Genomic DNA, 66,757 nt, shown 5'->3' on the forward strand with positions numbered 1-66,757 from the left:
TTTGAGTTAGGGTTAGGGTTAGGGTTAGGCTTAGGGTTAGGGTTTGGTTTAGGGTTAGGGTTCGGGTAGCGTTAGGGTTAGGGTTAGGGTTAGGGTTAGGGTTAGGTTTCGGGTTCGGGTTATGGTTAGGGTTAGGGTTATGGTTACGGTTAGGGTTAGGGTTACGATTCGGTTTAGGGTTAGCGTTCGGGTTAGGGTTACGGTTAGGGTTAGGTTTAGGGTTCGGGTTAGGGTTAGGTTAGGGTTAGGGTTAGGGTTAGGGTTAGGGTTAGAGTTCGGCTTAGGGTTCGGGTTAGGGGTAGGTTTTGGATTCGGGTTCGGGTTCACGTTAGGGTTAGGGTTAGGGTTCGGGTTAGGGTTAGTGTTCGGGTTCCGATTATGGTTAGGGTTAGGGTTAGGGTTAGGGTTACGGTTAGGGTTAGGGTTAGGATTACGGTTAGGGTTAGGGTTAGGGTTAGGGTTAGGGTTAGGCTTAGGGTTAGGGTTTGGTTTAGGGTTAGGGTTCGGGTAGCGTTAGGGTTAGGGTTAGGGTTAGGGTTAGGGTTAGGTTTCGGGTTCGGGTTATGGTTAGGGTTAGGGTTATGGTTACGGTTAGGGTTAGGGTTACGATTCGGTTTAGGGTTAGCGTTCGGGTTAGGGTTACGGTTAGGGTTAGGGTTAGGGTTCGGGTTAGGGTTAGATTAGGGTTAGGGTTAGGGTTAGGGTTAGAGTTCGGGTTAGGGTTCGGGTTAGGGGTAGGTTTTGGATTCGGGTTCGGGTTCACGTTAGGGTTAGGGTTAGGGTTCGGGTTAGGGTTAGTGTTCGGGTTCCGATTATGGTTAGGGTTAGGGTTAGGGTTAGAGTTAGGGTTACGGTTAGGGTTAGGGTTAGGATTACGGTTAGGGTTAGGGTTAGTGTTCGGGTTAGGGTTAGGGTTAGGGTTTGGGTTAGGGTTAGGGTTCGGGGAGGGTTAGGTTAGGGTTCGGGTATGGGTTAGGGTTAGGGAAGGGTTCGGGTTCGGGTTAGGGTTAGGGTTCGGTTTAGGGTTTGAGTTAGGGTTAGGGTTAGGGTTCGGGTTAGGGTTAGGGTTTGAGTTAGGGCCAGGGTTCGGGTTAGTTTTAGGGTTAGGGTTAGGGTTCTTGTAGGGTTAGGGTTAGGGTTAGGGTTAGGGGTTCGGTTTCGGGGTTCGGGTTCGGGTTAGGTTTTGGGTTCAAATTCGCGTCAGGTTTAGTGTTCTGGTTCGGGTCAGGTTTCGGTTAGCGTTCGGTTTCGGGTTAAGGTTAGGGTTAGGGTTAGGGTTACTGTTAGGGTTAGGGTTTGGTTTAGGATTAGGGTTAGGGTTAGGGTTAGGGTTAGGGTTAGGGTGAGGATTAGGGTTAGGGTTAGTGTTCGGGTTAGGGTTAGGTTTCGGGATAGGGTTACTGTTAGGGTTAGGTTTCGGGTTGGGGTTATGGTTAGGGTTAGAGTTCAGGTTAGGGTGAGGGTTCGGGTTAGGGTTAGGGTTCGGGTTAGGGTTAGGGTTAGGGTTAGGTTTCGGGTTTCTGTTCATGTTAGGGTTAGGGTTAGGGTTAGGGTTTGTGGTAGGATTCGGGTGAGGGTTAGGGTTAGGGTTCGGGTTAGGTTTAGGGTTAGGGTTTGGTTTAGGGTTAGGGTTCGGGTAGGGTTAGGGTTAGGTTTAGGGTTTGGTTTAGGGTTAGGGTTAGGGTTCGGGTAGGGTTAGGGTTAGGGTTCGGCTTCAGGTTAGGGTTAGGTTTACGGTTAGGGTTTGTTTTAGGGTTAGGGTTCGGTTAGGGTTAGGGTTAGGCTGAGGTTAGGGTTAGCGTTAGGGTTAGGGTTAGGGTTAGGGTTAGGTTTCGGGTTTCTGTTCATGTTAGGGTTAGGGTTAGGGTTAGGGTTTGTGGTAGGATTCGGGTGAGGGTTAGGGTTAGGGTTCGGGTTAGGTTTAGGGTTAGGGTTTGGTTTAGGGTTAGGGTTCGGGTAGGGTTAGGGTTAGGTTTAGGGTTTGGTTTAGGGTTAGGGTTAGGGTTCGGGTAGGGTTAGGGTTAGGGTTCGGCTTCAGGTTAGGGTTAGGTTTACGGTTAGGGTTTGTTTTAGGGTTAGGGTTCGGTTAGGGTTAGGGTTAGGCTGAGGTTAGGGTTAGCGTTAGGCTTAGGGTTAGGGTTAGAATTGGTGCTCGGGTTAGGGTTCGGGTTAGGGTTAGGTTTAGGGTTAGGGTTAGGGTTAGGGGTTCGGGTTTGGGGTCAGGTTAGGGGTTCGCGTTCAGGTTCGGGTTCAAGTTCGCATCACCGTAAGTGTTCAGGTTCGGGTCAGGGTTCGGTTTAGGGTTAGGGTCAGGGTCAGGGTCACGCTTTAGGGTTTAGGGTCAGGGTAAGGGTCAGGGTCAGGTTTAGGGTTAGGGTTAGGGTTATGGTTTGGGTTAGGGTTCGGGTTAGTGTTAGGGTTCGGGTTAGGGTTCGGTTTCGGGTTAAGGTTAGGGTTAGGGTTATGGTTAGGGTTCGCGTTAGCGTTAGGGTTAGGGTTAGGGTTAGGGTTTGGTTTAGGGTTAGGGTTAGGGTTAGGGTTCACGTTAGGGTTAGGTTTAGGGTTAGGGTTAGTTTTCGTGTTAGGGTTAGGGTTAGGGTTAGGTTTCGGGTTCAGGTTCATGTTAAGGTTAGGGTTCGGGTTAGGGTTAGGGTTAGGTTTCGTGTTAGGGTTAGGATTAAGGTTAGGGTTCGGGTAGGGCTAGGGTTCTGGTTAGGGTTATGGTTCGGTTTAGGGTTAGGGTTTGGGTTATGGTTCTGTTTCGAGTAGGGTTACGGTTAGGATTCGGGTTCAGGTTCGTGTTAGGCTGAGGGTTAGGGTTAGTGTTAGGTTTAGGGTTCGGGTTACGTTTCAGGTTCGGGTTCGAGTAAGGGTTAGGGTAAGGGTTAGGATTAGGAGAGGGTTAGGGTTAGGGTTACTGTTAGGGTTAGGTTTTGGGTTAGGGTTCGTGTTAGGGTACGGGTTAGGGTTAGGGTTCGGGTTAGGGTTAGGTTTAGGGTTATATTTCGGGTATGGTTAGGGTTAGGGTTAGAGTTCTGGTTAGGATTCGGGTTCGGGTAGGGTTCGGGTTAGGGCTAGGGTTCGGGTTAGGGTTAGGGTTCGGGTTAGGGGTTCGGGTTTGGGTTCGTGTTAGGGATTCGGGTTCGCGTTAGGGTTAGGGTTCGGGTTCAGATTCATGTCAGGGTTAGCGTTCGGGTTCCGGTCAGGGTTCGGGTTAGGGTAGGGTCAGGGTCAGGGTCAGGGTTTAGGGTTTAGAGTCAGGGTCAGGGTCAGGGTTAGGTTTGGGGTCAGGGTCAGGTATTAGGGTTTAGGGTTAGGATTAGGGTCAGGGTCATGGTCAGGATCAGGGTCAGGGTCAGTGTCAGGGTTAGGGTTCGTGTTCGGTTGACAGTTCGCGTCGGGTTCCGGTTCGGGTTAGGGATGGGGTTAGGGTTAGTGTTCGGGTTAGGGTTCGGCTTAGGGTTAGGTTTCGGGTAAGGGTTCGGGTTCGGGTTCGGGTTACGGTACGGGTTATGGTTAGGGTTCGGGTTAGGGTTAGGGTTAGGGTCGGGTTAGTTTTAGGGTTAGGGTTAGGGTTCGGGTTAGGGTTAGGTTTCAGCTTAGGGTTAGGGTTCTGGTTAGGGTTAGGGTTCGGGTTAGGGTTAGGATCAGGGTCAGGGTTTAGGGATTAGGGTCAGTGTCAGGGTCAGCGTTAGGTTTAGGGTGAGGGTCATGGTTAGGGTTAGGGTCAGGGTCAGGTTTTAGGGTTTGGGGTTAGGGTTAGGTTCAGGGTTAGGATTAGGGTTAGGGTTAGGCTTAGGGTTCGGGTTCGGTTTAGGCTTAGGGTTAGGGTTTGTGTTCGGGTTAGGGTTAGGTTTAGGGTTAGGGTTAGGCTGAGGTTTAGGGTTAGGGTTATGGTTAGGGTTAGGGTTCGGGTTAGGCTGAGGGTTAGTGTTAGGGTTAGGGTTTGGTTTAAGGTTAGGGTTCGGGTTCAAAATCACGTCAGGGGTAGTGTTCGGGTTAGGGTTAGGGTAAGGGTTAAGTTAGGGTTAGAATTCGGATTCGGGTTAGGCTGAGGGTTAGGGTTAGGTTTAGGGTCCTTTTAGGGTTCAGGTCAGGGTTAGCGTTCGGTTTAGGGTTAGGGTTCGGGTAAGGGTTCGGGTTCGGGTTAGGGTACGGGTTAGGGTTAGGGTTAGGGTTAGCGTTCGGGTTCGGGTTAGGGTTAAGTTAGGGTTAGGGTTAGGGTTAGGGTTCGGGTTAGGGTTTGAGTTAGGGTTAGGGTTAGGGTTAGGCTTAGGGTTAGGGTTTGGTTTAGGGTTAGGGTTCGGGTAGCGTTAGGGTTAGGGTTAGGGTTAGGGTTAGGGTTAGGGTTAGGTTTCGGGTTCGGGTTATGGTTAGGGTTAGGGTTATGGTTACGGTTAGGGTTAGGGTTACGATTCGGTTTAGGGTTAGCGTTCGGGTTAGGGTTACGGTTAGGGTTAGGTTTAGGGTTCGGGTTAGGGTTAGGTTAGGGTTAGGGTTAGGGTTAGGGTTAGGGTTAGAGTTCGGCTTAGGGTTCGGGTTAGGGGTAGGTTTTGGATTCGGGTTCGGGTTCACGTTAGGGTTAGGGTTAGGGTTCGGGTTAGGGTTAGTGTTCGGGTTCCGATTATGGTTAGGGTTAGGGTTAGGGTTAGGGTTACGGTTAGGGTTAGGGTTAGGATTACGGTTAGGGTTAGGGTTAGTGTTCGGGTTAGGGTTAGGGTTAGGGTTAGGGTTAGGGTTAGCGTTCGGGTTAGGTTTAGGGTTAGGGTTAGGGTTAGGGTTAGGCTTAGGGTTCGGGTTAGGGTTAGGTTTCAGCTTAGGGTTAGGGTTCTGGTTAGGGTTAGGGTTCGGGTTAGGGTTAGGATCAGGGTCAGGGTTTAGGGATTAGGGTCAGTGTCAGGGTCAGCGTTAGGTTTAGGGTGAGGGTCATGGTTAGGGTTAGGGTCAGGGTCAGGTTTTAGGGTTTGGGGTTAGGGTTAGGTTCAGGGTTAGGATTAGGGTTAGGGTTAGGCTTAGGGTTCGGGTTCGGTTTAGGCTTAGGGTTAGGGTTTGTGTTCGGGTTAGGGTTAGGTTTAGGGTTAGGGTTAGGCTGAGGTTTAGGGTTAGGGTTATGGTTAGGGTTAGGGTTCGGGTTAGGCTGAGGGTTAGTGTTAGGGTTAGGGTTTGGTTTAAGGTTAGGGTTCGGGTTCAAAATCACGTCAGGGGTAGTGTTCGGGTTAGGGTTAGGGTAAGGGTTAAGTTAGGGTTAGAATTCGGATTCGGGTTAGGCTGAGGGTTAGGGTTAGGTTTAGGGTCCTTTTAGGGTTCAGGTCAGGGTTAGCGTTCGGTTTAGGGTTAGGGTTCGGGTAAGGGTTCGGGTTCGGGTTAGGGTACGGGTTAGGGTTAGGGTTAGGGTTAGCGTTCGGGTTCGGGTTAGGGTTAAGTTAGGGTTAGGGTTAGGGTTAGGGTTCGGGTTAGGGTTTGAGTTAGGGTTAGGGTTAGGGTTAGGCTTAGGGTTAGGGTTTGGTTTAGGGTTAGGGTTCGGGTAGCGTTAGGGTTAGGGTTAGGGTTAGGGTTAGGGTTAGGGTTAGGTTTCGGGTTCGGGTTATGGTTAGGGTTAGGGTTATGGTTACGGTTAGGGTTAGGGTTACGATTCGGTTTAGGGTTAGCGTTCGGGTTAGGGTTACGGTTAGGGTTAGGTTTAGGGTTCGGGTTAGGGTTAGGTTAGGGTTAGGGTTAGGGTTAGGGTTAGGGTTAGAGTTCGGCTTAGGGTTCGGGTTAGGGGTAGGTTTTGGATTCGGGTTCGGGTTCACGTTAGGGTTAGGGTTAGGGTTCGGGTTAGGGTTAGTGTTCGGGTTCCGATTATGGTTAGGGTTAGGGTTAGGGTTAGGGTTACGGTTAGGGTTAGGGTTAGGATTACGGTTAGGGTTAGGGTTAGTGTTCGGGTTAGGGTTAGGGTTAGGGTTAGGGTTAGCGTTCGGGTTAGGTTTAGGGTTAGGGTTAGGGTTAGGGTTAGGCTTAGGGTTCGGGTTAGGGTTAGGTTTCAGCTTAGGGTTAGGGTTCTGGTTAGGGTTAGGGTTCGGGTTAGGGTTAGGATCAGGGTCAGGGTTTAGGGATTAGGGTCAGTGTCAGGGTCAGCGTTAGGTTTAGGGTGAGGGTCATGGTTAGGGTTAGGGTCAGGGTCAGGTTTTAGGGTTTGGGGTTAGGGTTAGGTTCAGGGTTAGGATTAGGGTTAGGGTTAGGCTTAGGGTTCGGGTTCGGTTTAGGCTTAGGGTTAGGGTTTGTGTTCGGGTTAGGGTTAGGTTTAGGGTTAGGATTAGGCTGAGGTTTAGGGTTAGGGTTATGGTTAGGGTTAGGGTTCGCGTTAGGCTGAGGGTTAGTGTTAGGGTTAGGGTTTGGTTTAAGGTTAGGGTTCGGGTTCAAAATCACGTCAGGGTTAGTGTTCGGGTTAGGGTTAGGGTAACGGTTAAGTTAGGGTTAGAATTCGGATTCGGGTTAGGCTGAGGGTTAGGGTTAGGTTTAGGGTCCTTTTAGGGTTCAGGTTAGGGTTAGCGTTCGGTTTAGGACTAGGGTTCGGGTTAGGGTTACGGTTCAGTTTAGGGTTAGGGTTCGGGTAAGGGTTCGGGTTCGGGTTAGTGTTAGGGTTAGGGTTAGCGTTCGGGTTCGGGTTAGGGTTAAGTTAGGGTTAGGGTTAGTGTTAGGGTTCGGGTTAGGGTTCGGGTTAGAGTTTGAGTTAGGGTTAGGGTTAGGGTTAGGGATAGGCTTAGGGTTAGGGTTTGGTTTAGGGTTAGGGTTCGGGTAGCGTTAGGGTTAGGGTTAGGGTTAGGGTTAGGTTTCGGGTTCGGGTTATGGTTAGGGTTAGGGTTAGGCTTACGGTTAGGGTTAGGGTTATGATTCGGTTTAGGGTTAGCGTTCGGGTTAGGGTTACGGTTAGGGTTAGTGTTAGGGTTCAGGTTAGGGTTAGGGTTAGGGTTAGAGTTCGGGTTAGGGTTCGGGTTAGGGTTAGGTTTTGGATTCGGGTTCGGGTTCACGTTAGGGTTAGGGTTAGGGTTCGGGTTAGGGTTAGTGTTCGGGTTCCGATTATGGTTAGGGTTAGGGTTAGGGTTAGAGTTAGGGTTACGGTTAGGGTTAGGGTTAGGGTTAGGGTTAGGGTTAGTGTTCGGGTTAGGGTTAGGGTTACCGTTAGGGTTGGGTTAGGGTTAGGGTTCGGATAGGGTTAGGGTTAGGGATAGGGTTAGGGCTAGGGTTAGGGTTAGGGTTAGGATTAGGGTTAGTGTTCGGGTTAGGGTTACGGTTAGGGTTTGGGTTAGGGTTAGGGTTCGGATAGGGTTAGGGTTAGAGTTAGGGCTCAGATTCGGGTTAGGGTTAAGTTTAATGTTAGTGTTAGAGTCAGGGTTAGGGTTAGCGTTCGTGTTAGGGTTCGGGTGAGGGTTAGGGTTAGGGTTAGGGTTCGGGTTAGGGTTCGGGTTAGGTTTCGGGTTGATGTTCGCGTCAGGGTTAGTGTTCAGGTTCGGGTCAGGGTTCGGGTTAGGGTGAGGGTCAGGGTCAGTGTCAGGGTTTAGGGTTTAGGGTCAGGGTCAGGGTCAGGTTTAAGGTTAGGTTCAGGGTCAGGTTTGAGGGTTTAGGGTGAGGGTTAGGGTCAGGGTCATGGTCAGGGTCAGGGTTAGGTTTCGTGATTAGGGTTCGGGTCAGGTTCGGGTTCGGTTTAGGGATAGGGTTCGGGTTAGGGTTCGGGTGAGGGTTCGCATTAGGGTTTGGGTTCATGTAAGGGTTCGGGTTAGGGTTAGGCTTAGGGTTAGGGGTTTGGTTTCGGGTTCAGGTTCGGGGTTTGGGTTCGGGTTCAGGTTCGCGTCAGGGTTAGGCTTCAGGTTCCGGTCAGGGTTCGGGTTAGGGTTAGGGTCAGGGTCAGTGTCAGGGTTAGGGTTAGGGTCAAGGTCAGTGTTTAGGGATTAGGGTTAGGGTGAGGGTACGGGTTAGGGTTAGGGTTACGGTTAGGGTTCGGGTTAGGGTTAGGGTTTGGGTTAGGGTTAGGGTTCGGGGAGGGATAGGGTTAGGGTTCGGGTATGGGTTAGGGTTAGGGAAGGGTTCGGGTTCGGGTTAGGGTTAGGGTTCGGGTTAGGGTTTGAGTTAGGGTTAGGGTTAGGGTTAGGGTTCGGGTTAGGGTTTGAGTTAGGGCCAGGGTTCGGGTTAGTTTTAGGGTTAGGGTTAGGGTTCTTGTAGGGTTAGCGTTAGGGTTAGGGTTAGGGGTTCGGGTTCGGGGTTCGAGTTCGGGTTAGGTTTTGGGTTCATATTCGCGTCAGGTTTAGTGTTCTGGTTCGGGTCAGGTTTCGGTTAGCGTTCGGTTTCGGGTTAAGGTTAGGGTTAGGGTTATGGTTACGGTTCGGTTTAGGGTTAGGGTTAGATTTAGGGTTAGGGTTTGGATTAGGATTAGGGTTAGGGTTAGGGTTAGGTTTCGGGATAGGGTTACTGTTAGGGTTAGGTTTCGGGTTGGGGTTATGGTTAGGGTTAGAGTTCGGGTTAGGGTGAGGGTTTGGGTTAGGGTTAGGGTTCGGGTTAGGGTTAGGGTTAGGGTTAGGGTTCACGTTATGGTTAGGGTTAGGGTTAGGTTTAGTGTTCGTGTTAGGGTTAGGGTTAGGGTTAGGTTTCGGGTTTCTGTTCATGTTAGGGTTAGGGTTAGGGTTAGGGTTTGTGGTAGGATTCGGGTGAGGGTTAGGGTTAGGGTTCGGATTAGGTTTAGGGTTAGGGTTTGGTTTAGGGTTAGGGTTCGGGTAGGGTTAGGGTTAGGTTTAGGGTTTGGTTTAGGGTTAGGGTTCGGGTAGGGTTAGGGTTAGGGTTCGGCTTCAGGTTAGGGTTAGGTTTACGGTTAGGGTTTGTTTTAGGGTTAGGGTTCGGGTAGAGTTAGGGTTAGGCTGAGGTTAGGGTTAGGGTTAGGGTTAGGGTTAGGGTTAGAATTGGTGTTCGGGTTAGGGTTCGGGTTAGGGTTAGGTTTAGGGTTAGGGTTAGGGTTACGGGTTCGGGTTTGGGGTCAGGTTAGGGGTTCGCGTTCAGGTTCGGGTTCAAGTTCGCATCACGGTTAGTGTTCAGGTTCGGGTCAGGGTTCGGTTTAGGGTTAGGGTCAGGGTCAGGGTCACGCTTTAGGGTTTAGGGTCAGGGTAAGGGTCAGGGTCAGGTTTAGGGTTAGGGTTAGGGTTATGGTTTGGGTTAGGGTTCGGGTTAGTGTTAGGGTTCGGGTTAGGGTTCGGTTTCGGGTTAAGGTTAGGGTTAGGGTTATGGTTAGGGTTCGCGTTAGCGTTAGGGTTAGGGTTAGGGTTAGGGTTTGGTTTAGGGTTAGGGTTAGGGTTAGGGTTCACGTTAGGGTTAGGTTTAGGGTTAGGGTTAGTTTTCGTGTTAGGGTTAGGGTTAGGGTTAGGTTTCGGGTTCAGGTTCATGTTAAGGTTAGGGTTCGGGTTAGGGTTAGGGTTAGGTTTCGTGTTAGGGTTAGGATTAAGGTTAGGGTTCGGGTTAGGGCTAGGGTTCTGGTTAGGGTTATGGTTCGGTTTAGGGTTAGGGTTTGGGTTAGGGTTCTGTTTCGAGTAGGGTTACGGTTAGGATTCGGGTTCAGGTTCGTGTTAGGCTGAGGGTTAGGGTTAGTGTTAGGTTTAGGGTTCGGGTTACTTTTCAGGTTCGGGTACGAGTAAGGGTTAGGGTAAGGGTTAGGATTAGGAGAGGGTTAGGGTTAGGGTTACTGTTAGGGTTAGGTTTTGGGTTAGGGTTCGTGTTAGGGTACGGGTTAGGGTTAGGGTTCGGTTTAGGGTTAGGTTTAGGGTTATATTTCGGGTATGGTTAGGGTTAGGGTTAGAGTTCTGGTTAGGATTCGGGTTCGGGTTAGGGTTCGGGTTAGGGCTAGGGTTCGGGTTAGGGTTAGGGTTCGGGTTAGGGGTTCGGGTTTGGGTTCGTGTTAGGGATTCGGGTTCGGGTTAGGGTTAGGGTTCGGGTTCAGATTCATGTCAGGGTTAGCGTTCGGGTTCCGGTCAGGGTTCGGGTTAGGGTAGGGTCAGGGTCAGGGTCAGGGTTTAGGGTTTAGAGTCAGGGTCAGGGTCAGGGTTAGGTTTGGGGTCAGGGTCAGGTATTAGGGTTTAGGGTTAGGATTAGGGTCAGGGTCAATGTCAGGATCAGGGTCAGGGTCAGTGTCAGGGTTAGGGTTCGTGTTCGGTTGACAGTTCGCGTCGGGTTCCGGTTCGGGTTAGGGATGGGGTTAGGGTTAGTGTTCGGGTTAGGGTTCGGCTTAGGGTTAGGTTTCGGGTAAGGGTTCGGGTTCGGGTTCGGGTTACGGTACGGGTTATGGTTAGGGTTCGGGTTAGGGTTAGGGTTAGGGTCGGGTTAGTTTTAGGGTTAGGGTTAGGGTTAGGGTTCGGGTTAGGGTTAGGTTTCAGCTTAGGGTTAGGGTTCTGGTTAGGGTTAGGGTTCGGGTTAGGGTTAGGATCAGGGTCAGGGTTTAGGGATTAGGGTCAGTGTCAGGGTCAGCGTTAGGTTTAGGGTGAGGGTCATGGTTAGGGTTAGGGTCAGGGTCAGGTTTTAGGGTTTGGGGTTAGGGTTAGGTTCAGGGTTAGGATTAGGGTTAGGGTTAGGCTTAGGGTTCGGGTTCGGTTTAGGCTTAGGGTTAGGGTTTGTGTTCGGGTTAGGGTTAGGTTTAGGGTTAGGGTTAGGCTGAGGTTTAGGGTTAGGGTTATGGTTAGGGTTAGGGTTCGGGTTAGGCTGAGGGTTAGTGTTAGGGTTAGGGTTTGGTTTAAGGTTAGGGTTCGGGTTCAACATCACGTCAGGGGTAGTGTTCGGGTTAGGGTTAGGGTAAGGGTTAAGTTAGGGTTAGAATTCGGATTCGGGTTAGGCTGAGGGTTAGGGTTAGGTTTAGGGTCCTTTTAGGGTTCAGGTTAGGGTTAGCGTTCGGTTTAGGACTAGGGTTCGGGTTAGGGTTACGGTACAGTTTACGGTTAGGGTTCGGGTAAGGGTTCGGGTTCGGGTTAGGGTACGGGTTAGGGTTAGGGTTAGCGTTCGGGTTCGGGTTAGGGTTAAGTTAGGGTTAGGGTTAGGGTTAGTGTTCGGGTTAGGGTTCGGGTTAGGGTTTGAGTTAGGGTTAGGGTTAGGGTTAGGCTTAGGGTTAGGGTTTGGTTGAGGGTTAGGGTTCGGGTAGCGTTAGGGTTAGGGTTAGGTTTAGGGTTAGGGTTAGGGTTAGGTTTCGGGTTCGGGTTATGGTTTGGGTTAGGGTTAGGCTTACGGTTAGGGTTAGGGTTACGATTCGGTTTAGGGTTAGCGTTCGGGTTAGGGTTACGGTTAAGGTTAGGGTTAGGGTTCGGGTTAGGGTTAGGGTTAGGTTAGGGTTAGGGTTAGAGTTCGGGTTAGGGTTCGGGTTAGGGTTAGGTTTTGGATTCGGGTTCGGGTTCACGTTAGGGTTAGGGTTAGGGTTCGGGTTAGGCTGAGGGTTAGTGTTAGGGTTAGGGTTTGGTTTAAGGTTAGGGTTCAGGTTCAAAATCACGTCAGGGTTAGTGTTCGGGTTAGGGTTAGGATAAGGGTTAAGTTAGGGTTAGAATTCGGATTCGGGTTAGGCTGAGGGTTAGGGTTAGGGTTAGGGTTAGGGTTACTGTTAGGGTTAGGGTTAGGGTTAGGGTTAGGGTTAGGGTTAGGGTGAGGATTAGGGCTGGGTTAGTGTTCGGGTTAGGGTTAGGTTTCGGGATAGGGTTCCTGTTAGGGTTAGGTTTCGGGTTGGGGTTATGGTTAGGGTTAGAGTTTGGGTTACGGTGAGGGTTCGGGTTAGGGTTAGGGTTCGGGTTAGGGTTAGGGTTAGGGTTAGGGTTCACGTTATGGTTAGGGTTAGGGTTAAGTTTAGTGTTCGTGTTATGGTTAGGGTTAGGGTTAGGTTTCGGGTTTCTGTTCATGTTAGGGTTAGGGTTAGGGTTAGGGTTTGTGGTAGGATTCGGGTGAGGGTTAGGGTTAGGGTTCGGGTTAGGTTGAGGGTTAGGGTTTGGTTTAGGGTTAGGGTTCGGGTAGGGTTAGGGTTAGGTTTAGGGTTTGGTTTACGGTTAGGGTTCGGGTAGGGTTAGGGTTAGGGTTCGGCTTCAGGTTAGGGTTAGGTTTACGGTTAGGGTTTGTTTTAGGGTTAGGGTTCGGGTAGGGTTAGGGTTAGGCTGAGGTTAGGGTTAGCGTTGGGGTTAGGGTTAGGGTTAGGGTTAGAATTGTTGTTCGGGTTAGGGTTCGGGTTAGGGTTAGGTTTAGGGTTAGGGTTAGGGTTAGGGGTTCGGGTTTGGGGTCAGGTTAGGGGTTCGCGTTCAGGTTCGGGTTCAAGTTCGCATCACGGTTAGTGTTCAGGTTCGGGTCAGGGTTCGGTTTAGGGTTAGGGTCAGGGTCAGGGTCAGGGTTTAGGGTTTAGGGTCAGGGTAAGGGTCAGCGTCAGGTTTAGGGTTAGGGTTAGGGTTATGGTTTGGGTTAGGGTTCGGGTTAGGGTTAGGGTTCGGGTTAGGGTTCGGTTTCGGGTTAAGGTTAGGGTTAGGGTTATGGTTAGGGTTCGCGTTAGCGTTAGGGTTAGGGTTAGGGTTAGGGTTTGGTTTAGGGTTAGGGTTAGGGTTAGGGTTCACGTTAGGGTTAGGTTTAGGGTTAGGGTTAGTTTTCGTGTTAGGGTTAGGGTTAGGGTTAGGTTTCGGGTTCAGGTTCATGTTAAGGTTAGGGTTCGGGTTAGGGTTAGGGTTAGGTTTCGTGTTAGGGTTAGGATTAAGGTTAGGGTTCGGGTTAGGGCTAGGGTTCTGGTTAGGGTTATGGTTCGGTTTAGGGTTAGGGTTTGGGTTAGGGTTCTGTTTCGAGTAGGGTTACGGTTAGGATTCGGGTTCAGGTTCGTGTTAGGCTGAGGGTTAGGGTTAGTGTTAGGTTTAGGGTTCGGGTTACTTTTCAGGTTCGGGTTCGAGTAAGGGTTAGGGTAAGGGTTAGGATTAGGAGAGGGTTAGGGTTAGGGTTACTGTTAGGGTTAGGTTTTGGGTTAGGGTTCGTGTTAGGGTACGGGTTAGGGTTAGGGTTCGGTTTAGGGTTAGGTTTAGGGTTATATTTCGGGTATGGTTAGGGTTAGGGTTAGAGTTCTGGTTAGGATTCGGGTTCGGGTTAGGGTTCGGGTTAGGGCTAGGGTTCGGGTTAGGGTTAGGGTTCGGGTTAGGGGTTCGGGTTTGGGTTCGTGTTAGGGATTCGGGTTCGGGTTAGGGTTAGGGTTAGGGTTATGATTACGGTTAGGGTTAGGGTTACGATTCGGTTTAGGGTTAGCGTTCGGGTTAGGGTTACGGTTAGGGTTAGGGTTAGGGTTCGGGTTAGGGTTAGGGTAGGGTTATGGTTACGGTTAGGGTTAGGGTTACGATTCGGTTTAGGGTTAGCGTTCGGGTTAGGGTTACGGTTAGGGTTAGGGTTAGGGTTCGGGTTAGGGTTAGGTTAGGGTTAGGGTTAGGGTTAGGGTTAGAGTTCGGGTTAGGGTTCGGGTTAGGGGTAGGTTTTGGATTCGGGTTCAGGTTCACGTTAGGGTTAGGGTTAGGGTTCGGGTTAGGGTTAGTGTTCGGGTTCCGATTATGGTTAGGGTTAGGGTTAGGGTTAGAGTTAGGGTTACGGTTAGGGTTAGGGTTAGGATTACGGTTAGGGTTAGGGTTAGTGTTCGGGTTAGGGTTAGGGTTAGGGTTTGGGTTAGGGTTAGGGTTCGGGGAGGGTTAGGGTTAGGGTTCGGGTATGGGTTAGGGTTAGGGAAGGGTTCGGTTTCGGGTTAGGGTTAGGGTTCGGTTTAGGGTTTGAGTTAGGGTTAGGGTTAGGGTTAGGGTTCGGGTTAGGGTTTGAGTTAGGGCAAGGGTTCGGGTTAGTTTTAGGGTTAGGGTTAGGGTTCTTGTAGGGTTAGGGTTAGGGTTAGGGTTAGGGGTTCGGGTTCGGGGTTCGGGTTCGGGTTAGGTTTTGGGTTCAAATTCGTGTCAGGTTTAGTGTTCTGGTTCGGGTCAGGTTTCGGTTAGCGTTCGGTTCCGGGTTAAGGTTAGGGTTAGGGTTAGGGTTAGGTTTAGGGTTAGGGTTTGGTTTAGGATTAGGGTTAGGGTTAGGGTTAGGGTTAGGGTTAGGGTGAGGATTATGGTTAGGGTTAGTGTTCGGGTTAGGGTTAGGTTTCGGGATAGGGTTACTGTTAGGGTTAGGTTTCGGGTTGGGGTTATGGTTAGGGTTAGAGTTCGGGTTAGGGTGAGGGTTCGGGTTAGGGTTAGGGTTCGGGTTAGGGTTAGGGTTAGGGTTAGGTTTCGGGTTTCTGTTCATGTTAGGGTTAGGGTTAGGGTTAGGGTTTGTGGTAGGATTCGGGTGAGGGTTAGGGTTAGGGTTCGGGTTAGGTTTAGGGTTAGGGTTTGGTTTAGGGTTAGGGTTCGGGTAGGGTTAGGGTTAGGTTTAGGGTTTGGTTTAGGGTTAGGGTTAGGGTTCGGGTAGGGTTAGGGTTAGGGTTCGGCTTCAGGTTAGGGTTAGGTTTACGGTTAGGGTTTGTTTTAGGGTTAGGGTTCGGGTAGGGTTAGGGTTAGGCTGAGGTTAGGGTTAGCGTTAGGGTTAGGGTTAGGGTTAGGGTTAGAATTGGTGTTCGGGTTAGGGTTCGGGTTAGGGTTAGGTTTAGGGTTAGGGTTAGGGTTAGGGGTTCGGGTTTGGGGTCAGGTTAGGGGTTCGCGTTCAGGTTCGGGTTCAAGTTCGCATCACGGTTAGTGTTCAGGTTCGGGTCAGGGTTCGGTTTAGGTTTAGGGTCAGGGTCAGGGTCACGGTTTAGGGTTTAGGGTCAGGGTAAGGGTCAGGGTCAGGTTTAGGGTTAGGGTTAGGGTTATGGTTTGGGTTAGGGTTCGGGTTAGTGTTAGGGTTCGGGTTAGGGTTCGGTTTCGGGTTAAGGTTAGGGTTAGGGTTATGGTTAGGGTTCGCGTTAGCGTTAGGGTTAGGGTTAGGGTTAGGGTTTGGTTTAGGGTTAGGGTTAGGGTTAGGGTTCACGTTAGGGTTAGGTTTAGGGTTAGGGTTAGTTTTCGTGTTAGGGTTAGGGCTAGGGTTAGGTTTCGGGTTCAGGTTCATGTTAAGGTTAGGGTTCGGGTTAGGGTTAGGGTTAGGTTTCGTGTTAGGGTTAGGATTAAGGTTAGGGTTCGGGTAGGGCTAGGGTTCTGGTTAGGGTTATGGTTCGGTTTAGGGTTAGGGTTTGGGTTAGGGTTCTGTTTCGAGTAGGGTTACGGTTAGGATTCGGGTTCAGGTTCGTGTTAGGCTGAGGGTTAGGGTTAGTGTTAGGTTTAGGGTTCGGGTTACGTTTCAGGTTCGGGTTCGAGTAAGGGTTAGGGTAAGGGTTAGGATTAGGAGAGGGTTAGGGTTAGGGTTACTGTTAGGGTTAGGTTTTGGGTTAGGGTTCGTGTTAGGGTACGGGTTAGGGTTAGGGTTCGGGTTAGGGTTAGGTTTAGGGTTATATTTCGGGTATGGTTAGGGTTAGGGTTAGAGTTCTGGTTAGGATTCGGGTTCGGGTTAGGGTTCGGGTTAGGGCTAGGGTTCGGGTTAGGGTTAGGGTTCGGGTTAGGGGTTCGGGTTTGGGTTCGTGTTAGGGATTCGGGTTCGGGTTAGGGTTAGGGTTCGGGTTCAGATTCATGTCAGGGTTAGCGTTCGGGTTCCGGTCAGGGTTCGGGTTAGGGTAGGGTCAGGGTCAGGGTCAGGGTTTAGGGTTTAGAGTCAGGGTCAGGGTCAGGGTTAGGTTTGGGGTCAGGGTCAGGTATTAGGGTTTAGGGTTAGGATTAGGGTCAGGGTCATGGTCAGGATCAGGGTCAGGGTCAGTGTCAGGGTTAGGGTTCGTGTTCGGTTGACAGTTCGCGTCGGGTTCCGGTTCGGGTTAGGGATGGGGTTAGGGTTAGTGTTCGGGTTAGGGTTCGGCTTAGGGTTAGGTTTCGGGTAAGGGTTCGGGTTCGGGTTCGGGTTACGGTACGGGTTATGGTTAGGGTTCGGGTTAGGGTTAGGGTTAGGGTCGGGTTAGTTTTAGGGTTAGGGTTAGGGTTAGGGTTAGGGTTCGGGTTAGGGTTAGGTTTCAGCTTAGGGTTAGGGTTCTGGTTAGGGTTAGGGTTCGGGTTAGGGTTAGGATCAGGGTCAGGGTTTAGGGATTAGGGTCAGTGTCAGGGTCAGCGTTAGGTTTAGGGTGAGGGTCATGGTTAGGGTTAGGGTCAGGGTCAGGTTTTAGGGTTTGGGGTTAGGGTTAGGTTCAGGGTTAGGATTAGGGTTAGGGTTAGGCTTAGGGTTCGGGTTCGGTTTAGGCTTAGGGTTAGGGTTTGTGTTCGGGTTAGGGTTAGGTTTAGGGTTAGGGTTAGGCTGAGGTTTAGGGTTAGGGTTATGGTTAGGGTTAGGGTTCGGGTTAGGCTGAGGGTTAGTGTTAGGGTTAGGGTTTGGTTTAAGGTTAGGGTTCGGGTTCAAAATCACGTCAGGGGTAGTGTTCGGGTTAGGGTTAGGGTAAGGGTTAAGTTAGGGTTAGAATTCGGATTCGGGTTAGGCTGAGGGTTAGGGTTAGGTTTAGGGTCCTTTTAGGGTTCAGGTTAGGGTTAGCGTTCGGTTTAGGACTAGGGTTCGGGTTAGGGTTACGGTTCAGTTAGGGTTAGGGTTCGGGTAAGGGTTCGGGTTCGGGTTAGGGTACGGGTTAGGGTTAGGGTTAGGGTTAGCGTTCGGGTTCGGGTTAGGGTTAAGTTAGGGTTAGGGTTAGTGTTAGGGTTCGGGTTAGGGTTCGGGTTAGAGTTTGAGTTAGGGTTAGGGTTAGGGTTAGGGATAGGCTTAGGGTTAGGGTTTGGTTTAGGGTTAGGGTTCGGGTAGCGTTAGGGTTAGGGTTAGGGTTAGGGTTAGGGTTAGGTTTCGGGTTCGGGTTATGGTTATGGTTAGGGTTAGGGTTACGGTTAGGGTTAGGGTTATGATTCGGTTTAGGGTTAGCGTTCGGGTTAGGGTTACGGTTAGGGTTAGGCTTAGGGTTCAGGTTAGGGTTAGGGTTAGGTTAGGGTTAGGGTTAGAGTTCGGGTTAGGGTTCGGTTTTGGATTCGGGTTCGGGTTCACGTTAGGGTTAGGGTTAGGGTTCGGGTTAGGGTTAGTGTTCGGGTTCCGATTATGGTTAGGGTTAGGGTTAGGGTTAGAGTTAGGGTTACGGTTAGGGTTAGGGTTAGGGTTAGGGTTAGGGTTAGGGTTAGTGTTCGGGTTAGGGTTAGGGTTACCGTTAGGGTTTGGGTTAGGGTTAGGGTTCGGATAGGGTTAGGGTTAGGGATAGGGTTAGGGTTAGGGTTAGGGTTAGGGTTAGGATTAGGGTTAGTGTTCGGGTTAGGGTTACGGTTAGGGTTTGGGTTAGGGTTAGGGTTCGGATAGGGTTAGGGTTAGGGTTAGGGTTAGGGTTAGAGTTTGGGTTAGGGTTCGGGTTAGGGTTAGGGTTAGGGTTAGGGTTAGGGTTAGGGTTCGGGTTAGGGTTTGAGTTAGGGTTAGGGTTCGGGTTAGGGTTAGGCTTAGGGTTAGGGTTCGGGTTAGGGTTCGGGTTAGGGTTTGAGTTAGGGTTAGGGTTAGGGTTAGGGTTAGGCTTAGGGTTAGGGTTTGGTTTAGGGTTAGGGTTCGGGTAGCATTAGGGTTAGGGTTAGGGTTAGGGTTAGGGTTAGGGTTAGGTTTCGAGTTCGGGTTATGGTTAGGGTTAGGGTTAGGGTTACGGTTAGGGTTAGGGTTACGATTCGGTTTAGGGTTAGCGTTCGGGTTAGGGTTACGGTTAGGGTTAGGGTTAGGGTTCGGGTTAGGGTTAGGGTTAGGTTAGGGTTAGGGTTAGAGTTTGGGTTAGGGTTCGGGTTAGGTTTTGAATTCGGGTTCGGGTTCACGTTAGGGTTAGGGTTAGGGTTCGGGTTAGGGTTAGTGTTCGGGTTCCGATTATGGTTAGGGTTAGGGTTGGGGTTAGAGTTAGGGTTACGGTTAGTGTTAGGGTTAGGGTTAGGGTTAGGGTTAGCGTTAGTGTTCGGGTTAGGGTTAGGGTTAGGGTTAGGGTTTGAGTTAGGGTTAGGGTTAGGGTTAGGGTTCGGGTTAGGGTTTGAGTTAGGGCCAGGGTTCGGGTTAGTTTTAGGGTTAGGGTTAGGGTTCTTGTAGGGTGAGGGTTAGGGTTAGGGTTAGGGGTTCGGTGTCGGGGTTCGGGTTCAGGTTAGGTTTTGGGTTCAAATTCGCGTCAGGTTTAGTGTTCTGGTTCGGGTCAGGTTTCGGTTAGCGTTCGGTTTCGGGTTAAGGTTAGGGTTAGGGTTAGGGTTAGGGTTAGGGTTAGGGTTCGGATAGGGTTAGGGTTAGGGTTAGGTTTCGGGTTAGGTTTAGGGTTTGGGTTAGGGTTAGGGTTCTTGTAGGGTTAGGGTTAGGGTTAGGGTTAGGGGTTCGGTGTCCGGGTTCGGGTTCAGCTTAGGTTTTGGGTTCAAATTCGCGTCAGGTTTAGTGTTCTGGTTCGGGTCAGGTTTCGGTTAGCGTTCGGTTTCGGGTTAAGGTTAGGGTTAGGGTTAGGGTTAGGGTTAGGGTTCGGCTTAGGGTTAGGGTTAGGGTTAGGGTTAGGGATCGAGTTTGGGGTTAGGGTTAGGGTTAGGGTTCGGGTTAGGGTTAGGGTTATGGTTAGGGTTAGGGTTCGGGTTAGGCTGAGGGTTAGTGTTAGGGTTAGGGTTTGGTTTAAGGTTAGGGTTCGGGTTCAAGTTCACGTCAGGGTTAGTGTTCGGGTTAGGGTTAGGGTAAGGGTTAAGTTAGGGTTAGAATTCGGATTCGGGTTAGGCTGAGGGTTAGGGTTAGGTTTAGGGTCCTTTTAGGGTTCAGGTTAGGGTTAGCGTTCGGTTTAGGACTAGGGTTCGGGTTAGGGTTACGGTTCAGTTTATGGTTAGGGTTCGGGTAAGGGTTCGGGTTCGGGTTAGGGTACGGGTTAGGGTTAGGGTTAGGGTTAGCGTTCGGGTTCGGGTTAGGGTTAAGTTAGGGTTAGGGTTAGGGTTAGGGTTCGGGTTAGGGTTTGAGTTAGGGTTAGGGTTAGGGTTAGGGTTAGGCTTAGGGTTAGGGTTTGGTTTAGGGTTAGGGTTCGGGTAGCGTTAGGGTTAGGGTTAGGGTTAGGGTTAGGGTTAGGTTTCGGGTTCGGGTTATGGTTAGGGTTAGGGTTATGGTTACGGTTAGGGTTAGGGTTACGATTCGGTTTAGGGTTAGCGTTCGGGTTAGGGTTACGGTTAGGGTTAGGGTTAGGGTTCGGGTTAGGGTTAGATTAGGGTTAGGGTTAGGGTTAGGGTTAGAGTTCGGGTTAGGGTTCGGGTTAGGGGTAGGTTTTGGATTCGGGTTCGGGTTCACGTTAGGGTTAGGGTTAGGGTTCGGGTTAGGGTTAGTGTTCGGGTTCCGATTATGGTTAGGGTTAGGGTTAGGGTTAGAGTTAGGGTTACGGTTAGGGTTAGGGTTAGGATTACGGTTAGGGTTAGGGTTAGTGTTCGGGTTAGGGTTAGGGTTAGGGTTTGGGTTAGGGTTAGGGTTCGGGGAGGGTTAGGGTTAGGGTTCGGGTATGGGTTAGGGTTAGGGAAGGGTTCGGGTTCGGGTTAGGGTTAGGGTTCGGTTTAGGGTTTGAGTTAGGGTTAGGGTTAGGGTTCGGGTTAGGGTTTGAGTTAGGGCCAGGGTTCGGGTTAGTTTTAGGGTTAGGGTTAGGGTTCTTGTAGGGTTAGGGTTAGGGTTAGGGTTAGGGGTTCGGTTTCGGGGTTCGGGTTCGGGTTAGGTTTTGGGTTCAAATTCGCGTCAGGTTTAGTGTTCTGGTTCGGGTCAGGTTTCGGTTCGCGTTCGGTTTCGGGTTAAGGTTAGGGTTAGGGTTAGGGTTACTGTTAGGGTTAGGGTTTGGTTTAGGATTAGGGTTAGGGTTAGGGTAAGGGTTAGGGTTAGGGTGAGGATTAGGGTTAGGGTTAGTGTTCGGGTTAGGGTTAGGTTTCGGGATAGGGTTACTATTAGGGTTAGGTTTCGGGTTGGGGTTATGGTTAGGGTTAGAGTTCGGGTTAGGGTGAGGGTTCGGGTTAGGGTTAGGGTTCGGGTTAGGGTTAGGGTTAGGGTTAGGTTTCGGGTTTCTGTTCATGTTAGGGTTAGGGTTAGGGTTAGGGTTTGTGGTAGGATTCGGGTGAGGGTTAGGGTTAGGGTTCGGGTTAGGTTTAGGGTTAGGGTTTGGTTTAGGGTTAGGGTTCGGGTAGGGTTAGGGTTAGGTTTTGGGTTTGGTTTAGGGTTAGGGTTAGGGTTCGGGTAGGGTTAGGGTTAGGGTTCGGCTTCAGGTTAGGGTTAGGTTTACGGTTAGGGTTTGTTTTAGGGTTAGGGTTCGGGTAGGGTTAGGGTTAGGCTGAGGTTAGGGTTAGCGTTAGGGTTAGGGTTAGGGTTAGAATTGGTGTTCGGGTTAGGGTTCGGGTTAGGGTTAGGTTTAGGGTTAGGGTTAGGGTTAGGGTTAGGTTTAGGGTTAGGGTTAGGGGTTCGGGTTTGGGGTCAGGTTAGGGGTTCGCGTTCAGGTTCGGGTTCAAGTTCGCATCACGGTTAGTGTTCAGGTTCGGGTCAGGGTTCGGTTTAGGGTTAGGGTCAGGGTCAGGGTCAGGGTTTAGGGTTTAGGGTCAAGGTAAGGGTCAGCGTCAGTTTTAGGGTTAGGGTTAGGGTTATGGTTCGGGTTAGGGTTAGGGTTCGGGTTAGGGTTCGGTTTCGGGTTAAGGTTAGGGTTAGGGTTATGGTTAGGGTTCGCGTTAGCGTTAGGGTTAGGGTTAGGGTTAGGGTTTGGTTTAGGGTTAGGGTTAGGTTTAGGGTTCACGTTAGGGTTAGGTTTAGGGTTAGGGTTAGTTTTCGTGTTAGGGTTAGGGTTAGGGTTAGGTTTCGGGTTCAGGTTCATGTTAAGGTTAGGGTTCGGGTTAGGGTTAGGGTTAGGTTTCGTGTTAGGGTTAGGATTAAGGTTAGGGTTCGGGTTAGGGCTAGGGTTCTGGTTAGGGTTATGGTTCGGTTTAGGGTTAGGGTTTGGGTTAGGGTTCTGTTTCGAGTAGGGTTACGGTTAGGATTCGGGTTCAGGTTCGTGTTAGGCTGAGGGTTAGGGTTAGTGTTAGGTTTAGGGTTCGGGTTACGTTTCAGGTTCGGGTTCGAGTAAGGGTTAGGGTAAGGGTTAGGATTAGGAGAGGGTTAGGGTTAGGGTTACTGTTAGGGTTAGGTTTTGGGTTAGGGTTCGTGTTAGGGTACGGGTTAGGGTTAGGGTTCGGGTTAGGGTTAGGTTTAGGGTTATATTTCGGGTATGGTTAGGGTTAGGGTTAGAGTTCTGGTTAGGATTCGGGTTCGGGTTAGGGTTCGGGTTAGGGCTAGGGTTCGGGTTAGGGTTAGGGTTCGGGTTAGGGGTTCGGGTTTGGGTTCGTGTTAGGGATTCGGGTTCGCGTTAGGGTTAGGGTTCGGGTTCAGATTCATGTCAGGGTTAGCGTTCGGGTTCCGGTCAGGGTTCGGGTTAGGGTAGGGTCATGGTCAGGGTCAGGTTTTAGGGTTTAGAGTCAGGGTCAGGGTCAGGGTTAGGTTTGGGGTCAGGGTCAGGTATTAGGGTTTAGGGTTAGGATTAGGGTCAGGGTCATGGTCAGGATCAGGGTCAGGGTCAGTGTCAGGGTTAGGGTTCGTGTTCGGTTGACAGTTCGCGTCGGGTTCCGGTTCGGGTTAGGGATGGGGTTAGGGTTAGTGTTCGGGTTAGGGTTCGGCTTAGGGTTAGGTTTCGGGTAAGGGTTCGGGTTCGGGTTCGGGTTACGGTACGGGTTATGGTTAGGGTTTGGGTTAGGGTTAGGGTTAGGGTCGGGTTAGTTTTAGGGTTAGGTTAGGGTTATGGTTAGGGTTCGGGTTAGGGTTAGGTTTCAGCTTAGGGTTAGGGTTCGGGTTAGGGTTAGGGTTCGGGTTAGGGTTAGGATCAGGGTCAGGGTTTAGGGATTAGGGTCAGTGTCAGGGTCAGCGTTAGGTTTAGGGTGAGGGTCATGCTTAGGGTTAGGGTCAGGGTCAGGTTTTACGGTTTGGGGTTAGGGTTAGGTTCAGGGTTAGGATTAGGGTTAGGGTTAGGGTTAGGGTTCGGGTTCGGTTTAGGCTTAGGGTTAGGGTTTGTGTTCGGGTTAGGGTTAGGTTTAGGGTTAGGGTTAGGCTGAGGTTTAGGGTTAGGGTTAGGGTTAGGGTTAGGGTTCGGGTTAGGCTGAGGGTTAGTGTTAGGGTTAGGGTTTGGTTTAAGGTTAGGGTTCAGGTTCAAAATCATGTCAGGGTTAGTGTTCGGGTTAGGGTTAGGATAAGGGTTAAGTTAGGGTTAGAATTCGGATTCGGGTTAGGCTGAGGGTTAGGGTTAGGTTTAGTGTCCTTTTAGGGTTCAGGTTAGGGTTAGCGTTCGGTTTAGGACTAGGGTTCGGGTTAGGGTTACGGTTCAGTTTAGGGTTAGGGTTCGGGTAAGGGTTCGGGTTCGGGTTAGGGTACGGGTTAGGGTTAGGGTTAGGGTTAGTGTTCGGGTTCCGGTTAGGGTTAAGTTAGGGTTAGGGTTCGGGTTTGGGTTCGGTTTAGGGTTTGAGTTAGGGTTAGGGTTAGGGTTAGGGTTAGGGTTAGGCTTAGGGTTAGGGTTTGGTTTAGGGTTAGGGTTCGGGTAGCATTAGGGTTAGGGTTAGGGTTAGGGTTAGGGTTAGGTTTCGAGTTCGGGTTATGGTTAGGGTTAGGGTTAGGGTTACGGTTAGGGTTAGGGTTAGGGTTCGGGTTAGGGTTAGGGTTAGGTTAGGGTTAGGGTTAGAGTTCGGGTTAGGGTTCGGGTTAGGTTTTGAATTCGGGTTCGGGTTCACGTTAGGGTTAGGGTTAGGGTTCGGGTTAGGGTTAGTGTTCGGGTTCCGATTATGGTTAGGGTTAGGGTTAGGGTTAGAGTTAGGGTTACGGTTAGTGTTCGGTTAGGGTTAGGGTTAGGGTTAGGGTTAGTGTTCGGGTTAGGGTTAGGGTTAGGGTTAGGTTTCGGGTTAGGGTTAGGGTTTGGGTTAGGGTTAGGGTTCTTGTAGGGTTAGGGTTAGGGTTAGGGTTAGGGGTTCGGTGTCGGGGTTCGGTTTCAGCTTAGGTTTTGGGTTCAAATTCGCGTCAGGTTTAGTGTTCTGGTTCGGGTCAGGTTTCGGTTAGCGTTCGGTTTCGGGTTAAGGTTAGGGTTAGGGTTAGGGTTAGGGTTAGGGTTCGGCTTAGGGTTAGGGTTAGGGTTAGGGTTAGGGATCGAGTTTGGGGTTAGGGTTAGGGTTAGGGTTCGGGTTAGGGTTAGGGTTATGGTTAGGGTTAGGGTTCGGGTTAGGCTGAGGGTTAGTGTTAGGGTTAGGGTTTGGTTTAAGGTTAGGGTTCGGGTTCAAGTTCACGTCAGGGTTAGTGTTCGGGTTAGGGTTAGGGTAAGGGTTAAGTTAGGGTTAGAATTCGGATTCGGGTTAGGCTGAGGGTTAGGGTTAGGTTTAGGGTCCTTTTAGGGTTCAGGTTAGGGTTAGCGTTCGGTTTAGGACTAGGGTTCGGGTTAGGGTTACGGTTCAGTTTATGGTTAGGGTTCGGGTAAGGGTTCGGGTTCGGGTTAGGGTACGGGTTAGGGTTAGGGTTAGGGTTAGCGTTCGGGTTCGGGTTAGGGTTAAGTTAGGGTTAGGGTTAGGGTTAGGGTTCGGGTTAGGGTTTGAGTTAGGGTTAGGGTTAGGGTTAGGGTTAGGTTTCGGGTTCGGGTTATGGTTAGGGTTAGGGTTATGGTTACGGTTAGGGTTAGGGTTACGATTCGGTTTAGGGTTAGCGTTCGGGTTAGGGTTACGGTTAGGGTTAGGGTTAGGGTTCGGGTTAGGGTTAGATTAGGGTTAGGGTTAGGGTTAGGGTTAGAGTTCGGGTTAGGGTTCGGGTTAGGGGTAGGTTTTGGATTCGGGTTCGGGTTCACGTTAGGGTTAGGGTTAGGGTTCGGGTTAGGGTTAGTGTTCGGGTTCCGATTATGGTTAGGGTTAGGGTTAGGGTTAGAGTTAGGGTTACGGTTAGGGTTAGGGTTAGGATTACGGTTAGGGTTAGGGTTAGTGTTCGGGTTAGGGTTAGGGTTAGGGTTTGGGTTAGGGTTAGGGTTCGGGGAGGGTTAGGGTTAGGGTTCGGGTATGGGTTAGGGTTAGGGAAGGGTTCGGGTTCGGGTTAGGGTTAGGGTTCGGTTTAGGGTTTGAGTTAGGGTTAGGGTTAGGGTTAGGGTTCGGGTTAGGGTTTGAGTTAGGGCCAGGGTTCGGGTTAGTTTTAGGGTTAGGGTTAGGGTTCTTGTAGGGTTAGGGTTAGGGTTAGGGTTAGGGGTTCGGTTTCGGGGTTCGGGTTCGGGTTAGGTTTTGGGTTCAAATTCGCGTCAGGTTTAGTGTTCTGGTTCGGGTCAGGTTTCGGTTCGCGTTCGGTTTCGGGTTAAGGTTAGGGTTAGGGTTAGGGTTACTGTTAGGGTTAGGGTTTGGTTTAGGATTAGGGTTAGGGTTAGGGTTAGGGTTAGGGTTAGGGTGAGGATTAGGGTTAGGGTTAGTGTTCGGGTTAGGGTTAGGTTTCGGGATAGGGTTACTGTTAGGGTTAGGTTTCGGGTTGGGGTTATGGTTAGGGTTAGAGTTCGGGTTAGGGTGAGGGTTCGGGTTAGGGTTAGGGTTCGGGTTAGGGTTAGGGTTAGGGTTAGGTTTCGGGTTTCTGTTCATGTTAGGGTTAGGGTTAGGGTTAGGGTTTGTGGTAGGATTCGGGTGAGGGTTAGGGTTAGGGTTCGGGTTAGGTTTAGGGTTAGGGTTTGGTTTAGGGTTAGGGTTCGGGTAGGGTTAGGGTTAGGTTTAGGGTTTGGTTTAGGGTTAGGGTTAGGGTTCGGGTAGGGTTAGGGTTAGGGTTCGGCTTCAGGTTAGGGTTAGGTTTACGGTTAGGGTTTGTTTTAGGGTTAGGGTTCGGTTAGGGTTAGGGTTAGGCTGAGGTTAGGGTTAGCGTTAGGGTTAGGGTTAGGGTTAGAATTGGTGCTCGGGTTAGGGTTCGGGTTAGGGTTAGGTTTAGGGTTAGGGTTAGGGTTAGGGGTTCGGGTTTGGGGTCAGGTTAGGGGTTCGCGTTCAGGTTCGGGTTCAAGTTCGCATCACGGTAAGTGTTCAGGTTCGGGTCAGGGTTCGGTTTAGGGTTAGGGTCAGGGTCAGGGTCACGGTTTAGGGTTTAGGGTCAGGGTAAGGGTCAGGGTCAGGTTTAGGGTTAGGGTTAGGGTTATGGTTTGGGTTAGGGTTCGGGTTAGTGTTAGGGTTCGGGTTAGGGTTCGGTTTCGGGTTAAGGTTAGGGTTAGGGTTATGGTTAGGGTTCGCGTTAGCGTTAGGGTTAGGGTTAGGGTTAGGGTTTGGTTTAGGGTTAGGGTTAGGGTTAGGGTTCACGTTAGGGTTAGGTTTAGGGTTAGGGTTAGTTTTCGTGTTAGGGTTAGGGTTAGGGTTAGGTTTCGGGTTCAGGTTCATGTTAAGGTTAGGGTTCGGGTTAGGGTTAGGGTTAGGTTTCGTGTTAGGGTTAGGATTAAGGTTAGGGTTCGGGTAGGGCTAGGGTTCTGGTTAGGGTTATGGTTCGGTTTAGGGTTAGGGTTTGGGTTAGGGTTCTGTTTCGAGTAGGGTTACGGTTAGGATTCGGGTTCAGGTTCGTGTTAGGCTGAGGGTTAGGGTTAGTGTTAGGTTTAGGGTTCGGGTTACGTTTCAGGTTCGGGTTCGAGTAAGGGTTAGGGTAAGGGTTAGGATTAGGAGAGGGTTAGGGTTAGGGTTACTGTTAGGGTTAGGTTTTGGGTTAGGGTTCGTGTTAGGGTACGGGTTAGGGTTAGGGTTCGGGTTAGGGTTAGGTTTAGGGTTATATTTCGGGTATGGTTAGGGTTAGGGTTAGAGTTCTGGTTAGGATTCGGGTTCGGGTAGGGTTCGGGTTAGGGCTAGGGTTCGGGTTAGGGTTAGGGTTCGGGTTAGGGGTTCGGGTTTGGGTTCGTGTTAGGGATTCGGGTTCGGGTTAGGGTTAGGGTTCGGGTTCAGATTCATGTCAGGGTTAGCGTTCGGGTTCCGGTCAGGGTTCGGGTTAGGGTAGGGTCAGGGTCAGGGTCAGGGTTTAGGGTTTAGAGTCAGGGTCAGGGTCAGGGTTAGGTTTGGGGTCAGGGTCAGGTATTAGGGTTTAGGGTTAGGATTAGGGTCAGGGTCATGGTCAGGATCAGGGTCAGGGTCAGTGTCAGGGTTAGGGTTCGTGTTCGGTTGACAGTTCGCGTCGGGTTCCGGTTCGGGTTAGGGATGGGGTTAGGGTTAGTGTTCGGGTTAGGGTTCGGCTTAGGGTTAGGTTTCGGGTAAGGGTTCGGGTTCGGGTTCGGGTTACGGTACGGGTTATGGTTAGGGTTCGGGTTAGGGTTAGGGTTAGGGTCGGGTTAGTTTTAGGGTTAGGGTTAGGGTTAGGGTTAGGGTTAGGTTTCAGCTTAGGGTTAGGGTTCTGGTTAGGGTTAGGGTTCGGGTTAGGGTTAGGATCAGGGTCAGGGTTTAGGGATTAGGGTCAGTGTCAGGGTCAGCTTTAGGTTTAGGGTGAGGATCATGGTTAGGGTTAGGGTCAGGGTCAGGTTTTAGGGTTTGGGGTTAGGGTTAGGTTCAGGGTTAGGATTAGGGTTAGGGTTAGGCTTAGGGTTCGGGTTCGGTTTAGGCTTAGGGTTAGGGTTTGTGTTCGGGTTAGGGTTAGGTTTAGGGTTAGGGTTAGGCTGAGGTTTAGGGTTAGGGTTATGGTTAGGGTTAGGGTTCGGGTTAGGCTGAGGGTTAGTGTTAGGGTTAGGGTTTGGTTTAAGGTTAGGGTTCGGGTTCAAAATCACGTCAGGGGTAGTGTTCGGGTTAGGGTTAGGGTAAGGGTTAAGTTAGGGTTAGAATTCGGATTCGGGTTAGGCTGAGGGTTAGGGTTAGGTTTAGGGTCCTTTTAGGGTTCAGGTCAGGGTTAGCGTTCGGTTTAGGGTTAGGGTTCGGGTAAGGGTTCGGGTTCGGGTTAGGGTACGGGTTAGGGTTAGGGTTAGGGTTAGCGTTCGGGTTCGGGTTAGGGTTAAGTTAGGGTTAGGGTTAGGGTTAGGGTTCGGGTTAGGGTTTGAGTTAGGGTTAGGGTTAGGGTTAGGCTTAGGGTTAGGGTTTGGTTTAGGGTTAGGGTTCGGGTAGCGTTAGGGTTAGGGTTAGGGTTAGGGTTAGGGTTAGGTTTCGGGTTCGGGTTATGGTTAGGGTTAGGGTTATGGTTACGGTTAGGGTTAGGGTTACGATTCGGTTTAGGGTTAGCGTTCGGGTTAGGGTTACGGTTAGGGTTAGGTTTAGGGTTCGGGTTAGGGTTAGGTTAGGGTTAGGGTTAGGGTTAGGGTTAGGGTTAGAGTTCGGCTTAGGGTTCGGGTTAGGGGTAGGTTTTGGATTCGGGTTCGGGTTCACGTTAGGGTTAGGGTTAGGGTTCGGGTTAGGGTTAGTGTTCGGGTTCCGATTATGGTTAGGGTTAGGGTTAGGGTTAGGGTTACGGTTAGGGTTAGGGTTAGGATTACGGTTAGGGTTAGGGTTAGTGTTCGGGTTAGGGTTAGGGTTAGGGTTAGGGTTAGGGTTAGCGTTCGGGTTAGGTTTAGGGTTAGGGTTAGGGTTAGGGTTAGGCTTAGGGTTCGGGTTAGGGTTAGGTTTCAGCTTAGGGTTAGGGTTCTGGTTAGGGTTAGGGTTCGGGTTAGGGTTAGGATCAGGGTCAGGGTTTAGGGATTAGGGTCAGTGTCAGGGTCAGCGTTAGGTTTAGGGTGAGGGTCATGGTTAGGGTTAGGGTCAGGGTCAGGTTTTAGGGTTTGGGGTTAGGGTTAGGTTCAGGGTTAGGATTAGGGTTAGGGTTAGGCTTAGGGTTCGGGTTCGGTTTAGGCTTAGGGTTAGGGTTTGTGTTCGGGTTAGGGTTAGGTTTAGGGTTAGGGTTAGGCTGAGGTTTAGGGTTAGGGTTATGGTTAGGGTTAGGGTTCGGGTTAGGCTGAGGGTTAGTGTTAGGGTTAGGGTTTGGTTTAAGGTTAGGGTTCGGGTTCAAAATCACGTCAGGGTTAGTGTTCGGGTTAGGGTTAGGGTAACGGTTAAGTTAGGGTTAGAATTCGGATTCGGGTTAGGCTGAGGGTTAGGGTTAGGTTTAGGGTCCTTTTAGGGTTCAGGTTAGGGTTAGCGTTCGGTTTAGGACTAGGGTTCGGGTTAGGGTTACGGTTCAGTTTAGGGTTAGGGTTCGGGTAAGGGTTCGGGTTCGGGTTAGTGTTAGGGTTAGGGTTAGCGTTCGGGTTCGGGTTAGGGTTAAGTTAGGGTTAGGGTTAGTGTTAGGGTTCGGGTTAGGGTTCGGGTTAGAGTTTGAGTTAGGGTTAGGGTTAGGGTTAGGGATAGGCTTAGGGTTAGGGTTTGGTTTAGGGTTAGGGTTCGGGTAGCGTTAGGGTTAGGGTTAGGGTTAGGGTTAGGTTTCGGGTTCGGGTTATGGTTAGGGTTAGGGTTAGGGTTACGGTTAGGGTTAGGGTTATGATTCGGTTTAGGGTTAGCGTTCGGGTTAGGGTTACGGTTAGGGTTAGTGTTAGGGTTCAGGTTAGGGTTAGGGTTAGGGTTAGGGTTAGGGTTAGGGTTAGGGTTCGGGTTAGGGTTAGGTTTTGGATTCGGGTTCGGGTTCACGTTAGGGTTAGGGTTAGGGTTCGGGTTAGGGTTAGTGTTCGGGTTCCGATTATGGTTAGGGTTAGGGTTAGGGTTAGAGTTAGGGTTACGGTTAGGGTTAGGGTTAGGGTTAGGGTTAGGGTTAGTGTTCGGGTTAGGGTTAGGGTTACCGTTAGGGTTGGGTTAGGGTTAGGGTTCGGATAGGGTTAGGGTTAGGGATAGGGTTAGGGTTAGGGTTAGGGTTAGGGTTAGGATTAGGGTTAGTGTTCGGGTTAGGGTTACGGTTAGGGTTTGGGTTAGGGTTAGGGTTCGGATAGGGTTAGGGTTAGAGTTAGGGCTCAGATTCGGGTTAGGGTTAAGTTTAATGTTAGTGTTAGAGTCAGGGTTAGGGTTAGCGTTCGTGTTAGGGTTCGGGTGAGGGTTAGGGTTAGGGTTAGGGTTCGGGTTAGGGTTCGGGTTAGGTTTCGGGTTGATGTTCGCGTCAGGGTTAGTGTTCAGGTTCGGGTCAGGGTTCGGGTTAGGGTGAGGGTCAGGGTCAGTGTCAGGGTTTAGGGTTTAGGGTCAGGGTCAGGGTCAGGTTTAAGGTTAGGTTCAGGGTCAGGTTTGAGGGTTTAGGGTGAGGGTTAGGGTCAGGGTCATGGTCAGGGTCAGGGTTAGGTTTCGTGATTAGGGTTCGGGTCAGGTTCGGGTTCGGTTTAGGGATAGGGTTCGGGTTAGGGTTCGGGTGAGGGTTCGCATTAGGGTTTGGGTTCATGTAAGGGTTCGGGTTAGGGTTAGGCTTAGGGTTAGGGGTTTGGTTTCGGGTTCAGGTTCGGGGTTTGGGTTCGGGTTCAGGTTCACGTCAGGGTTAGGCTTCAGGTTCCGGTCAGGGTTCGGGTTAGGGTTAGGGTCAGGGTCAGTGTCAGGGTTAGGGTTAGGGTCAAGGTCAGTGTTTAGGGATTAGGGTTAGGGTGAGGGTACGGGTTAGGGTTAGGGTTACGGTTAGGGTTCGGGTTAGGGTTAGGGTTTGGGTTAGGGTTAGGGTTCGGGGAGGGATAGGGTTAGGGTTCGGGTATGGGTTAGGGTTAGAGAAGGGTTCGGGTTCGGGTTAGGGTTAGGGTTCGGGTTAGGGTTTGAGTTAGGGTTAGGGTTAGGGTTAGGGTTCGGGTTAGGGTTTGAGTTAGGGCCAGGGTTCGGGTTAGTTTTAGGGTTAGGGTTAGGGTTCTTGTAGGGTTAGCGTTAGGGTTAGGGTTAGGGGTTCGGGTTCGGGGTTCGAGTTCGGGTTAGGTTTTGGGTTCATATTCGCGTCAGGTTTAGTGTTCTGGTTCGGGTCAGGTTTCGGTTAGCGTTCGGTTTCGGGTTAAGGTTAGGGTTAGGGTTATGGTTACGGTTCGGTTTAGGGTTAGGGTTAGATTTAGGGTTAGGGTTTGGATTAGGATTAGGGTTAGGGTTAGGGTTAGGTTTCGGGATAGGGTTACTGTTAGGGTTAGGTTTCGGGTTGGGGTTATGGTTAGGGTTAGAGTTCGGGTTAGGGTGAGGGTTTGGGTTAGGGTTAGGGTTCGGGTTAGGGTTAGGGTTAGGGTTCACGTTATGGTTAGGGTTAGGGTTAGGTTTAGTGTTCGTGTTCGTGTTAGGGTTAGGGTTAGGTTTCGGGTTTCTGTTCATGTTAGGGTTAGGGTTAGGGTTAGGGTTTGTGGTAGGATTCGGGTGAGGGTTAGGGTTAGGGTTCGGATTAGGTTTAGGGTTAGGGTTTGGTTTAGGGTTAGGGTTCGGGTAGGGTTAGGGTTAGGTTTAGGGTTTGGTTTAGGGTTAGGGTTCGGGTAGGGTTAGGGTTAGGGTTCGGCTTCAGGTTAGGGTTAGGTTTACGGTTAGGGTTTGTTTTAGGGTTAGGGTTCGGGTAGAGTTAGGGTTAGGCTGAGGTTAGGGTTAGGGTTAGGGTTAGGGTTAGGGTTAGAATTGGTGTTCGGGTTAGGGTTCGGTTAGGGTTAGGTTTAGGGTTAGGGTTAGGGTTAGGGGTTCGGGTTTGGGGACAGGTTAGGGGTTCGCGTTCAGGTTCGGGTTCAAGTTCGCATCACGGTTAGTGTTCAGGTTCAGGTCAGGGTTCGGTTTAGGGTTAGGGTCAGGGTCAGGGTCACGGTTTAGGGTTTAGGGTCAGGGTAAGGGTCAGGGTCAGGTTTAGGGTTAGGGTTAGGGTTATGGTTTGGGTTAGGGTTCGGGTTAGTGTTAGGGTTCGGGTTAGGGTTCGGTTTCGGGTTAAGGTTAGGGTTAGGGTTATGGTTAGGGTTCGCGTTAGCGTTAGGGTTAGGGTTAGGGTTAGGGTTTGGTTTAGGGTTAGGGTTAGGGTTAGGGTTCACGTTAGGGTTAGGTTTAGGGTTAGGGTTAGTTTTCGTGTTAGGGTTAGGGTTAGGGTTAGGTTTCGGGTTCAGGTTCATGTTAAGGTTAGGGTTCGGGTTAGGGTTAGGGTTAGGTTTCGTGTTAGGGTCAGGATTAAGGTTAGGGTTCGGGTTAGGGCTAGGGTTCTGGTTAGGGTTATGGTTCGGTTTAGGGTTAGGGTTTGGGTTAGGGTTCTGTTTCGAGTAGGGTTACGGTTAGGATTCGGGTTCAGGTTCGTGTTAGGCTGAGGGTTAGGGTTAGTGTTAGGTTTAGGGTTCGGTTTACGTTTCAGGTTCGGGTTTGAGTAAGTGTTAGGGTAAGGGTTAGGATTAGGAGAGGGTTAGGGTTAGGGTTACTGTTAGGGTTAGGTTTTGGGTTAGGGTTCGTGTTAGGGTATGGGTTAGGGTTAGGGTTCGGTTTAGGGTTAGGTTTAGGGTTATATTTCGGGTATGGTTAGGGTTAGGGTTAGAGTTCTGGTTAGGATTCGGGTTCGGGTTAGGGTTCGGGTTAGGGCTAGGGTTCGGGTTCGGGTTAGGGTTCGGGTTAGGGGTTCGGGTTTGGGTTCGTGTTAGGGATTCGGGTTCGGGTTAGGGTTAGGGTTCGGGTTCAGATTCATGTCAGGGTTAGCGTTCGGGTTCCGGTCAGGGTTCGGGTTAGGGTAGGGTCAGGGTCAGGGTCAGGGTTTAGGGTTTAGAGTCAGGGTCAGGGTCAGGGTTAGGTTTGGGGTCAGGGTCAGGTATTAGGGTTTAGGGTTAGGATTAGGGTCAGGGTCAATGTCAGGATCAGGGTCAGGGTCAGTGTCAGGGTTAGGGTTCGTGTTCGGTTGACAGTTCGCGTCGGGTTCCGGTTCGGGTTAGGGATGGGGTTAGGGTTAGTGTTCGGGTTAGGGTTCGGCTTAGGGTTAGGTTTCGGGTAAGGGTTCGGGTTCGGGTTCGGGTTACGGTACGGGTTATGGTTAGGGTTCGGGTTAGGGTTAGGGTTAGGGTCGGGTTAGTTTTAGGGTTAGGGTTAGGGTTAGGGTTCGGGTTAGGGTTAGGTTTCAGCTTAGGGTTAGGGTTCTGGTTAGGGTTAGGGTTCGGGTTAGGGTTAGGATCAGGGTCAGGGTTTAGGGATTAGGGTCAGTGTCAGGGTCAGCGTTAGGTTTAGGGTGAGGGTCATGGTTAGGGTTAGGGTCAGGGTCAGGTTTTAGGGTTTGGGGTTAGGGTTAGGTTCAGGGTTAGGATTAGGGTTAGGGTTAGGCTTAGGGTTCGGGTTCGGTTTAGGCTTAGGGTTAGGGTTTGTGTTCGGGTTAGGGTTAGGTTTAGGGTTAGGGTTAGGCTGAGGTTTAGGGTTAGGGTTATGGTTAGGGTTAGGGTTCGGGTTAGGCTGAGGGTTAGTGTTAGGGTTAGGGTTTGGTTTAAGGTTAGGGTTCGGGTTCAACATCACGTCAGGGGTAGTGTTCGGGTTAGGGTTAGGGTAAGGGTTAAGTTAGGGTTAGAATTCGGATTCGGGTTAGGCTGAGGGTTAGGGTTAGGTTTAGGGTCCTTTTAGGGTTCAGGTTAGGGTTAGCGTTCGGTTTAGGACTAGGGTTCGGGTTAGGGTTACGGTACAGTTTACGGTTAGGGTTCGGGTAAGGGTTCGGGTTCAGGTTAGGGTACGGGTTAGGGTTAGGGTTAGCGTTCGGGTTCGGGTTAGGGTTAAGTTAGGGTTAGGGTTAGGGTTAGTGTTCGGGTTAGGGTTCGGGTTAGGGTTTGAGTTAGGGTTAGGGTTAGGGTTAGGCTTAGGGTTAGGGTTTGGTTGAGGGTTAGGGTTCGGGTAGCGTTAGGGTTAGGGTTAGGTTTAGGGTTAGGGTTAGGGTTAGGTTTCGGGTTCGGGTTATGGTTTGGGTTAGGGTTAGGCTTACGGTTAGGGTTAGGGTTACGATTCGGTTTAGGGTTAGCGTTCGGGTTAGGGTTACGGTTAAGGTTAGGGTTAGGGTTCGGGTTAGGGTTAGGGTTAGGTTAGGGTTAGGGTTAGAGTTCGGGTTAGGGTTCGGGTTAGGGTTAGGTTTTGGATTCGGGTTCGGGTTCACGTTAGGGTTAGGGTTAGGGTTCGGGTTAGGCTGAGGGTTAGCGTTAGGGTTAGGGTTTGGTTTAAGGTTAGGGTTCAGGTTCAAAATCACGTCAGGGTTAGTGTTCGGGTTAGGGTTAGGATAAGGGTTAAGTAAGGGTTAGAATTCGGATTCGGGTTAGGCTGAGGGTTAGGGTTAGGGTTAGGGTTAGGGTTACTGTTAGGGTTAGGGTTAGGGTTAGGGTTAGGGTTAGGGTTAGGGTGAGGATTAGGGCTGGGTTAGTGTTCGGGTTAGGGTTAGGTTTCGGGATAGGGTTCCTGTTAGGGTTAGGTTTCGGGTTGGGGTTATGGTTAGGGTTAGAGTTTGGGTTACGGTGAGGGTTCGGGTTAGGGTTAGGGTTCGGGTTAGGGTTAGGGTTCACGTTATGGTTAGGGTTAGGGTTAAGTTTAGTGTTCGTGTTATGGTTAGGGTTAGGGTTAGGTTTCGGGTTTCTGTTCATGTTAGGGTTAGGGTTAGGGTTAGGGTTTGTGGTAGGATTCGGGTGAGGGTTAGGGTTAGGGTTCGGGTTAGGTTGAGGGTTAGGGTTTGGTTTAGGGTTAGGGTTCGGGTAGGGTTAGGGTTAGGTTTAGGGTTTGGTTTACGGTTAGGGTTCGGGTAGGGTTAGGGTTAGGGTTCGGCTTCAGGTTAGGGTTAGGTTTACGGTTAGGGTTTGTTTTAGGGTTAGGGTTCGGGTAGGGTTAGGGTTAGGCTGAGGTTAGGGTTAGCGTTAGGGTTAGGGTTAGGGTTAGGGTTAGAATTGTTGTTCGGGTTAGGGTTCGGGTTAGGGTTAGGTTTAGGGTTAGGGTTAGGGTTAGGGGTTCGGGTTTGGGGTCAGGTTAGGGGTTCGCGTTCAGGTTCGGGTTCAAGTTCGCATCACGGTTAGTGTTCAGGTTCGGGTCAGGGTTCGGTTTAGGGTTAGGGTCAGGGTCAGGGTCAGGGTTTAGGGTTTAGGGTCAGGGTAAGGGTCAGCGTCAGGTTTAGGGTTAGGGTTAGGGTTATGGTTTGGGTTAGGGTTCGGGTTAGGGTTAGGGTTCGGGTTAGGGTTCGGTTTCGGGTTAAGGTTAGGGTTAGGGTTATGGTTAGGGTTCGCGTTAGCGTTAGGGTTAGGGTTAGGGTTAGGGTTTGGTTTAGGGTTAGGGTTAGGGTTAGGGTTCACGTTAGGGTTAGGTTTAGGGTTAGGGTTAGTTTTCGTGTTAGGGTTAGGGTTAGGGTTAGGTTTCGGGTTCAGGTTCATGTTAAGGTTAGGGTTCGGGTTAGGGTTAGGGTTAGGTTTCGTGTTAGGGTTAGGATTAAGGTTAGGGTTCGGGTTAGGGCTAGGGTTCTGGTTAGGGTTATGGTTCGGTTTAGGGTTAGGGTTTGGGTTAGGGTTCTGTTTCGAGTAGGGTTACGGTTAGGATTCGGGTTCAGGTTCGTGTTAGGCTGAGGGTTAGGGTTAGTGTTAGGTTTAGGGTTCGGGTTACGTTTCAGGTTCGGGTTCGAGTAAGGGTTAGGGTAAGGGTTAGGATTAGGAGAGGGTTAGGGTTAGGGTTACTGTTAGGGTTAGGTTTTGGGTTAGGGTTCGTGTAGGGTACGGGTTAGGGTTAGGGTTCGGGTTAGGGTTAGGTTTAGGGTTATATTTCGGGTATGGTTAGGGTTAGGGTTAGAGTTCTGGTTAGGATTCGGGTTCGGGTTAGGGTTCGGGTTAGGGCTAGGGTTCGGGTTAGGGTTAGGGTTCGGGTTAGGGGTTCGGGTTTGGGTTCGTGTTAGGGATTCAGGTTCGGGTTAGGGTTAGGGTTCGGGTTCAGATTCATGTCAGGGTTAGCGTTCGGGTTCCGGTCAGGGTTCGGGTTAGGGTAGGGTCAGGGTCAGGGTCAGGGTTTAGGGTTTAGAGTCAGGGTCAGGGTCAGGGTTAGGTTTGGGGTCAGGGTCAGGTATTAGGGTTTAGGGTTAGGATTAGGGTCAGGGTCATGGTCAGGATCAGGGTCAGGGTCAGTGTCAGGGTTAGGGTTCGTGTTCGGTTGACAGTTCGCGTCGGGTTCTGGTTCGGGTTAGGGATGGGGTTAGAGTTAGTGTTCGGGTTAGGGTTCGGCTTAGGGTTAGGTTTCGGGTAAGGGTTCGGGTTCGGGTTCGGGTTACGGTACGGGTTATGGTTAGGGTTCGGGTTAGGGTTAGGGTTAGGGTCGGGTTAGTTTTAGGGTTAGGGTTAGGGTTATGGTTAGGGTTCGGGTTAGGGTTAGGATCAGGGTCAGGGTTTAGGGATTAGGGTCAGTGTCAGGGTCAGCGTTAGGTTTAGGGTGAGGGTCATGCTTAGGGTTAGGGTCAGGGTCCGGTTTTACGTTTTGGGGTTAGGGTTAGGTTCAGGGTTAGGATTAGGGTTTGGTTTAGGGTTAGGGTTCGGGTAGCGTTAGGGTTAGGGTTAGGGATAGGGTTAGGGTTAGGGTTATGTTTCGGGTTCGGGTTATGGTTTGGGTTAGGGTTAGGGTTACGTTTAGGGTTAGGGTTAGGTTAGGGTTAGGGTTAGAGTTCGGGTTAGGGTTCGGGTTAGGGTTAGGTTTTGGATTCGGGTTCGGGTTCACGTTAGGGTTAGGGTTAGGGTTCGGGTTAGGCTGAGGGTTAGTGTTAGGGTTAGGGTTTGGTTTAAGGTTAGGGTTCAGGTTCAAAATCACGTCAGGGTTAGTGTTCGGGTTAGGGTTAGGATAAGGGTTAAGTTAGGGTTAGAATTCGGATTCGGGTTAGGCTGAGGGTTAGGGTTAGGTTTAGGGTCCTTTTAGGGTTCAGGTTAGGGTTAGCGTTCGGTTTAGGACTAGGATTCGGGTTAGGGTTACGGTTCAGTTTAGGGTTAGGGTTCGGGTAAGGGTTCGGGTTCGGGTTAGGGTACGGGTTAGGGTTAGGGTTAGGGTTAGCGTTCGGGTTCAGGTTAGGGTTAAGTTAGGGTTACGGTTCGGGTTAGGGTTTGAGTTAGGGTTAGGGTTAGGGTTAGGGTTAGGCTTAGGGTTAGGGTTTGGTTTAGGGTTAGGGTTCGGGTAGCGTTAGGGTTAGGGTTAGGGTTAGGGTTAGGTTTCGAGTTCGGGTTATGGTTAGGGTTAGGGTTATGGTTACGGTTAGGGTTAGGGTTACGATTCGGTTTAGGGTTAGCGTTCGGGTTAGGGTTACGGTTAGGGTTAGGCTTAGGGTTCGGGTTAGTGTTAGGGTTAGGTTAGGGTTAGGGTTAGAGTTCGGGTTAGGGTTCGGGTTAGGTTTTGAATTCGGGTTCGGGTTCACGTTAGGGTTAGGGTTCGGGTTAGGGTTAGTGTTCGGGTTCCGATTATGGTTAGGGTTAGGGTTAGGGTTAGAGTTAGGGTTATGGTTAGGGTTAGGGTTAGGGTTAGGGTTTGGGTTAGGGTTAGGGTTCGGGGAGGGTTAGGGTTAGGGTTCGGATATGGGTTAGGGTTAGGGAAGGGTTCGGGTTCGGGTTAGGGTTAGGGTTCGGGTTAGGTTTTGAGTTAGGGTTAGGGTTAGGGTTAGGGTTCGGGTTAGGGTTTGAGTTAGGGCCAGGGTTCGGGTTAGTTTTAGGGTTAGGGTTAGGGTTCTTGTAGGGTTAGGGTTAGGGTTAGGGTTAGGGGTTCGGGTTCGGGGTTCGGGTTCAGGTTAGGTTTTGGGTTCAAATTCGCGTCAGGTTTAGTGTTCTGGTTCGGGTCTGGTTTCGGTTAGCGTTCGGTTTCGGGTTAAGGTTAGGGTTAGGGTTATGGTTACGGTTCGGGTTAGGGTTAGGGTTAGGTTTAGGGTTAGGGTTTGGTTTAGGATTAGGGTTAGGGTTAGGGTTAGGGTTACTGTTAGGGTTAGGGTTAGGGTTAGGGTTAGGGTTAGGGTTAGGGTGAGGATTAGGGTTAGGGTTAGGGTTAGGGTTAGGGTTAGGGTTAGGGTTAGTTTTAGGGTTAGGGTTAGGGTTCTTGTAGGGTTAGGGTTAGGGTTAGGGTTAGGGGTTCGGGTTCGGGGTTCGGGTTCAGGTTAGGTTTTGGGTTCAAATTCGCGTCAGGTTTAGTGTTCTGGTTCGGGTCAGGTTTCGGTTAGCGTTCGGTTTCGGGTTAAGGTTAGGGTTAGGGTTATGGTTACGGTTCGGGTTAGGGTTAGGGTTAGGTTTAGGGTTAGGGTTTGGTTTAGGATTAGGGTTAGGGTTAGGGTTAGGGTTAGGGTTACTGTTAGGGTTAGGGTTAGGGTTAGGGTTAGGGTTAGGGTGAGGATTAGGGCTGGGTTAGTGTTCGGGTTAGGGTTAGGTTTCGGGATAGGGTTACTGTTAGGGTTAGTTTTCGGGTTGGGGTTATGGTTAGGGTTAGAGTTCGGGTTAGGGTGAGGGTTTGGGTTAGGGTTAGGGTTCGGGTTCGGGTTAGGGTTAGGGTTAGGGTTAGGGTTCACGTTATGGTTAGGGTTAGGGTTAGGTTTAGTGTTCGTGTTAGGGTTAGGGTTAGGGTTAGGTTTCGGGTTTCTGTTCATGTTAGGGTTAGGGTTAGGGTTAGGGTTTGTGGTAGGATTCGGGTGAGGGTTAGGGTTAGGGTTCGGGTTAGGTTTAGGGTTAGGGTTTGGTTTAGGGTTAGGGTTCGGGTAGGGTTAGGGTTAGGTTTAGGGTTTGGTTTAGGGTTAGGGTTCGGGTAGGGTTAGGGTTAGGGTTCGGCTTCAGGTTAGGGTTAGGTTTACGGTTAGGGTTTGTTTTAGGGTTAGGGTTCGGGTAGGGTTAGGGTTAGGCTGAGGTTAGGGTTAGCGTTAGGGTTAGGGTTAGGGTTAGAATTGTTGTTCGGGTTAGGGTTCGGGTTAGGGTTAGGTTTAGGGTTAGGGTTAGGGTTAGGGGCTCGGGTTTGGGGTCAGGTTAGGGGTTCGCGTTCAGGTTAGGGTTCGGGTTAGGGTTAGGGTTAGGTTTCGTGTTAGGGTTAGGATTAAGGTTAGGGTTCGGGTTAGGGCTAGGGTTCTGGTTAGGGTTATGGTTCGGTTTAGGGTTAGGGTTTGGGTTAGGGTTCTGTTTCGAGTAGGGTTACGGTTAGGATTCGGGTTCAGGTTCGTGTTAGGCTGAGGGTTAGGGTTAGTGTTAGGTTTAGGGTTCGGGTTACTTTTCAGGTTCGGGTACGAGTAAGGGTTAGGGTAAGGGTTAGGATTAGGAGAGGGTTAGGGTTAGGGTTACTGTTAGGGTTAGGTTTTGGGTTAGGGTTCGTGTTAGGGTACGGGTTAGGGTTAGGGTTCGGGTTAGGGTTAGGTTTAGGGTTATATTTCGGGTATGGTTAGGGTTAGGGTTAGAGTTCTGGTTAGGATTCGGGTTCGGGTTAGGGTTCGGGTTAGGGCTAGGGTTCAGGTTAGGGTTAGGGTTCGGGTTAGGGGTTCGGGTTTGGGTTCGTGTTAGGGATTCAGGTTCGGGTTAGGGTTAGGGTTCGGGTTCAGATTCATGTCAGGGTTAGCGTTCGGGTTCCGGTCAGGGTTCGGGTTAGGGTAGGGTCAGGGTCAGGGTCAGGGTTTAGGGTTTAGAGTCAGGGTCAGGGTCAGGGTTAGGTTTGGGGTCAGGGTCAGGTATTAGGGTTTAGGGTTAGGATTAGGGTCAGGGTCATGGTCAGGATCAGGGTCAGGGTCAGTGTCAGGGTTAGGGTTCGTGTTCGGTTGACAGTTCGCGTCGGGTTCTGGTTCGGGTTAGGGATGGGGTTAGAGTTAGTGTTCGGGTTAGGGTTCGGCTTAGGGTTAGGTTTCGGGTAAGGGTTCGGGTTCGGGTTCGGGTTACGGTACGGGTTATGGTTAGGGTTCGGGTTAGGGTTAGGGTTAGGGTCGGGTTAGTTTTAGGGTTAGGGTTAGGGTTATGGTTAGGGTTCGGGTTAGGGTTAGGATCAGGGTCAGGGTTTAGGGATTAGGGTCAGTGTCAGGGTCAGCGTTAGGTTTAGGGTGAGGGTCATGCTTAGGGTTAGGGTCAGGGTCAGGTTTTACGTTTTGGGGTTAGGGTTAGGTTCAGGGTTAGGATTAGGGTTTGGTTTAGGGTTAGGGTTCGGGTAGCGTTAGGGTTAGGGTTAGGGATAGGGTTAGGGTTAGGGTTATGTTTCGGGTTCGGGTTATGGTTAGGGTTAGGGTTAGGGTTACGTTTAGGGTTAGGGTTAGGTTAGGGTTAGGGTTAGAGTTCGGGTTAGGGTTCGGGTTAGGGTTAGGTTTTGGATTCGGGTTCGGGTTCACGTTAGGGTTAGGGTTAGGGTTCGGGTTAGGCTGAGGGTTAGTGTTAGGGTTAGGGTTTGGTTTAAGGTTAGGGTTCAGGTTCAAAATCACGTCAGGGTTAGTGTTCGGGTTAGGGTTAGGATAAGGGTTAAGTTAGGGTTAGAATTCGGATTCGGGTTAGGCTGAGGGTTAGGGTTAGGTTTAGGGTCCTTTTAGGGTTCAGGTTAGGGTTAGCGTTCGGTTTAGGACTAGGGATCGGGTTAGGGTTACGGTTCAGTTTAGGGTTAGGGTTCGGGTAAGGGTTCGGGTTCGGGTTAGGGTACGGGTTAGGGTTAGGGTTAGGGTTAGCGTTCGGGTTCGGGTTAGGGTTAAGTTAGGGTTAGGGTTCGGGTTAGGGTTCGGGTTAGGGTTTGAGTTAGGGTTAGGGTTAGGGTTAGGGTTAGGCTTAGGGTTAGGGTTTGGTTTAGGGTTAGGGTTCGGGTAGCGTTAGGGTTAGGGTTAGGGTTAGGGTTAGGGTTAGGTTTCGAGTTCGGGTTATGGTTAGGGTTAGGGTTAGGGTTACGGTTAGGGTTAGGGTTACGATTCGGTTTAGGGTTAGCGTTCGGGTTAGGGTTACGGTTAGGGTTAGAGTTAGGGTTCGGGTTAGGGTTAGGGTTAGGTTAGGGTTAGGGTTAGATTTCGGGTTAGGGTTCGGGTTAGGTTTTGAATTCGGGTTCGGGTTCACGTTAGGGTTAGGGTTAGGGTTCGGGTTAGGGTTAGTGTTCGGGTTCCGATTATGGGTAGGGTTAGGGTTAGGGTTAGAGTTAGGGTTACGGTTAGGGTTAGGGTTAGGGTTAGGGTTAGTGTTCGGGTTAGGGTTAGGGTTAGGGTTAGGGTTCGGGTTAGGGTTAGGGTTTGGGTTAGGGTTATGGTTCGGGGAGGGTTAGGGTTAGGGTTCGGGTATGGGTTAGGGTTAGGGAAGGGTTCGGGTTCGGGTTCGGGTTCGGGTTAGGGTTAGGGTTAGGGTTCTTGTAGGGTTAGGGTTAGGGTTAGGGTTAGGGGTTCGGGTTCGGGGTTCGGGTTCAGGTTAGGTTTTGGGTTCAAATTCGCGTCAGGTTTAGTGTTCTGTTTCGGGTCAGGTTTCGGTTAGCGTTCGGTTTCGGGTTAAGGTTAGGGTTAGGGTTATGGTTACGGTTCGGGTTAGGGTTAGGGTTAGGTTTAGGGTTAGGGTTTGGTTTAGGATTAGGGTTAGGGTTAGGGTTAGGGTTACTGTTAGGGTTAGGGTTAGGGTTAGGGTTAGGGTTAGGGTTAGGGTGAGGATTAGGGCTGGGTTAGTGTTCGGGTTAGGGTTAGGTTTCGGGATAGGGTTCCTGTTAGGGTTAGGTTTCGGGTTGGGGTTATGGTTAGGGTTAGAGTTCGGGTTACGGTGAGGGTTCGGGTTAGGGTTAGGGTTCGGGTTAGGGTTAGGGTTAGGGTTAGGGTTCACGTTATGGTTAGGGTTAGGGTTAAGTTTAGTGTTCGTGTTATGGTTAGGGTTAGGGTTAGGTTTCGGGTTTCTGTTCATGTTAGGGTTAGGGTTAGGGTTAGGGTTTGTGGTAGGATTCGGGTGAGGGTTAGGGTTAGGGTTCGGGTTAGGTTTAGGGTTAGGGTTTGGTTTAGGGTTAGGGTTCGGGTAGGGTTAGGGTTAGGTTTAGGGTTTGGTTTACGGTTAGGGTTCGGGTAGGGTTAGGGTTAGGGTTCGGCTTCAGGTTAGGGTTAGGTTTACGGTTAGGGTTTGTTTTAGGGTTAGGGTTCGGGTAGGGTTAGGGTTAGGCTGAGGTTAGGGTTAGCGTTAGGGTTAGGGTTAGGGTTAGAATTGTTGTTCGGGTTAGGGTTCGGGTTAGGGTTAGGTTTAGGGTTAGGGTTAGGGTTAGGGGTTCGGGTTTGGGGTCAGGTTAGGGGTTCGCGTTCAGGTTCGGGTTCAAGTTCGCATCACGGTTAGTGTTCAGGTTCGGGTCAGGGTTCGGTTTAGGGTTAGGGTCAGGGTCAGGGTCAGGGTTTAGGGTTTAGGGTCAGGGTAAGGGTCAGCGTCAGGTTTAGGGTTAGGGTTAGGGTTATGGTTTGGGTTAGGGTTCGGGTTAGGGTTAGGGTTCGGGTTAGGGTTCGGTTTCGGGTTAAGGTTAGGGTTAGGGTTATGGTTAGGGTTCGCGTTAGCGTTAGGGTTAGGGTTAGGGTTAGGGTTTGGTTTAGGGTTAGGGTTAGGGTTAGGGTTCACGTTAGGGTTAGGTTTAGGGTTAGGGTTAGTTTTCGTGTTAGGGTTAGGGTTAGGGTTAGGTTTCGGGTTCAGGTTCATGTTAAGGTTAGGGTTCGGGTTAGGGTTAGGGTTAGGTTTCGTGTTAGGGTTAGGATTAAGGTTAGGGTTCGGGTTAGGGCTAGGGTTCTGGTTAGGGTTATGGTTCGGTTTAGGGTTAGGGTTTGGGTTAGGGTTCTGTTTCGAGTAGGGTTACGGTTAGGATTCGGGTTCAGGTTCGTGTTAGGCTGAGGGTTAGGGTTAGTGTTAGGTTTAGGGTTCGGGTTACGTTTCAGGTTCGGGTTCGAGTAAGGGTTAGGGTAAGGGTTAGGATTAGGAGAGGGTTAGGGTTAGGGTTACTGTTAGGGTTAGGTTTTGGGTTAGGGTTCGTGTAGGGTACGGGTTAGGGTTAGGGTTCGGGTTAGGGTTAGGTTTAGGGTTATATTTCGGGTATGGTTAGGGTTAGGGTTAGAGTTCTGGTTAGGATTCGGGTTCGGGTTAGGGTTCGGGTTAGGGCTAGGGTTCGGGTTAGGGTTAGGGTTCGGGTTAGGGGTTCGGGTTTGGGTTCGTGTTAGGGATTCAGGTTCGGGTTAGGGTTAGGGTTCGGGTTCAGATTCATGTCAGGGTTAGCGTTCGGGTTCCGGTCAGGGTTCGGGTTAGGGTAGGGTCAGGGTCAGGGTCAGGGTTTAGGGTTTAGAGTCAGGGTCAGGGTCAGGGTTAGGTTTGGGGTCAGGGTCAGGTATTAGGGTTTAGGGTTAGGATTAGGGTCAGGGTCATGGTCAGGATCAGGGTCAGGGTCAGTGTCAGGGTTAGGGTTCATGTTCGGTTGACAGTTCGCGTCGGGTTCTGGTTCGGGTTAGGGATGGGGTTAGAGTTAGTGTTCGGGTTAGGGTTCGGCTTAGGGTTAGGTTTCGGGTAAGGGTTCGAGTTCGGGTTCGGGTTACGGTACGGGTTATGGTTAGGGTTCGGGTTAGGGTTAGGGTTAGGGTCGGGTTAGTTTTAGGGTTAGGGTTAGGGTTATGGTTAGGGTTCGGGTTAGGGTTAGGATCAGGGTCAGGGTTTAGGGATTAGGGTCAGTGTCAGGGTCAGCGTTAGGTTTAGGGTGAGGGTCATGCTTAGGGTTAGCGTCAGGGTCAGGTTTTACGTTTTGGGGTTAGGGTTAGGTTCAGGGTTAGGATTAGGGTTTGGTTTAGGGTTAGGGTTCGGGTAGCGTTAGGGTTAGGGTTAGGGATAGGGTTAGGGTTAGGGTTATGTTTCGGGTTCGGGTTATGGTTAGGGTTAGGGTTAGGGTTACGTTTAGGGTTAGGGTTAGGTTAGGGTTAGGGTTAGAGTTCGGGTTAGGGTTCGGGTTAGGGTTAGGTTTTGGATTCGGGTTCGGGTTCACGTTAGGGTTAGGGTTAGGGTTCGGGTTAGGCTGAGGGTTAGTGTTAGGGTTAGGGTTTGGTTTAAGGTTAGGGTTCAGGTTCAAAATCACGTCAGGGTTAGTGTTCGGGTTAGGGTTAGGATAAGGGTTAAGTTAGGGTTAGAATTCGGATTCGGGTTAGGCTGAGGGTTAGGGTTAGGTTTAGGGTCCTTTTAGGGTTCAGGTTAGGGTTAGCGTTCGGTTTAGGACTAGGATTCGGGTTAGGGTTACGGTTCAGTTTAGGGTTAGGGTTCGGGTAAGGGTTCGGGTTCGGGTTAGGGTACGGGTTAGGGTTAGGGTTAGGGTTAGCGTTCGGGTTCAGGTTAGGGTTAAGTTAGGGTTACGGTTCGGGTTAGGGTTTGAGTTAGGGTTAGGGTTAGGGTTAGGGTTAGGCTTAGGGTTAGGGTTTGGTTTAGGGTTAGGGTTCGGGTAGCGTTAGGGTTAGGGTTAGGGTTAGGGTTAGGGTTAGGTTTCGAGTTCGGGTTATGGTTAGGGTTAGGGTTAGGGTTACGGTTAGGGTTAGGGTTACGATTCGGTTTAGGGTTAGCGTTCGGGTTAGGGTTACGGTTAGGGTTAGAGTTAGGGTTCGGGTTAGGGTTAGGGTTAGGTTAGGGTTAGGGTTAGATTTCGGGTTAGGGTTCGGGTTAGGTTTTGAATTCGGGTTCGGGTTCACGTTAGGGTTAGGGTTAGGGTTCGGGTTAGGGTTAGTGTTCGGGTTCCGATTATGGGTAGGGTTAGGGTTAGGGTTAGAGTTAGGGTTACGGTTAGGGTTAGGGTTAGGGTTAGGGTTAGTGTTCGGGTTAGGGTTAGGGTTAGGGTTAGGGTTCGGGTTAGGGTTAGGGTTTGGGTTAGGGTTATGGTTCGGGGAGGGTTAGGGTTAGGGTTCGGGTATGGGTTAGGGTTAGGGAAGGGTTCGGGTTCGGGTTCGGGTTCGGGTTAGGGTTAGGGTTAGGGTTCTTGTAGGGTTAGGGTTAGGGTTAGGGTTAGGGGTTCGGGTTCGGGGTTCGGGTTCAGGTTAGGTTTTGGGTTCAAATTCGCGTCAGGTTTAGTGTTCTGTTTCGGGTCAGGTTTCGGTTAGCGTTCGGTTTCGGGTTAAGGTTAGGGTTAGGGTTATGGTTACGGTTCGGGTTAGGGTTAGGGTTAGGTTTAGGGTTAGGGTTTGGTTTAGGATTAGGGTTAGGGTTAGGGTTAGGGTTACTGTTAGGGTTAGGGTTAGGGTTAGGGTTAGGGTTAGGGTTAGGGTGAGGATTAGGGCTGGGTTAGTGTTCGGGTTAGGGTTAGGTTTCGGGATAGGGTTCCTGTTAGGGTTAGGTTTCGGGTTGGGGTTATGGTTAGGGTTAGAGTTCGGGTTACGGTGAGGGTTCGGGTTAGGGTTAGGGTTCGGGTTAGGGTTAGGGTTAGGGTTAGGGTTCACGTTATGGTTAGGGTTAGGGTTAAGTTTAGTGTTCGTGTTATGGTTAGGGTTAGGGTTAGGTTTCGGGTTTCTGTTCATGTTAGGGTTAGGGTTAGGGTTAGGGTTTGTGGTAGGATTCGGGTGAGGGTTAGGGTTAGGGTTCGGGTTAGGTTTAGGGTTAGGGTTTGGTTTAGGGTTAGGGTTCGGGTAGGGTTAGGGTTAGGTTTAGGGTTTGGTTTACGGTTAGGGTTCGGGTAGGGTTAGGGTTAGGGTTCGGCTTCAGGTTAGGGTTAGGTTTACGGTTAGGGTTTGTTTTAGGGTTAGGGTTCGGGTAGGGTTAGGGTTAGGCTGAGGTTAGGGTTAGCGTTAGGGTTAGGGTTAGGGTTAGGGTTAGAATTGTTGTTCGGGTTAGGGTTCGGGTTAGGGTTAGGTTTAGGGTTAGGGTTAGGGTTAGGGGTTCGGGTTTGGGGTCAGGTTAGGGGTTCGCGTTCAGGTTCGGGTTCAAGTTCGCATCACGGTTAGTGTTCAGGTTCGGGTCAGGGTTCGGTTTAGGGTTAGGGTCAGGGTCAGGGTCAGGGTTTAGGGTTTAGGGTCAGGGTAAGGGTCAGCGTCAGGTTTAGGGTTAGGGTTAGGGTTATGGTTTGGGTTAGGGTTCGGGTTAGGGTTAGGGTTCGGGTTAGGGTTCGGTTTCGGGTTAAGGTTAGGGTTAGGGTTATGGTTAGGGTTCGCGTTAGCGTTAGGGTTAGGGTTAGGGTTAGGGTTTGGTTTAGGGTTAGGGTTAGGGTTAGGGTTCACGTTAGGGTTAGGTTTAGGGTTAGGGTTAGTTTTCGTGTTAGGGTTAGGGTTAGGGTTAGGTTTCGGGTTCAGGTTCATGTTAAGGTTAGGGTTCGGGTTAGGGTTAGGGTTAGGTTTCGTGTTAGGGTTAGGATTAAGGTTAGGGTTCGGGTTAGGGCTAGGGTTCTGGTTAGGGTTATGGTTCGGTTTAGGGTTAGGGTTTGGGTTAGGGTTCTGTTTCGAGTAGGGTTACGGTTAGGATTCGGGTTCAGGTTCGTGTTAGGCTGAGGGTTAGGGTTAGTGTTAGGTTTAGGGTTCGGGTTACGTTTCAGGTTCGGGTTCGAGTAAGGGTTAGGGTAAGGGTTAGGATTAGGAGAGGGTTAGGGTTAGGGTTACTGTTAGGGTTAGGTTTTGGGTTAGGGTTCGTGTAGGGTACGGGTTAGGGTTAGGGTTCGGGTTAGGGTTAGGTTTAGGGTTATATTTCGGGTATGGTTAGGGTTAGGGTTAGAGTTCTGGTTAGGATTCGGGTTCGGGTTAGGGTTCGGGTTAGGGCTAGGGTTCGGGTTAGGGTTAGGGTTCGGGTTAGGGGTTCGGGTTTGGGTTCGTGTTAGGGATTCAGGTTCGGGTTAGGGTTAGGGTTCGGGTTCAGATTCATGTCAGGGTTAGCGTTCGGGTTCCGGTCAGGGTTCGGGTTAGGGTAGGGTCAGGGTCAGGGTCAGGGTTTAGGGTTTAGAGTCAGGGTCAGGGTCAGGGTTAGGTTTGGGGTCAGGGTCAGGTATTAGGGTTTAGGGTTAGGATTAGGGTCAGGGTCATGGTCAGGATCAGGGTCAGGGTCAGTGTCAGGGTTAGGGTTCATGTTCGGTTGACAGTTCGCGTCGGGTTCTGGTTCGGGTTAGGGATGGGGTTAGAGTTAGTGTTCGGGTTAGGGTTCGGCTTAGGGTTAGGTTTCGGGTAAGGGTTCGAGTTCGGGTTCGGGTTACGGTACGGGTTATGGTTAGGGTTCGGGTTAGGGTTAGGGTTAGGGTCGGGTTAGTTTTAGGGTTAGGGTTAGGGTTATGGTTAGGGTTCGGGTTAGGGTTAGGATCAGGGTCAGGGTTTAGGGATTAGGGTCAGTGTCAGGGTCAGCGTTAGGTTTAGGGTGAGGGTCATGCTTAGGGTTAGCGTCAGGGTCAGGTTTTACGTTTTGGGGTTAGGGTTAGGTTCAGGGTTAGGATTAGGGTTTGGTTTAGGGTTAGGGTTCGGGTAGCGTTAGGGTTAGGGTTAGGGATAGGGTTAGGGTTAGGGTTATGTTTCGGGTTCGGGTTATGGTTAGGGTTAGGGTTAGGGTTACGTTTAGGGTTAGGGTTAGGTTAGGGTTAGGGTTAGAGTTCGGGTTAGGGTTCGGGTTAGGGTTAGGTTTTGGATTCGGGTTCGGGTTCACGTTAGGGTTAGGGTTAGGGTTCGGGTTAGGCTGAGGGTTAGTGTTAGGGTTAGGGTTTGGTTTAAGGTTAGGGTTCAGGTTCAAAATCACGTCAGGGTTAGTGTTCGGGTTAGGGTTAGGATAAGGGTTAAGTTAGGGTTAGAATTCGGATTCGGGTTAGGCTGAGGGTTAGGGTTAGGTTTAGGGTCCTTTTAGGGTTCAGGTTAGGGTTAGCGTTCGGTTTAGGACTAGGATTCGGGTTAGGGTTACGGTTCAGTTTAGGGTTAGGGTTCGGGTAAGGGTTCGGGTTCGGGTTAGGGTACGGGTTAGGGTTAGGGTTAGGGTTAGCGTTCGGGTTCAGGTTAGGGTTAAGTTAGGGTTACGGTTCGGGTTAGGGTTTGAGTTAGGGTTAGGGTTAGGGTTAGGGTTAGGCTTAGGGTTAGGGTTTGGTTTAGGGTTAGGGTTCGGGTAGCGTTAGGGTTAGGGTTAGGGTTAGGGTTAGGTTTCGAGTTCGGGTTATGGTTAGGGTTAGGGTTATGGTTACGGTTAGGGTTAGGGTTACGATTCGGTTTAGGGTTAGCGTTCGGGTTAGGGTTACGGTTAGGGTTAGGCTTAGGGTTCGGGTTAGTGTTAGGGTTAGGTTAGGGTTAGGGTTAGAGTTCGGGTTAGGGTTCGGGTTAGGTTTTGAATTCGGGTTCGTGTTCACGTTAGGGTTAGGGTTCGGGTTAGGGTTAGTGTTCGGGTTCCGATTATGGTTAGGGTTAGGGTTAGGGTTAGAGTTAGGGTTATGGTTAGGGTTAGGGTTAGGGTTAGGGTGAGGGTTAGGGTTAGTGTTCGGGTTAGGGTTAGGGTTAGGGTTAGGGTTCGGGTTAGGGTTAGGGTTTGGGTTAGGGTTAGGGTTCGGGGAGGGTTAGGGTTAGGGTTCGAATATGGGTTAGGGTTAGGGAAGGGTTCGGGTTCGGGTTAGGGTTAGGGTTCGGGTTAGGTTTTGAGTTAGGGTTAGGGTTAGGGTTAGGGTTCGGGTTAGGGTTTGAGTTAGGGCCAGGGTTCGGGTTAGTTTTAGGGTTAGGGTTAGGGTTCTTGTAGGGTTAGGGTTAGGGTTAGGGTTAGGGGTTCGGGTTCGGGGTTCGGGTTCAGGTTAGGTTTTGGGTTCAAATTCCCGTCAGGTTTAGTGTTCTGGTTCGGGTCAGGTTTCGGTTAGCGTTCGGTTTCGGGTTAAGGTTAGGGTTAGGGTTATGGTTACGGTTCGGGTTAGGGTTAGGGTTAGGTTTAGGGTTAGGGTTTGGTTTAGGATTAGGGTTAGGGTTAGGGTTAGGGTTACTGTTAGGGTTAGGGTTAGGGTTAGGGTTAGGGTTAGGGTTAGGGTGAGGATTAGGGTTAGGGTTAGGGTTAGGGTTAGGGTTAGGGTTAGGGTTAGTTTTAGGGTTAGGGTTAGGGTTCTTGTAGGGTTAGGGTTAGGGTTAGGGTTAGGGGTTCGGGTTCGGGGTTCGGGTTCAGGTTAGGTTTTGGGTTCAAATTCGCGTCAGGTTTAGTGTTCTGGTTCGGGTCAGGTTTCGGTTAGCGTTCGGTTTCGGGTTAAGGTTAGGGTTAGGGTTATGGTTACGGTTCGGGTTAGGGTTAGGGTTAGGTTTAGGGTTAGGGTTTGGTTTAGGATTAGGGTTAGGGTTAGGGTTAGGGTTAGGGTTACTGTTAGGGTTAGGGTTAGGGTTAGGGTTAGGGTTAGGGTGAGGATTAGGGCTGGGTTAGTGTTCGGGTTAGGGTTAGGTTTCGGGATAGGGTTACTGTTAGGGTTAGTTTTCGGGTTGGGGTTATGGTTAGGGTTAGAGTTCGGGTTAGGGTGAGGGTTTGGGTTAGGGTTAGGGTTCGGGTTAGGGTTAGGGTTAGGGTTCACGTTATGGTTAGGGTTAGGGTTAGGTTTAGTGTTCGTGTTAGGGTTAGGGTTAGGGTTAGGTTTCGGGTTTCTGTTCATGTTAGGGTTAGGGTTAGGGTTAGGGTTTGTGGTAGGATTCGGGTGAGGGTTAGGGTTAGGGTTCGGGTTAGGTTTAGGGTTAGGGTTTGGTTTAGGGTTAGGGTTCGGGTAGGGTTAGGGTTAGGTTTAGGGTTTGGTTTAGGGTTAGGGTTCGGGTAGGGTTAGGGTTAGGGTTCGGCTTCAGGTTAGGGTTAGGTTTACGGTTAGGGTTTGTTTTAGGGTTAGGGTTCGGGTAGGGTTAGGGTTAGGCTGAGGTTAGGGTTAGCGTTAGGGTTAGGGTTAGGGTTAGGGTTAGAATTGTTGTTCGGGTTAGGGTTCGGGTTAGGGTTAGGTTTAGGGTTAGGGTTAGGGTTAGGGGCTCGGGTTTGGGGTCAGGTTAGGGGTTCGCGTTCAGGTTAGGGTTCGGGTTAGGGTTAGGGTTAGGTTTCGTGTTAGGGTTAGGATTAAGGTTAGGGTTCGGGTTAGGGCTAGGGTTCTGGTTAGGGTTATGGTTCGGTTTAGGGTTAGGGTTTGGGTTAGGGTTCTGTTTCGAGTAGGGTTACGGTTAGGATTCGGGTTCAGGTTCGTGTTAGGCTGAGGGTTAGGGTTAGTGTTAGGTTTAGGGTTCGGGTTACTTTTCAGGTTCGGGTACGAGTAAGGGTTAGGGTAAGGGTTAGGATTAGGAGAGGGTTAGGGTTAGGGTTACTGTTAGGGTTAGGTTTTGGGTTAGGGTTCGTGTTAGGGTACGGGTTAGGGTTAGGGTTCGGGTTAGGGTTAGGTTTAGGGTTATATTTCGGGTATGGTTAGGGTTAGGGTTAGAGTTCTGGTTAGGATTCGGGTTCGGGTTAGGGTTCGGGTTAGGGCTAGGGTTCAGGTTAGGGTTAGGGTTCGGGTTAGGGGTTCGGGTTTGGGTTCGTGTTAGGGATTCAGGTTCGGGTTAGGGTTAGGGTTCGGGTTCAGATTCATGTCAGGGTTAGCGTTCGGGTTCCGGTCAGGGTTCGGGTTAGGGTAGGGTCAGGGTCAGGGTCAGGGTTTAGGGTTTAGAGTCAGGGTCAGGGTCAGGGTTAGGTTTGGGGTCAGGGTCAGGTATTAGGGTTTAGGGTTAGGATTAGGGTCAGGGTCATGGTCAGGATCAGGGTCAGGGTCAGTGTCAGGGTTAGGGTTCGTGTTCGGTTGACAGTTCGCGTCGGGTTCTGGTTCGGGTTAGGGATGGGGTTAGAGTTAGTGTTCGGGTTAGGGTTCGGCTTAGGGTTAGGTTTCGGGTTCGGGTTCGGGTTCGGGTTCGGGTTACGGTACGGGTTATGGTTAGGGTTCGGGTTAGGGTTAGGGTTAGGGTCGGGTTAGTTTTAGGGTTAGGGTTAGGGTTATGGTTAGGGTTCGGGTTAGGGTTAGGATCAGGGTCAGGGTTTAGGGATTAGGGTCAGTGTCAGGGTCAGCGTTAGGTTTAGGGTGAGGGTCATGCTTAGGGTTAGGGTCAGGGTCAGGTTTTACGTTTTGGGGTTAGGGTTAGGTTCAGGGTTAGGATTAGGGTTTGGTTTAGGGTTAGGGTTCGGGTAGCGTTAGGGTTAGGGTTAGGGATAGGGTTAGGGTTAGGGTTATGTTTCGGGTTCGGGTTATGGTTAGGGTTAGGGTTAGGGTTACGTTTAGGGTTAGGGTTAGGTTAGGGTTAGGGTTAGAGTTCGGGTTAGGGTTCGGGTTAGGGTTAGGTTTTGGATTCGGGTTCGGGTTCACGTTAGGGTTAGGGTTAGGGTTCGGGTTAGGCTGAGGGTTAGTGTTAGGGTTAGGGTTTGGTTTAAGGTTAGGGTTCAGGTTCAAAATCACGTCAGGGTTAGTGTTCGGGTTAGGGTTAGGATAAGGGTTAAGTTAGGGTTAGAATTCGGATTCGGGTTAGGCTGAGGGTTAGGGTTAGGTTTAGGGTCCTTTTAGGGTTCAGGTTAGGGTTAGCGTTCGGTTTAGGACTAGGGATCGGGTTAGGGTTACGGTTCAGTTTAGGGTTAGGGTTCGGGTAAGGGTTCGGGTTCGGGTTAGGGTACGGGTTAGGGTTAGGGTTAGGGTTAGCGTTCGGGTTCGGGTTAGGGTTAAGTTAGGGTTAGGGTTCGGGTTAGGGTTTGAGTTAGGGTTAGGGTTAGGGTTAGGGTTAGGCTTAGGGTTAGGGTTTGGTTTAGGGTTAGGGTTCGGGTAGCGTTAGGGTTAGGGTTAGGGTTAGGGTTAGGGTTAGGGTTAGGTTTCGAGTTCGGGTTATGGTTAGGGTTAGGGTTAGGGTTACGGTTAGGGTTAGGGTTACGATTCGGTTTAGGGTTAGCGTTCGGGTTAGGGTTACGGTTAGGGTTAGGGTTAGGGTTCGGGTTAGGGTTAGGGTTAGGTTAGGGTTAGGGTTAGATTTCGGGTTAGGGTTCGGGTTAGGTTTTGAATTCGGGTTCGGGTTCACGTTAGGGTTAGGGTTAGGGTTCGGGTTAGGGTTAGTGTTCGGGTTCCGATTATGGGTAGGGTTAGGGTTAGGGTTAGAGTTAGGGTTACGGTTAGGGTTAGGGTTAGGGTTAGGGTTAGTGTTCGGGTTAGGGTTAGGGTTAGGGTTAGGGTTCGGGTTAGGGTTAGGGTTTGGGTTAGGGTTATGGTTCGGGGAGGGTTAGGGTTAGGGTTCGGGTATGGGTTAGGGTTAGGGAAGGGTTCGGGTTCGGGTTCGGGTTCGGGTTAGGGTTAGGGTTAGGGTTAGGGTTCTTGTAGGGTTAGGGTTAGGGTTAGGGTTAGGGGTTCGGTGTCGGTGTTCGGGTTCAGGTTAGGTTTTGGGTTCAAATTCGCGTCAGGTTTAGTGTTCTGGTTCGGGTCAGGTTTCGGTTAGCGTTCGGTTTCGGGTTAAGGTTAGGGTTAGGGTTATGGTTACGGTTCGGGTTAGGGTTAGGGTTAGGTTTAGGGTTAGGGTTTGGTTTAGGATTAGGGTTAGGGTTAGGGTTAGGGTTACTCTTAGGGTTAGGGTTAGGGTTAGGGTTAGGGTGAGGATTAGGGCTGGGTTAGTGTTCGGGTTAGGGTTAGGTTTCGGGATAGGGTTACTGTTAGGGTTAGGTTTCGGGTTGGGGTTATGGTTAGGGTTAGAGTTCGGTTTAGGGTGAGGGTTCGGGTTAGGGTTAGGGTTCGGGTTAGGGTTAGGGTTAGGGTTAGGGTTCACGTTATGGTTAGGGTTAGGGTTAGGTTTAGTGTTCGTGTTCGTGTTAGGGTTAGGGTTAGGTTTCGGGTTTCTGTTCATGTTAGGGTTAGGGTTAGGGTTAGGGTTTGTGGTAGGATTCGGGTGAGGTTTAGGGTTAGGGTTCGGGTTAGGTTTAGGGTTAGGGTTTGGTTTAGGGTTAGGGTTCGGGTAGGGTTAGGGTTACGTTTAAGGTTTGGTTTAGGGTTAGGGTTCGGGTAGGGTTAGGGTTAGGGTTCGGCTTCAGGTTTCGGGTTAGGGTTAGGATTATTGTTAGGGTTCGGGTTAGGGTTCGGGTTAGGGTTTGAGTTAGGGTTAGGGTTAGGGTTAGGGTTAGGGTTAGGCTTAGGGTTAGGGTTTGGTTTAGGGTTAGGGTTCGGGTAGCGTTAGGGTTAGGGTTAGGGTTAGGGTTAGGGTTAGGGTTAGGTTTCGAGTTCGGGTTATGGTTAGGGTTAGGGTTACGGTTAGGGTTAGGGTTACGATTCGGTTTAGGGTTAGCGTTCGGGTTAGGGTTACGGTTAGGGTTAGGGTTAGGGTTCGGGTTAGCGTTAGGGTTAGGTTAGGGTTAGGGTTAGATTTCGGGTTAGGGTTCGGGTTAGGTTTTGAATTCGGGTTCGGGTTCACGTTAGGGTTAGGGTTAGGGTTCGGGTTAGGGTTAGGTTTAGGGAAGGGTTCGGGTTCGGGTTCGGGTTAGGGTTCGGGTTAGGGTTAGGGTTAGGGTTCTTGTAGGGTTAGCATTAGGGTTAGGGTTAGAGGTTCGGTGTCGGGGTTCGGGTTCAGGTTAGGTTTTGGGTTCAAATTCGCGTCAGGTTTAGTGTTCTGGTTCGGGTCAGGTTTCGGTTAGCGTTCGGTTTCGGGTTAAGGTTAGGGTTAGGGTTATGGTTACGGTTCGGGTTAGGGTTGGGTTAGGTTTAGGGTTAGGGTTTGGTTTAGGATTAGGGTTAGGGTTAGGGTTAGGGTTAGGGTTAGGGTTACTCTTAGGGTTAGGGTTAGGGTTAGGGTTAGGGTTCGGGTTAGGGTTAGGGTTTGGGTTAGGGTTATGGTTCGGGGAGGGTTAGGGTTAGGGTTCGGGTATGGGTTAGGGTTAGGGAAGGGTTCGGGTTCGGGTTCGGGTTAGGGTTCGGGTTAGGGTTAGGGTTAGGGTTAGGGTTCTTGTAGGGTTAGGGTTAGGGTTAGGGTTAGGGGTTCGGTGTCAGGGTTCGGGTTCAGGTTAGGTTTTGGGTTCAAATTCGCGTCAGGTTTAGTGTTCTGGTTCGGGTCAGGTTTCGGTTAGCGTTCGGTTTCGGGTTAAGGTTAGGGTTAGGGTTATGGTTACGGTTCGGGTTAGGGTTAGGGTTAGGTTTAGGGTTAGGGTTTGGTTTAGGATTAGGGTTAGGGTTAGGGTTAGGGTTAGGGTTAGGGTTACTCTTAGGGTTAGGGTTAGGGTTAGGGTTAGGGTTAGGGTGAGGATTAGGGCTGGGTTAGTGTTCGGGTTAGGGTTAGGTTTCGGGATAGGGTTACTGTTAGGGTTAGGTTTCGGGTTGGGGTTATGGTTAGGGTTAGAGTTCGGTTTAGGGTGAGGGTACGGGTTAGGGTTAGGGTTCGGGTTAGGGTTAGGGTTAGGGTTAGGGTTAGGGTTTGGTTTAGGATTAGGGTTAGGGTTAGGGTTAGGGTTAGGGTTACTCTTAGGGTTAGGGTTAGGGTTAGGGTTAGGGTTAGGGTGAGGATTAGGGCTGGGTTAGTGTTCGGGTTAGGGTTAGGTTTCGGGATAGGGTTACTGTTAGGGTTAGGTTTCGGGTTGGGGTTATGGTTAGGGTTAGAGTTCGGGTTAGGGTTAGGTTTCGGGATAGGGTTACTGTTAGGGTTAGGTTTCGGGTTGGGGTTATGGTTAGGGTTAGAGTTCGGTTTAGGGTGAGGGTTCGGGTTAGGGTTAGGGTTCGGGTTAGGGTTAGGGTTAGGGTTAGGGTTCACGTTATGGTTAGGGTTAGGGTTAGGTTTAGTGTTCGTGTTCGTGTTAGGGTTAGGGTTAGGTTTCGGGTTTCTGTTCATGTTAGGGTTAGGGTTAGGGTTTGTGGTAGGATTCGGGTGAGGGTTAGGGTTAGGGTTCGGGTTAGGTTTAGGGTTAGGGTTTGGTTTAGGGTTAGGGTTCGGGTAGGGTTAGGGTTAGGTTTAAGGTTTGGTTTAGGGTTAGGGTTCGGGTAGGGTTAGGGTTAGGGTTCGGCTTCAGGTTTCGGGTTAGGTTTAGGATTAGTGTTAGGGTTCGGGTTAGGGCTAGGGTTCTGGTTAGGTTAGGGTTAGGGTTAGGGTCAGGGTAATGGTCAGGATCAGGCTAAGGGTCTGGGTCAGGGTATAGGGTTTGGGTTCTAGTTAGGGTACGGGTCAGGTAAGAGACCACAGTGCCCAGGCACAGTCTGAGCCCTTCCCTCATCCCGGCGGTTTTGCTAGCAGGAGGTCCACCGCAAGGAACACAGCCCGGAGACCCCCTGGGGCCCAAACGGCTTCCGACGAACAATATGCTCTTGCTGCGGAAAACCTATCCCAAGTGGGGGTAGCCAGGTCAACAAAATGCCACACACCCAGGTGTAAGAAACAACATTGCCCAGGCATGGTCTAAGCCCCTCACCTCGTCCCTGTGCTTTGGGGAGCTGGAGGGACACCCGAGGACCACGGCCCTGAGACCCCATTCCAAAAAGCCGGCTTCCCACGGAAACAGTTTTCTTGAGGTGCAGACCCTATCCCAAGTGGTTGTGGCAAGGTAATGCAAATGCCCTCCACTTCTCTGGAAGAAACCACAGTGCCCACCCATGTTCTAAGCCGTCCCATCCTCCCTGGGCTTCTGGCAGCAGGAGTGAAAAGAGAGGAGCAGAGCACTGGGACCCGTTTGACAGAAACCGGCTTCCCACGAGAAAGTCCTTCTCCACGTGCAGACATGCTCCCCAGTGCCTGTGGCAAGGTTAAAGAAATGCCATACACTGATCTGGAAGAGACCACAGGGCCCAGGCACAGTCTGAACCCTTCCCTCATCCCGGCGGTTTTGCTTGCGGGAGTTCAACCCCAAAGAACTCAGCCCGGAGACCCTGAGGCAAAAACGGCTTCCGACGAACAAGAGGTGCTTGCTGTGGAAAACCTATCCCAAGTGGGGGTAGCCAGGTCAACGAAATGCCACACACCCAGGTGTAAGAAACAACATTGCCCAGGCACGGTCTAAGCCCCTCACCTCGTCCCTGTGCTTTGGGGAGCCGGAGGGACACCCGAGGCCCACGGCCCTGAGACCCCTTTGCAAAAAGCCGGCTTCCCACGGAAACAGTTCTCCTGAGGTGCACACCCTATCCCAAGTGGTTGTGGCAAGGTAATGCAAATGCCCTCCACTTCTCTGGAAGAAACTACAGTGCCCAGCCATGTTCTAAGCCCTCCCATCCTCCCTGGGCTTCTGGCACCAGGAGTGAAAAGAGTGGAGCAGAGCACTGGGACCCGTTTGAGAAAAACCGGCTACCACGGGAAAGTCTTTCTCCACGTGCAGACATGCTCCCAGGTGCCTGTGGCAAGGGGAAGGAAACGCCATACACTGACCTGGAATAGACCACAGGGCCCAGGCACAGTCTGAACCCTGCCCTCATCCCGGCGGTTTTGCTAGCAGGAGTTCAACCCCAACGAACACAGCCCGGAGACCCCTGAGGCAAAAATGGCTTCAGACGAACAAGAGGTGCTTGCTGTGGAAAACCTATCCCAAGTGGGGGTAGCCAGGTCAACAAAATGCCACACACCCAGGTGTAAGAAACAACATTGTCCAGGCACGGTCTAAGCCCCTCACCTCGTCCCTGTGCTTTGGGGAGCCGGAGGGACACCCGAGGCCCACTGCCCTGAGACCCCTTTGCAAAAAGCCGGCTTCCCACGGAAACAGTTTTCCTGAGGTGCAGATCCTATCCCAAGTGGTTGTGGCAAGGTAATGCAAATGCCCTCCACTTCTCTGGAAGAAACCACAGTGCCCAGCCATGTTCTAAGCCCTCCCATCCTCACTGGGCTTCTGGCAGCAGGAGTGAAAAGAGAGGAGCACAGCACTGGGACCCGTTTGACAAAAACCGGCTTCCCACGGGAAAGTCTTTCTCCACGTGCAGACATGCTCCCAGGTGCCTGTGGCAAGGGGAAGGAAATGCCATACACTGACCTGGAAGAGACCACAGTGCCCAGGCACAGTCTGAACCCTTCCCTCATCCCGGCGGTTTTGCTAGCAGGAGTTCAACCTCAATGAACACAGCCCGGAGACCCCTGGGGCAGAAACGGCTTTCGACCAAGAAGAGGTGCTTGCTGTGGAAAACCTATCCCAAGTGGGGGTAGCCAGGTCAAGAAAATGCCACACACCCAGGTGTAAGAAACAACATTGCCCAGGCATGGTCTAAGCCCCTCACCTCGTCCCTGTGCTTTGGGGAGCCGGAGGTACACCCGAGGCCCACGGCCCTGAGACCCCTTTGCAAAAAGCCGGCTTCCCACGGAAACAGTTCTCCTGAGGTGCACACCCTATCCCAAGTGGTTGTGGCAAGGTAATGCAAATACCCTCCACTTCTCTGGAAGAAACCACAGTGCCCAGCCATGTTCTAAGCCCTCCCATCTTCACTGGGCTTCTGGCAGCAGGAGTGAAAAGAGAGGAGCACAGCACTGGGACCCGATTGACAAAACCGGGCTTCCCACGGGAAAGTATTTCTCCACGTGCAGACATGCTCCCCAGTGCCTGTGGCAAGGTGAAAGAAATGCCATACACTGACCTGGAAGAGACCACAGGGCCCAGGCACAGTCTGAGCCCTTCCCTCATCCCGCCGGTTTTGCTAGCGGGAGTTCAACCCCAACGAACACAGCCCGGAGACGCCTGAGGCAAAAACGGCTTCCGACGAACAAGAGGTGCTTGCTGTTGAAAACCTATCCCATGTGGGGGTAGCCAGGTCAACGAAATGCCACACACCCAGGTGTAAGAAACAACATTTCCAGGCACGGTCTAATCCCCTCACCTCGTCCCTGTGCTTTGGGGAGCCGGAAAGACAGCGGAGGCCCACGGCCCTGAAACCCCTTTGCAAAAAGCCGGCTTCCCACGGAAACAGTTTTCGTGAGGTGCAGACCCTCTCACAAGTGGTTGTGGCAAGGTAAAGCAAATGCCCTCCACTTCTCTGGAAGAAACCACAGTGCCCAGCCATGTTCTAAGCCCTCCCATCCTCCCTGGGCTTCTGGCAGCAGGAGTGAAAAGAGAGAAGCAGAGCACTGGGACCCGTTTGACAGAAACCGGCTTCCCACGAGAAAGTCCTTCTCCACGTGCAGACATGCTCCCAGGTGCCTGTGACAAGGGGAAGGAAATGCCATACACTGACCTGGAAGAGACCACAGGGCCCAGGCACAGTCTGAACCCTTCCCTCATCCCGGCAGTTTTGCTAGCAGGAATTCAACCCCAACGAACACAGCCCGGAGACCCCTGGGGCAAAAACGGCTTCCTATGAACAAGAGGTGCTTGCTGTGGAAAACCTATCCCAAGTGGGGGTAGCCAGGTCAACGAAATGCCACACACCCAGGTGTAAGAAACAACATTGCCCAGGCAGGGTCTAAGTCCCTCACCTCGTCCCTGTGCTTTGGGGAGCCGGAGGGACAGCCGAGGCCCACTGCCCTGAGACCCCTTTGCAAAAAGCCGGCTTCCCACGGAAACAGTTTTCCAGAGGTGCAGACCCTCTCACAAGTGGTTGTGGCAAGGTAAAGCAAATGCCCTCCACTTCTCTGGAAGAAACCACAGTGCCCAGCTATGTTCTAAGCCCTCCCATCCTCCCTGGGCTTCTGGCAGCAGGAGTGAAAAGAGAGGAGCAGGGCACTGGGACCCGTTTGACAAAAACCGGCTTCCCATGGGAAAGTCTTTCTCCACGTGCAGAAATGCTCCCAGGTGCCTGTGGCAAGGGGAAGGAAATGCCATACACTGACCTGGAAGAGACCACAGGGCCCAGGCACAGTCTGAACCCTTCCCTCATCCTGGCGGTTTTGCTAGCAGGAGTACAACCCCAACGAACACAGCCCGGAGACCCCTGAGGCAAAAACGGCTTCCGACGAACAAGAGGTGCTTGCTGTGGAAAACCTATCCCAAGTGGGGGTAGCCAGGTCAACAAAATGCCACACACCCAGGTGGAAGAAACAACACGGCCCAGGCATCGACTAAGCCCCTCACCTCGTCCCTGTGCTTTGGGGAGCCGGAGGGAGAGCCGAGGCCCACGGCCCTGAGGCCCGTAGGGCAGAAAGCCGGCTTCCCACCGAAACAGGTTTCATGAGGTGCAGACCTTATCCCAAGGGGTGGTGGCAATGAAAGCAAATGCCATCCCATTCTCTGGAAGAAACCCCAGTGCCCAGCCATGTTCCAAGCCCTCCCCTCCTCCCTGGGCTTCTGGCAGCAGGAGTGAAAAGAGAGGAGCAGAGCACTGGGACCCGTTTGACAAAAACCGGCTTCCCACGGGAAAGTCTTTCTCCACGTGCAGACATGATCCCAGGTGCCTGTGGCAAGGTGAAGGAAATGCCATACACTGACCTGGAAGAGACCACAGGGCCCAGGCACAGTCTGAACCCTTCCCTCATCCCGGCGGTTTTGCTAGCAGGAGTTCAACCCCAACGAACACAGCCCGGAGACCCCTGAGGCAAAAACGGCTTCCGAGGAACAATAGGCGCTTGCTGTGGAAAACCTATCCCAAGTGGGGGTAGCCAGGTCAACAAAATGCCACACACCCAGGTGTAAGAAACAACATTGCCCAGGCAGGGTCTAAGCCCCTCACCTCGTCCCTGTGCTTTGGGAAGCCGGAGGGACTCCCGAGGCCCACGGCCCTGAGACCCCTTTGCAAAAAGCCAGCTTCCCACGGAAACAGTTTTCTTGAGGTGCAGACCCTATCCCAAGTGGTTGTGGCAAGGTAATGCAAATGCCCTCCACTTCTCTGGAAGAAAGCACAGTGCCCAGCCATGTTCTAAACCCTCCCATCCTCCCTGGGCTTCTGGCAGCAGGAGTGAAAAGAGAGGAGCAGAGCACTGGGACCCGTTTGACAAAAACCGGCTTCCCACGGGAAAGTCTTTCTCCACGAGCACACATGCTCCCAGGTGCCTGTGGCAAGGGGAAGGAAATGCCATACACCGACCTGGAAGAGACCACAGTGCCCAGGCACAGTATGAACCCTTCCCTCATCCCGGCGGTTTTGCTAGCAGGAGTTCAACCTCAACGAACACAGCCCGGAGACGCCTGGGGCAGAAACGGCTTCCGACGAACAATAGGTGCTTGCTGTGGAAAACCTATCCCAAGTGGGGGTAGCCAGGTCAACAAAATGCCACACACCCAGGTGTAAGAAACAACATTGCCCAGGCATGGTCTAAGCCCCTCACCTTGTCCCTGTGCTTTGGGGAGCCGGAGGGACACCCGAGGCCCACGGCCCTGAGACCCCTTTGCAAAAAGCCGGCTTCCCACCGAAACAGTTTTCCTGAGGTGCAGACCCTCTCACAAGTGGTTGTGGCAAGGTAAAGCAAATGCCCTCCACTTCTCTGGAAGAAACCACAGTGCCCAGCCATGTTCTAAGCCGTCCCATCCTCCCTGGGCTTCTGGCAGCAGGAGTGAAAAGAGAGGACCAGAGCACTGGGACCCGTTTGACAGAAACCGGCTTCCCACGAGAAAGTCCTTCTCCACGTGCAGACATGCTCCCCAGTGCCTGTGGAAAGGTGAAAGAAATGCCATTCACTGACCTGGAAGAGACCACAGGGCCCAGGCACAGTCTGAGACCTTCCCTCATCCCGGCGGTTTTGCTAGCGGGAGTTCAACCCCAACGAACACAGCCCGGAGGCCCCTGAGGCAAAAACGGCTTCCAACGAACAAGAGGTGCTTGCTGTGGAAAACCTATCCCAAGTGGGGGTAGCCAGGTCAACGAAATGCCACACACCCAGGTGTAAGAAACAACATTGCCCAGGCACGGTCTAATCCCCTCACCTCGTCCCTGTGCTTTGGGGAGCCGGAGGGACAGCCGAGGCCCACGGCCCTGAAACCCCTTTGCAAAAAGCCGGCTTCCCACGGAAACAGTTCTCCTGAGGTGCACACCCTATCCCAAGTGGTTGTGGCAAGGTAATGCAAATGCCCTCCACTTCTCTGGAAGAAACCACAGTGCCCAGCCATGTTCTAAGCCCTCCCATCCTCCCTGGGCTTCTGGCAGCAGGAGTGAAAAGAGAGGAGCACAGCACTGGGACCCGTTTGACAAAAACCGGCTTCCCACGGGAAAGTCTTTCTCCACGTGCAGACATGCTCCCAGGTGCCTGTGGCAAGGGGAAGGAAACGCCATACACTGACCTGGAAGAGACCACAGGGCCCAGGCACAGTCTGAACCCTTCCCTCATCCCGGCGGTTTTGCTAGCAGGAGTTCAACCTCAACGAACACAGCCCGGAGGCCCCTGGGGCAGAAACGGCTTCCGACGAACAAGAGGTGCTTGCTGTGGAAAACCTATCCCAAGTGGGGGTAGCCAGGTCAACGAAATGCCACACACCCAGGTGTAAGAAACAACATTGCCCAGGCACGGTCTAATCCCCTCACCTCGTCCCTGTGCTTTGGGGAGCCGGAGGGACAGCGGAGGCCCACGGCCCTGAAACCCCTTTGCAAAAAGCCGGCTTCCCACGGAAACAGTTTTCGTGAGGTGCAGACCGTATCCCAAGTGGTTGTGGCAAGGTAATGCAAATGCCCTCCACTTCTCTGGAAGAAACCACAGTGCCCAGCCATGTTCTAAGCCCTCCCATCCTCCCTGGGCTTCTGGCAGCAGGAGTGAAAAGAGAGAAGCAGAGCACTGGGACCCGTTTGACAGAAACCGGCTTCCCACGAGAAAGTCCTTCTCCACGTGCAGACATGCTCCCAGGTGCCTGTGGCAAGGGGAAGGAAATGCCATACACTGACCTGGAAGAGACCACAGGGCCCAGGCACAGTCTGAACCCTTCCCTCATCCCGGCAGTTTTGCTAGCAGGAATTCAACCCCAACGAACACAGCCCGGAGACCCCTGGGGCAAAAACGGCTTCCTATGAACAAGAGGTGCTTGCTGTGGAAAACCTATCCCAAGTGGGGGTAGCCAGGTCAACGAAATGCCACACACCCAGGTGTAAGAAACAACATTGCCCAGGCAGGGTCTAAGTCCCTCACCTCGTCCCTGTGCTTTGGAGAGCCGGAGGGACAGCCGAGGCCCACTGCCCTGAGACCCCTTTGCAAAAAGCCGGCTTCCCACGGAAACAGTTTTCCTGAGGTGCAGACCCTCTCACAAGTGGTTGTGGCAAGGTAAAGCAAATGCCCTCCACTTCTCTGGAAGAAACCACAGTGCCCAGCTATGTTCTAAGCCCTCCCATCCTCCCTGGGCTTCTGGCAGCAGGAGTGAAAAGAGAGGAGCAGAGCACTGGGACCCGTTTGACAAAAACCGGCTTCCCATGGGAAAGTCTTTCTCCACGTGCAGAAATGCTCCCAGGTGCCTGTGGCAAGGGGAAGGAAATGCCATACACTGACCTGGAAGAGACCACAGGGCCCAGGCACAGTCTGAACCCTTCCCTCATCCTGGCGGTTTTGCTAGCAGGAGTACAACCCCAACGAACACAGCCCGGAGACCCCTGAGGCAAAAACGGCTTCCGACGAACAAGAGGTGCTTGCTGTGGAAAACCTATCCCAAGTGGGGGTAGCCAGGTCAACAAAATGCCACACACCCAGGTGGAAGAAACAACACGGCCCAGGCATCGACTAAGCCCCTCACCTCGTCCCTGTGCTTTGGGGAGCCGGAGGGAGAGCCGAGGCCCACGGCCCTGAGGCCCGTAGGGCAGAAAGCCGGCTTCCCACCGAAACAGGTTTCATGAGGTGCAGACCTTATCCCAAGGGGTGGTGGCAATGAAAGCAAATGCCATCCCCTTCTCTGGAAGAAACCCCAGTGCCCAGCCATGTTCCAAGCCGTCCCCTCCTCCCTGGGCTTCTGGCAGCAGGAGTGAAAAGAGAGGAGCAGAGCACTGGGACCCGTTTGACAAAAACCGGCTTCCCACGGGAAAGTCTTTCTCCACGTGCAGACATGATCCCAGGTGCCTGTGGCAAGGTGAAGGAAATGCCATACACTGACCTGGAAGAGACCACAGGGCCCAGGCACAGTCTGAACCCTTCCCTCATCCCGGCGGTTTTGCTAGCAGGAGTTCAACCCCAACGAACACAGCCCGGAGACCCCTGAGGCAAAAACGGCTTCCGAGGAACAATAGGCGCTTGCTGTGGAAAACCTATCCCAAGTGGGGGTAGCCAGGTCAACAAAATGCCACACACCCAGGTGTAAGAAACAACATTGCCCAGGCAGGGTCTAAGCCCCTCACCTCGTCCCTGTGCTTTGGGAAGCCGGAGGGACTCCCGAGGCCCACGGCCCTGAGACCCCTTTGCAAAAAGCCAGCTTCCCACGGAAACAGTTTTCTTGAGGTGCAGACCCTATCCCAAGTGGTTGTGGCAAGGTAATGCAAATGCCCTCCACTTCTCTGGAAGAAAGCACAGTGCCCAGCCATGTTCTAAACCCTCCCATCCTCCCTGGGCTTCTGGCAGCAGGAGTGAAAAGAGAGGAGCAGAGCACTGGGACCCGTTTGACAAAAACCGGCTTCCCACGGGAAAGTCTTTCTCCACGAGCACACATGCTCCCCAGTGCCTGTGGAAAGGTGAAAGAAATGCCATTCACTGACCTGGAAGAGACCACAGGGCCCAGGCACAATCTGAACCCTTCCCTCATCCCGGCGGTTTTGCTAGCAGGAGTTCAACCCCAACGAACACAGCCCGGAGACCCCTGAGGCAGAAACGGCTTCCGAGGAACAATAGGCGCTTGCTGTGGAAAACCTATCCCAAGTGGGGGTAGCCAGGTCAACAAAATGCCACACACCCAGGTGTAAGAAACAACATTGCCCAGGCAGGGTCTAAGCCCCTCACCTCGTCCCTGTGCTTTGGGAAGCCGGAGGGACTCCCGAGGCCCACGGCCCTGAGACCCCTTTGCAAAAAGCCAGCTTCCCACGGAAACAGTTTTCCTGAGGTGCAGACCCTCTCACAAGCGGTTGTGGCAAGGTAAAGCAAATGCCCTCCACTTCTCTGGAAGAAACCACAGTGCCCAGCCATGTTCTAAGCCCTCCCAATCTCCCTGGGCTTCTGGCAGCAGGAGTGAAAAGAGAGGAGCAGAGCACTGGGACCCGTTTGACAGAAACCGGCTTCCCACGAGAAAGTCCTTCTCCACGTGCAGACATGCTCCCCAGTGCCTGTGGCAAGGTGAAAGAAATGCCATACACTGACCTGGAAGAGACCACAGGGCCCAGGCACAGTCTGAGCCCTTCCCTCATCCCGGCGGTTTTGCTAGCGGGAGTTCAACCCCAAGGAACACAGCCCGGAGACCCTGAGGCAAAAACGGCTTCCGACGAACAAGAGGTGCTTGCTGTGGAAAACCTATCCCAAGTGGGGGTAGCCAGGTCAACGAAATGCCACACACCCAGGTGTAAGAAACAACATTGCCCAGGCACGGTCTAATCCCCTCACCTCGTCCCTGTGCTTTGGGGAGCCGGAGGGACAGCGGAGGCCCACGGCCCTGAAACCCCTTTGCAAAAAGCCGGCTTCCCACGGAAACAGTTTTCCTGAGGTGCAGACCCTATCCCAAGTGGTTGTGGCAAGGTAATGCAAATGCCCTCCACTTCTCTGGAAGAAACCACAGTGCCCAGCCATGTTCTAAGCCCTCCCATCCTCCCTGGGCTTCTGGCAGCAGGAGTGAAAAGAGAGGAGCAGAGCACTGGGACCCGTTTGACAAAAACCGGCTTCCCACGGGAAAGTCTTTCTCCACGTGCAGACATGCTCCCAGGTGCCTGTGGCAAGGGGAAGGAAACGCCATACACTGACCTGGAAGAGACCACAGGGCCCAGGCACAGTCTGAACCCTTCCCTCATCCCGGAGGTTTTGCTAGCAGGAGTTCAACCCCAACGAACACAGCCCGGAGACCCCTGAGGCAAAAACGGCTTCCGACGAACAAGAGGTGCTTGCTGTGGAAAACCTATCCCAAGTGGGGGTAGCCAGGTCAACAAAATGCCACACACCCAGGTGTAAGAAACAACATTGCCCAGGCAGGGTCTAAGCCCCTCACCTCGTCCCTGTGCTTTGGGGAGCCGGAGGGACACCCGAGGCCCATTGCCCTGAGACCCCTTTGCAAAAAGCCGGCTTCCCACGGAAACAGTTTTCGTGAGGTGCAGACCCTATCCCAAGTGGTTGTGGCAAGGTAATGCAAATGCCCTCCACTTCTCTGGAAGAAACCACAGTGCCCACCCATGTTCTAAGCCCTCCCATCCTCCCTCGGCTTCTGGCAGCAGGAGTGAAAAGAGAGGAGCACAGCACTGGGACCCGTTTGACAAAAACCGGCTTCCCACGGGAAAGTCTTTCTCCACGTGCAGACATGATACCAGGTGCCTGTGGCAAGGGGAAGGAAATGCCATACACTGACCTGGAAGAGACCACAGGGCCCAGGCACAGTCTGAACCCTTCCCTCATCCCGGCGGTTTTGCTAGCAGGAGTTCAACCCCAAGGAAAACAGCCCGGAGACCCCTGAGGCAAAAACGGCTTCTGAGGAACAAAAGGCGCTTTCTGTGGAAAACCTATCCCAAGTGGGGGTAGCCAGGTCAACAAAATGCCACACACCCAGGTGTAAGAAACAACATTGCCCAGGCAGGGTCTAAGCCCCTCACCTCGTCCCTGTGCTTTGGGGAGCCGGAGGGACACCCGAGGCCCACTGCCCTGAGACCCCTTTGCAAAAAGCCGGCTTCCCACGGAAACAGTTTTCCTGAGGTGCAGACCCTATCCCAAGTGGTTGTGGCAAGGTAATGCAAATGCCCTCCACTTCTCTGGAAGAAAGCACAGTGCCCACCCATGTTCTAAGCCCTCCCATCCTCCCTGGGCTTCTGGCAGCAGGAGTGAAAAGAGAGGAGCAGAGCACTGGGACCCGTTTGACAAAAACCGGCTTCCCACGGGAAAGTCTTTCTCCACGTGCACACATGCTCCCAGGTGCCTGTGGCAAGGGGAAGGAAATGCCATACACCGACCTGGAAGAGACCACAGTGCCCAGGCACAGTATGAACCCCTCCCTCATCCCGGCGGTTTTGCTAGCAGGAGTTCAACCTCAATGAACACAGCCCGGAGACCCCTAGGGCAGAAAGGGCTTCCGACGAACAATAGGTGCTTGCTGTGGAAAACCTATCCCAAGTGGGGGTAGCCAGGTCAACAAAATGCCACACAACCAGGTGGAAGAAACAACATGGCCCAGGCATGGTCTAAGCCCCTCACCTTGTCCCTGTGCTTTGGGTAGCCGGAGGGACAGCGGAGGCCCACGGCCCTGAAACCCCTTTGGAAAAAGCCGGCTTCCCACGGAAACAGTTTTCCTGAGGTGCAGACCCTATCCCAAGTGGTTGTGGCAAGGTAATGCAAATGCCCTCCACTTCTCTGGAAGAAACCACAGTGCCCAGCCATGTTCTAAGCCCTCCCATCCTCCCTGGGCTTCTGGCAGCAGGAGTGAAAAGAGAGGAGCAGAGCACTGGGACCCGTTTGACAAAAACCGGCTGACCACGGGAAAGTCTTTCTCCACGTGCAGACATGCTCCCAGGTGCCTGTGGCAAGGGGAAGGAAACGCCATACACTGACCTGGAAGAGACCACAGGGCCCAGGCACAGTCTGAACCCTTCCCTCATCCCGGAGGTTTTGCTAGCAGGAGTTCAACCCCAACGAACACAGCCCGGAGACCCCTGAGGCAAAAACGGCTTCCGACGAACAAGAGGTGCTTGCTGTGGAAAACCTATCCCAAGTGGGGGTAGCCAGGTCAACAAAATGCCACACACCCAGGTGTAAGAAACAACATTGCCCAGGCAGGGTCTAAGCCCCTCACCTCGTCCCTGTGCTTTGGGGAGCAGGAGGGACACCCGAGGCCCACTGCCCTGAAACCCCTTTGCAAAAAGCCGGCTTCCCAGGGAAACAGTTCTCCTGAGGTGCACACCCTATCCCAAGTGGTTGTGGCAAGGTAATGCAAATGCCCTCCACTTCTCTGGAAGAAACCACAGTGCCCAGCCATGTTCTAAGCCCTCCCATCCTCCCTGGGCTTCTGGCAGCAGGAGTGAAAAGAGAGGAGCAGAGCACTGGGACCCGTTTGACAAAAACCGGCTTCCCACGGGAAAGTCTTTCTCCACGTGCACACATGCTCCCAGGTGCCTGTGGCAAGGGGAAGGAAATGCCATACACTGACCTGGAAGAGACCACAGGGCCCAGGCACAGTCTGAGCCCTTCCCTCATCCCGGCGGTTTTGCTAGCAGGAGTTCAACCTCAAGGAACACAGCCCGGATACCCCTGGGGCAAAAACGGCTTCCGACGAACAATAGGTGCTTGCTGTGGAAAACCTATCCCAAGTGGGGGTAGCCAGGTCAACAAAATGCCACACACCCAGGTGTAAGAAACAACATTGCCCAGGCATGGTCTAAGCCCCTCACCTCGTCCCTGTGCTTTGGGGAGCCGGAGGGAGATCCGAGGCCCACGGCCCTGAGACCCCTTTGCAAAAAGCCGGCTTCCCACGGAAACAGTTTTCCTGAGGTGCAGACCCTCTCACAAGTGGTTGTGGCAAGGTAAAGCAAATGCCCTCCACTTCTCTGGAAGAAAGCACAGTGCCCAGCCATGTTCTAAGCCCTCCCATCCTCCCTGGGCTTCTGGCAGCAGGAGTGAAAAGAGAGGAGCAGAGCACTGGGACCCCTTTTGACAAAAACCGGCTTCCCACGGGAAAGTCTTTCTCCACGTGCACACATGCTCCCAGGTGCCTGTGGCAAGGGGAAGGAAATGCCATACACCGACCTGGAAGAGACCACAGTGCCCAGGCACAGTATGAACCCCTCCCTCATCCCGGCGGTTTTGCTAGCAGGAGTTCAACCTCAACGAACACAGCCCGGAGACCCCTGGGGCAGAAAGGGCTTCCGACGAACAATAGGTGCTTGCTGTGGAAAACCTATCCCAAGTGGGGGTAGCCAGGTCAACAAAATGCCACACAACCAGGTGGAAGAAACAACATGGCCCAGGCATGGTCTAAGCCCCTCACCTTGTCCCTGTGCTTTGGGTAGCCGGAGGGACACCCGAGGCCCACGGCCCTGAGACCCCTTTGCAAAAAGCCGGCTTCCCACCGAAACAGTTTTCCTGAGGTGCAGACCCTCTCACAAGTGGTTGTGGCAAGGTAAAGCAAATGCCCTCCACTTCTCTGGAAGAAACCACAGTGCCCAGCCATGTTCTAAGCCGTCCC

The sequence above is a fragment of the Ursus americanus genome, chromosome 5 (genome assembly GCF_024610735.1).
Source record: "Ursus americanus isolate L20-20 chromosome 5, mUrsAme1.1.p, whole genome shotgun sequence".
Taxonomy (NCBI): Eukaryota; Metazoa; Chordata; class Mammalia; order Carnivora; family Ursidae; genus Ursus; species Ursus americanus.